A 72,089-nucleotide genomic window follows, 5' to 3' on the forward strand; every position below is an offset into this window, starting at 1 on the left:
AGGAGACTGTTGGGTACACCTTCTATCACAGATCCGAAGGCAATACATTCATTGCTAAGAATGGATCCTTTCTAGAGAAGGAATTTCTCTCGAAAGAAGTGAGTGGGAGGAAAGTAGAACTTGATGAGGTAACTGTACCTACTCCCTTATTGGAAAGTAGTTCATCACAGAAATATGTTCCTGTGACTCCTACACCAATTAGTGAGGAAGCTAATGATGATGATCATATAACTTCAGATCAAGTTACTACTGAACCTAGTAGGTCAACCAGAGTAAGATCCGCACCAGAGTGGTACGGTAATCCTGTTCTGGAGGTCATATTACTTGACCATGACGAACCTACGAACTATGAGGAAGCGATGATGAGCCCAGATTCCGCAAAATGGCTTGAGGCCATGAAATCTGAGATGGGATCCATGTATGAGAACAAAGTGTGGACTTTGGTTGACTTGCTCGATGATCGGCAAGCCGTCGAGAATAAATGGATCTTCAAGAAGAAGACTGACGCTGACGGTAATGTTACTGTCTACAAAGCTTGACTTGTTGCAAAAGGTTTTTGACAAGTTCAAGGAGTTGACTACGATGAGACCTTCTCACCCGTAGCGATGCTTAAGTCCATCCGAATCATGTTAGCAATTGCTGCATTTTATGATTATGAAATTTGGCAAATGGATGTAAAGACTGCATTCCTGAATGGATTTCTGGAAGAAGAGTTGTATATGATGCAACCTGAAGGTTTTATTGATCCAAAGGATGCTAACAAAGTGTGCAAGCTCCAGCGATCCATTTATGGACTGGTGCAAGCATCTCGGATATGGAATAAATGTTTTGATACTGTGATCAAAGCTTATGGTTTTATACAGACTTTTGGAGAAGCCTGTATTTACAAGAAAGTGAGTGGGAGCTCTGTAGCATTTCTAATATTATATGTAGATGACATATTGTTGATTGGAAATGATATAGAATTTCTGGATAGCATAAAAGGATACTTGAATAAGAGTTTTTTAATGAAAGACCTCGGTGAAGCTGCTTATATATTGGGCATCAAGATCTATAGAGATAGATCAAGACGCTTAATTGGACTTTCACAAAGCACATACCTTGATAAAGTTTTGAAGAAGTTCAAAATGGATCAAGCAAAGAAAGGGTTCTTGCCTGTGTTACAAGGTGTGAAGTTGAGTCAGACTCAATGCCCGACCACTGCAGAAGATAGAGAGAAAATGAAAAGTGTTCCCTATGCTTCAGCCATAGGCTCTATCATGTATGCAATGCTGTGTACCAGAGATGATGTGTGCCTTGCTATTATTTTAGCAGGGAGGTACCAAAGTAATCCAGGAGTGGATCACTGGACAGCGGTCAAGAACATCCTGAAATACCTAAAAAGGACTAAGGATACGTTTCTCGTTTATTGAGGTGACAAAGAGCTCGTCGTAAATGGTTACGTTAATGCAAGCTTTGACACTGATCCGGATGACTCTAAGTCACAAACCGGATACGTATTTATATTGAACGGTGGAGCTGTCAGTTGGTGCAGTTCTAAGCAGAGCGTCGTGGCGGGATCTACGTGTAAAGCGGAGTACATAGCTGCTTCAGAAGCCGCAAATGAAGGAGTCTGGATGAAGGAGTTCATATCCGATCTAGGTGTCATACCTAGTGGATCGGGTCCAATGAAAATCTTTTGTGACAATACTGGTGCAATTGCCTTGGCAAAGGAATCCAGATTTCACAAGAGAACCAAGCACATCAAGAGACGCTTCAATTCCATCCGCGATCAAGTCAAGGAGGGACACATAGAGATTTGCAAGATACATACGGATCTGAATGTTGCAGACCCATTGACTAAGCCTCTCTCACGAGCAAAACATGATCAGCACCAAGACTCCATGGGTGTTAGAATCATTACTGTGTGATCTAGATTATTGACTCTAGTGCAAGTGGGAGACTGAAGGAAATATGCCCTAGAGGCAATAATAAAGTTGTTATTTATATTTCCTTATATCATGATAAATGTTTATTATTCATGCTAGAATTGTATTAACCGGAAACTTAGTACATGTGTGAATACATAGACAAACAAAGTGTCACTATTATGCCTCTACTTGACTAGCTCGTTGAATCAAAGATGGTTAATTTTCCTAGCCATTGACATGAGTTGTCATTTGATTAACGGGATCACATCATTAGAGAATGATGTGATTAACTTGACCCATTCCGTTAGCTTAGCATTTGATCGTTTAGTATATTGCTATTGCTTTCTTCATGACTTATACATGTTCCTATGACTATGAGATTATGCAACTCCCGGATACCAGAGGAACACTTTGTGTGCTACCAAACGTCACAACGTAACTGGGTGATTATAACGGTGCTCTACAGGTGTCTCCGATGGTACTTGTTGAGTTGGCATAGATCAAGATTAGGATTTGTCACTCCGATTGTTGGAGAGGTATCTCTGGGCCCTCTCGGTAATGCACATCAATATAAGCCTTGCAAACAATGTAACTAATGAGTTAGTTGCGGGATGATGCATTACGGAACGAGTAAAGAGACTAGCCGGTAACGAGATTGAACTAGGTATTGAGATACCGACGATCGAATCTCCGGCAAGTAACATACCGATGACAAAGGGAACAACGTATGTTGTTATCCGGTTTGACCGATAAAGATCCTCGTAGAATATGTAGGAGCCAATATGAGTATCCAGGTTCCGCTATTGGTTATTGACCAGAGACATGTCTCGGTCATGTGTACATAGTTCTCGAACCCGTAGGGTCCGCACGCGTAACGTTCGGTGACGATCGGTATTATGAGTTTATGTGTTTTGATGTATCGAAGGTAGTTCGGAGTCCCGAATATGATCACGGACATGACGAGGAGTCTCGAAATGGTTGAGACATAAAGATCGATATATTGGATGACTATGTTTGGACATCGGAAGGGTTCCGAGTGAGTTCGGGCATATACCAGAGTACCGGAGGTTACCGGAAGCCCCCGGGGAGTTTAATGGGCCTTATGGGTCTTAGTGGAGAGAGAGAGGGGCGGCTAGGGCAGGCCGCACGCCCCTTCCCCTCTGGTCCGAATTGGACTAGGAAGGGGGCACCACCCCCTTTCCTTCTCCCTCTCTCCTCCTTCCTTCTCTCCTACTCCTACTACATTGAAGGGGGAGGATCCTACTCCCGGTGGAAGTAGGACTCCCCATGGGGTGCGCCATAGGAGGGTCGGCACTCCCCCTCCTCCACTCCTTTATATACGGGGGAGGGGGCACCCCATAGAGACACAAGTTGATCATTAATCTCTTAGCCGTGTGCGGTGCCCCCCTCCACCATAAATCCACCTCGGTCATATCGCCGTAGTGCTTAGGCGAAGCCTTGCGCCGGTAGCTTCATCATCACCGTCATCACACCGTCGTGCTAACGAAGCTCTCCCTCGAAGCTCTACTAGATCGTGAGTTCGTGGGACGTCACCGAGCTGAACGTGTGCAGATCGCGGAGGTGCCGTATGTTTAGTACTAGGATCGGTCGATCATGAAGACGTACGACTACATCAACCGCGTTGTCATAACGCTTCCGCTTTCGGTCTACGAGGGTACGTGTACAACACTCTCCCCTCTCGTTGCTATGCATCACCATGATCTTGCGTGTGCGTAGGATTTTTTTGAAATTACTACGTTTCCCAACAGTAAGACCTTTGGGATAGCCTACGGTGATAGTTAATTTGATCTTGCTGAAAAACAGAAACTTTTGCGCTCATGAAAACAATTCTCATTTTTAGCTGAAGAGTGATTTGTAGTTGCTTCTTTTTGCAGAAGATTAATAGATAAATTTTCTAGGACTTCTTAATTTCTCAGGATTTTTAAAGTTATAGAAGTATTCAAAATATCCAGATTGCTACAGAATGTTCTGTTTTTGACATATTCTATTTTTCGTGTGTTGTTTGCTTATTTTGATGAATCTATGGCTAGTATCGGGGGTTATGAACCATGGAAAAGTTGGAATACAGTATATATTACACCAATATAAATAAATAACGAGTTCACAACAGTACCAAAAGTGGTGATTTATTTTCTTATACTAACGGAGCTTACGAGATTTTCTGTTGGAGTTTTGTGTTGTGAAGTTTTCAAGTTTTGGGTAAGGATTTCATGGACTATGGAATAAGGAGTGGCAAGAGCCTAAGCTTGAGGATGCCCAAGGCACCCCAATGTAATATTCAAAGAGGCCAAAGAGCCTAAGCTTGGGGATGCCCCGGTAAGGCATCCTCTCTTTCGTCTTCGTCTATCGGTAACTTTACTTGAGGCTATTTTTTTTATAAACCACATGATATGTGTTTTTCTTGGAGCGTCTTGTATGATTTGAGTCTTTGCTTTTTAGTTTGCCACAATCATCCTTGCTGTACACACCTTTTGGGAGAGACACGCATGAATCGTGATTTATTAGAATACTCTATGTGCTTCACTTATATCTTTTAAGCTAGGCAATTTTGCTCTAGTCCTTCACTAATATCTTTTTAGAGCACGGTGGTGGTTTTATTTTATAGAAATTGATGAACTCTCGTACTTCACTTATATTATTTTGAGAGTTCTTTAAAACAACATGGTAATTTGCTTGGGTTATAAAATTAGTCCTAATATGATAGACATCCAAGAGGGCTATAATAAAAACTTTCATATAAAGTGCATTGAATACTATGAGAAGTTTGATTCCTTATGATTGTTTTGAGATATGAAGATGGTGATATTAGAGTGATGCTAGTGAGTAGTTGTGAATTTGAGAAATACTTGTGTTAAGGTTTGTGAGTCTCGTAGCATGCACGTATGGTGAACCGTTATGTAACGAAGTTGGAGCATGAGATATTTTTTTATTGTCTTCCTTATGAGTGGCGGTCGGGGACGAGCGATGGTCTTTTCCTACCAATCTATCCCCCTAAGTGCATGCGCGTAGTACTTTGTTTCGATGACTAATAGATTTTTGCAATAAGTATGTGAGTTCTTTATGACTAATGTTGAGTCCATGGATTATACACACTCTCATCTCTACGCCATTGCTAGCCTCTCTTGTACCGCGCAACTTTCGCCGGTGCCATAAACCCACCATATACCGTCCTCAAAACAGCCACCATACCTACCTATTATGGCATTTCCATAGCCATCCCGAGATATATTGCCATGCAACTTTCCACCGTTCTGTTTATTATGACACGCATCATCATTGTCATATTGCTTTGCATGATCATGTAGTTGACATCGTATTTGTGGCAAAGCCACCGTTCATCATTTTCCATACATGTCACTCTTGATTCATTGCACATCCCGGTACACCGCCGGAGGCATTCACATAGAGTCATATTGTTGTTCTAGTATCGAGTTGTAATTTTTGAGTTGTAAGTAAATAGAAGTATGATGATCTTCATTATTAGAGCATTGTCCCATGTGAGGAAATAAAAATAGAGAGAAAGGCCAAAAAAAGAGAAGGCCCAAAAAAAGAAAAAAGAAAGAAAAAAATAGAAAAAGAAAAAATGAGAGAAAAGAGAGAAGGGACAATGTTACTATCCTTTTGCCACACTTGTGCTTCAATGTAGCACCATGATCTTCATGATACAGAGTCTCCTATGTCGTCACTTTCATATACTAGTGGGAATTTTTCATTATAGAACTTGGCTTGTATATTCCAACGATGGGCTTCCTAAAAATGCTCTAGGTCTTCATGAGCAAGCAAGTTGGATGCACGCCCACTTAATTTCTTTTTGAGCTTTCATAAACTTATAGCTCTAGTGCATCTGTTGCATGGCAATCCCTACTCACTCACATTGATATCTATTAATGGGCATCTCCATAGCCCGTTGATACGCCTAGTTGATGTGAGACTATCTCCTTCTTTTTGTCTTCTCCACAACCACCGTCTATTCCACCTATAGTGCTATGTCCATGCCTCACGCTCATGTATTGTGTGAAAGTTGAAAAGGTTTGAGAACGTCAAAAGTATGAAACAATTGCTTGGCTCGTCATCGGGGTTGTGCATGATTTGAATATTTTGTGTGATCAGGATGGAGCATAGCCAGACTATATGATTTTGTAGGGATAAGCTTTCTTCGGCCATGTTATTTTGAGAAGACATAATTATTTTGTTAGTATGCTTGCAGTATTACTGTTTTTATGTCAATATTAAACTTTTGTTTTGAATCTTACGGATCTGAACACTCATGCCACAATAAAGATAATTACATGAATAAATATGATAGGTAGCATTCCACATCAAAAAAATCCGTTTTTATCATTTACCTACTCGAGGACGAGCAGGAATTAAGCTTGGGGATGCCTGATACGTCTCCAACGTACCTATAATTTTTTATTGTTTCATGTTATTAAATTATCTATTTTGGATGTTTTATATGCATTAATATGCTATTTTATATGATTTTTAGGACTAACCTATTAACCCAGAGCCCAGTGCCAGTTTTTGTTTTTTTCCTTGTTTTAGAGTTTCACAGAAAAGGAATACCAAACGGAGTCCAAACGGAATAAAACTTTCACGATGATTTTTCTTGGACCAGAAGACACTCAGGAGACTTGGAGTGCAAGTTAAAAGAGCCACGAGGCGGCCACAAGGGTGGAGGGTGCGCCCAGGGGGTAGGGCGCGCCCCCGACCTTGTGGGCCCCTCGGTGACCCCCTGACATAGATCTTCCTCCTATATATTCTCAAATACCCCAAAAACATCCAGGGGAGCCACGAAACCACTTTCCACCGCCACAACCTTCTGTACCCGTGAGATCCCATCTAGGGGCCTTTTCCGGCATCCTGCCGGAGGGGGATTCGATCACAGAGGGCTTCTACATCAACACCATTGCCTCTCTGATGAAGCGTGAGTAGTTTACCACAGACCTACGGGTCCATAGCTAGTAGCTAGATGGCTTCTTCTCTCTCTTTGATTCTCAATACAAAGTTCTCCTCGATGTTCTTGGAGATCTATTCGATGTAATACTCTTTTGCGTTGTGTTTATCGAGATCCGATGAATTGTGGATTTATGATCAGCTTATCTATGAATATTATTTGAATCTCCTCTGAATTCTTGTATGCATGATTTGATATCTTTGCAAGTCTCTTCGAACTACCGATTTGGTTTGGCAAACTAGATTGGTTTTTCTTGCAATGGGAGAAGTGCTTAGCTTCGGGTTCAATCTTGCGGTGTCCTTTCCAAGTGACAGTAGGGGCAGCAAGGCATGTATTGTATTGTTGCCATCGAGGATAACAAGATGGGGTTTTCATCATATTGCTTGAGTTAATCCCGCTACATCATGTCATCTTACTTAATGTGTTACTCTGCTCTTATGAACTTAATACTCTAGATGCAGGCAGGAGTCGGTCGATGTGTGGAGTAATAGTAGTAGATGCAGAATCGTTCTGGTCTACTTGACACGGACGTGATGCCTATATTCATGATCATTGCCTTAGATATCGTCATAACTTTGCGCTTTTCTATCAATTGCTCGGCAGTAATTTGTTCACCCATCGTAATAATTTCTATCTTGAGAGAAGTCTCTAGTGAAACATATGGCCCCCGGGTCTATTTTCCATCTTATAAGTTTCCGATCTACAACTCTAGTTTCCTATTTACTTTCTTTGCAATCTTTTACTTTCCGTTCCATAAACCAAAAATACAAAAATATTACTTTACCGTTTATCCATCTATATCAGATCTCACTTTGCAAATGACCGTGAAGGGATTGACAACCCCTTTATCGCGTTGGGTGCAAGTTGGTGTTTGTTTGTGAAGGTATTCGGTGGCTTGTTGCGTTGTCTCCTACTGGATTGATACCTTGGTTCTCAAAAGCTGAGGGAAATACTTACTCTAATTTGCTGCATCACCCTTTCCTCTTCAAGGGAAAAACCAACGCAAGCTCAAGAGGTAGCAAGTGGTTGCACTCATTACTGGAGAATATGTTTCAGTGAAATCAATGTTGGGTTTCTGCGTGAAACCTTGTGCTACGAGCCTTGCTTTATATCTCACCACCTCATTGTTCTCATTCCGTTTCCGGAGAAAACCCCATTTAAATCCCACAGGGAAAACACTGGGAGGTGTCGGTATTGCTTCAGTGAATACCTTTCTTTTGTTAAGCGAGGCAATTTCTGCTTGGATTGCATCCTTCCATTTAGGCCAGTCGGAGCGCTTTTGGCACTCAATGATAAACCTTGGATCATGATCAGTGAGAAGGGTATCCGCAATCTTTTCAGCAAAATATATGTCGGCAGTCGAAGTCTTACGGTCAAATAATTCTCCAGAATCAACATAGTTGATTGAAATTTCCTGCGCACCTAGTGACTCTTCGTGATTTCCCAATATGATCGACTCTGGGTGTTCCGATGTCCCAGTCAGTTTGTGCACACTGGAACTGGGTTGTGGAGGTTGCCCTTTCACTGGGTGTATACTACCCATCAGGTGTTTGTCAACGTTGAGTTGACCTGCATTTACTGACTCCGAGGTTTTTCTCCTCGATTTCCTTTGCTGCTTGCTAGAAGCCTGCTCCAGGTCACAGGCCGTACTACTCCCCCTCTTTTTAGGAATAGAGAGTTGAGTGGTTTTTATTGGTACCTCCACTCTTTCTCGCGCGTTTCTGGCCGGATTTAAGAATTTTGTAACACCTTTCAGATCAGTAAATAAATCTGGCAGATTATTTGCAAGATGTTGCAAATTAATGATCTTCCGAACTTGAAGTTCGATCTCATGGGTACGTGGATCAGATGATGAAATGGCATGAGCATTCCAATCAATTTTCGGGCATTCTTTCTGGTACTTGAAATCTCCCGCTAATGTCGGAAAATGTTCCTCATTAAATATGTAATCAGCATGACGGGCTGTGAACAGATCCCCGGTCAGGGGTTCCAGGTACTTGATAATCGACGGTGATTTGTACCCCACATAGATCCCCAACTTCTTGTGTGGGACCATAGATGTCCACTGTGGTGGTGAGATCGGGATGTATGCATCACATCCAAACATACACAGATGGGAAATGCTTGGAGGATTTCCACGTACCAATTCCAGAGGGGAAGAACTGTGATATGCAGTTGGCCTCAATTGTATCAAGTCAGCAGCGTGTAAAACAGCGTGACCCCAACAAGAGGTTGGCAAGTTGCAATTCGTCAACAAAGGTCTTGCAATGAGTTTGATCCTCTTAATCAATGCTTCAACCAAACCATTTTGTGTATGGACATATGGAACAGAGTGCTGAACTACAATCCCCAAAGCCATGCAATAATCACTGAAAGCGCGTGAGGAGAATTCTGCAGCATGTCCATTCGAATTGACTTAATTCGACTTTCCGGATAATGGGCTTGCAACTTAATGACTTGCCTCATTATCTTGGCAAATGCATGGTTTCGTGTGGAGAGAAGACACACATGTGACCATCGTGTAGATGCGTCAATCAGAACCATGAAATACCAGAAAGGTCCAGATAATGGCTGAATGGGACCACAAATGTCTCCTTGAATACGTTCAAGGAACTGAAGTGGTTCAGCTTGTATTTTGACGTGTGAGGGCCTCAAAATTAGCTTTCCCGTGGCACAAGATGTGCACACAAAATCACAAGATTGAGGAAATTTTGACTCAAGCAAATTATGACCAATGGAATTGCTAGTAATTTTTCTCATCATCCCTATTCCAGGATGGCCTAGGCGATCATGTCAGGTTTGGAATGCGTTAACATTCTAAAAAATTACTTTGTATGCAACATGCTTCACGGGTTTGATGTACGTATAGTACAAACCAGACGATAGAGAAGGAATTTTCTCATGTACCTTTTTGCCATATCCGTGATCTTTAGTAAAGAGTAGATACTCCTCTTTGTTGTCTTCGTGGGTTTCAATGTGAAACCCATTCTTACGGATATCTCGATAACTGATCAGGGTACGTGATGAGTCGGGATACAATAAAGCATCCTCAATCGTCACTTGTGTACCGTTTGGAAGGGTGAATATGGCATGTCCAGTACCAACAATCACTGTACCGCGTCCAGCGATAGTTAGAATATCTCCATTCATCTTTTTCAGAGTTTGGAAATATTGTATCTCCCTCGGTATGGAGTTGTGGTACCACTGTCCACAAGGCATAATTCCTCTTCCATCGGATTGTCCCCGTAGAAAACGGCGGCGAGTGCTCCCTCTCTTCTCCTTTCTCTGTTGTTTCTTTTGCTCTCGTTAGCTGTTCTACGTGCGTGATAACGTGTTCAGAATCAAAATAAATCGATTGCTATTGACGATGGTTACAGGACGCTTATATATCTTCTGGAGAGACACGACGATCCAGAGAAGGCGTCGGTTCCAGAGAGACGCGTTGGTTGTCAGAACACAGGCGCCCGTGCCGTGCAACTGCTTGTCCGTTGGGCAAGGGTCCCTTTTACAGAATTAATTTCAATATGCAGGAGCCCCTCCGAATCCTGGACGATCACGACCACACCACGAGAAGCCACCTCGTGTCTTCTCGCCGCGGGAGGCAAAGACGCGAACGCGCATATGCCACGGCATAAACTACAACAAAACCGAATCCCCAGAACCAAAACCAAACCTGATTCGCCGCGCGCCCGAGAGGGCGGCTAATTACTGACATGGATCGATCTGCAACGCGCCGGAGCAAGTCCGATCCGATGCCTGCCCCTATTCGTAGGCATCTCGTAATATTCCCTCGGCATCTTCCCGCCTCCCCGCCCCGGGCCAGTATATAGCCCCGCACTCGCCTCCACACCCTTCCTCGTCAAAGACTCAACGCGCACGCACGGACGCACGCACACCACTCCAAGTCCGAAAAATCCAAGTCCAGGAAGAAGGAGCGTACGTCGAGATGGCCGGCGTGGTGGTGGTGTTCGACTTCGACAAGACCATCATCGACGTCGACAGCGACAACTGGGTCGTCGACGGCCTCGGCGTCACCGACCTCTTCGACCGCCTGCTGCCCACCATGCCGTGGAACACCCTCATCGACACCGTCATGGGAGAGCTGCACGCGCAGGGCAGGACCCTCCGCGACGTCACCGACGTGCTCCGCGCCGCGCCCATCGACCCGTACGTTGTCGCCGCCATCCGGGCCGCCTACAGCCTCGGCTGCGACCTCAGGGTCCTCAGCGACGCCAACTGCTTCTTCATCGAGGCCGTCCTCGACCACCACGGCCTCCGGGGCTGCTTCTCCGAGATCAACACCAACCCCAGCCGCGTCGACGCCGACGGCCGCCTCCGCATCGCGCCGCACCACGACTTCCACGCCGGCCCGCACGGCTGCGGCCTCGGCACCTGCCCGCCCAACATGTGCAAGGGCCAGGTGCTCGACCGCATCCGCGCCTCCGCCACCGCGGCGGACGGCGCCAGGAAGCGCTGCATCTACCTCGGCGACGGCCGCGGCGACTACTGCCCGTCGCTGCGGCTCGCCAGGGAGGACTTCATGATGCCGCGCAAGGGGTTCCCCGTGTGGGACCTCATCTGCGAGAACCCGGGCCTGCTCCAGGCCGAGGTGCACCCGTGGAGCGACGGCAAGGACATGCAGGAGACGCTGCTGCGGCTCATCAGCCGGGTGCTCGTCGAGGAGAGCACGCTGCTGCCGCTCGACTGCAAGCTCGAGTCGCTGCCGGCGGCCGTCCAGGACGGCATGCCAATGCCGCTCGGCGTCAAGAACTGATCCATCCGTCCCTGCTGCATTTACCATTAATTTGGGGATCGATACCTTATCTTCTGATTTGCTTGCTTTGATATGCTGGTGTGTAGTAGTACGAGTTTGGGTAGGGCGTCGGTGGAAGCTAATTAAGGATTCGGTGTTCGAGCGCCAATGGCGAACTCGATAGCAGTAGTATCTGACTGATTTGTGCGTGTCGTCCTTGGGCCTCCTGGCAATGGCGAAGCTCGCTGTATCCCATTTATCTATCGATTGACGAAAAGAATACTTGAGTTGATGTGACGGAAGTCAATTTCGGCCGATCGATATTGTCTCAAGCATGCTGCCCTGCTACCTTCTACATTTCTTGGAATATTTTTCTTCTTTCGTAGACAGAGTAAAAGTTCCCAATTGTATGCAAATAGAAGGAACTTGGAAGGGGCAACAAATTGGAGCTAAATCACAAATTTGTTCCCACCAACACATCTTTTTGAATAGCTTGGATTACTCACCGCATGTGTGACCCTGTTCCAGCCAACACATCTAGCAGCAATCTTGCTAGTCTTTCTGAAGCTGCTTGTCATCGGCGGACAACTTTGCGTGTTTGATTCCATTCGTAAAAAATTAACTTGTAAATTTGGGACCGCAATATCTGACGAACGTTTTTTAGGAGGGGTTGGTATTTGTGAATGTTTTAGACATCAACTTTAGTTGTATGAGGTTGAAAAAATTCTTCAGAGATGCATGAGATTTTCTAAGGAGAAAAAATTACGCTTCAAAAAAGGGTAGAATTTGTCATCTCTTACCAAATAAAGTTGCCAAAAAACGTTCGCTTGACATCCTCTCCCAGCTGACGTTTGCCGGTTATCATTTCCGTGATTTTGTAGTATAGGAAAATGACAATCATTTCGTGGTCACAAATTGATGAACCTCTGTGCACATTTGAAGGCATATATCCTCGTACTTGCCACGTCTTTGTTTACTATTAATTCGGTCGCCGTCATAGGCAGTTATAGAGAGTATACGTTCAACCGTGCACATGTGATTTTGTGCATTTGTGGTCGTGTGCATTTGCCAACAACCATCATTTATAAAGTATTTTTCCCTATTTTGCGGGAAAATTATCACCAGTTAAAAGACGGTGCAAGATAGTGAACCTTTTTGGCCCAACGTGTTTCAGGCTGCAAGAAACCGTGGCGTTTGCTTTTCCTGCAACCTCCTGCCAGCGCTAAATCTTTTTTCTTTTTTGCGGGGTGCCAGCACTAAATCTTGTTCCAGGAGAGTAGGGTAGACATTATTGCGCGGCCGCCAACATATCTTGGCGAATCGTGTGCCCGTGAAACTGAAAGGGATATTCCAATGCAAGTTCGCTACAGGTCCCGTCTCACCGAAGTTTAGGCACATATTCGTGGGATATGCCCTCATCGATCCACGGGAAAGTTGCCGACCTGAATTCACAGGAGCCACGGAATACAAAGCTAGTCACATAAGAAACATGCCGATTCTGACCGACGGCGACGGGGATCGTCGCCGGTGACCACCAGTCCACGACGACGCAGCTCAGGCCATGCTCGAATGAACTTTTTTTCGTTACGAAAGCTCGAACTCTAAGGGGCTGTTTGATTTGTGACTAACTTTGCCAAAGGTTGTCACAACTAAGGTTAGGCTAGTTTGATTAACTTAGGTGAGTGTTTGGTTCAAGCCACATCTTAGGCAAGCCACACTTGAGCCTCACATGACATACACATAAAAAGTATGGTAAGATTCTTTTAGGTTTGCCAACTTGTGACTCTCATTTTGATGAACTAAGCTTAAAAGCTTAGGTAAGGTTGGCAAAAATGTGTGGCAAAGTGTGATAATGCTAGGCCTAGAACCAAACAGCCCCTAACTTTCAGCCCGTTTTCCTCGAAAAAAAAACTTTGAGCCCATTCATGCATCCCTTCGGAACCGAGTGCTGGGCCTGGTTGTTATAGCAACTGCGGCCGGCCCACCACAGTCTACCGGAGCTGGGCTTGGGCAATCCACACTCCAGGCGTGCGCCCGGCACACCACGAGCCGCGTCCGACTGCCGAGAGAGAGACAGAGCTCGGAGAAGGCAACGCCCAATCGCCCACGCTTCCACCTCCCCCTCCACGAGGCAAGGAAGGAAACCCTAGGCAACGACCATGGCGCTGCTCCCGCGCACGGCCCGGCTGGCCCTCCTCTCCGCGTCGCCGCGGACGTACTCCGCCGCCGCCGCCGCGGGCGCCTCCCCGACCCCACCGGCGCCCTACGCGGGCGTGCCTCCGCCGGCGGCGGGGTCCAAGGCGGCCGAGTTCGTCGTCTCCAAGGTGGACGACCTCATGAACTGGGCGCGAAGGGGCTCGATCTGGCCCATGACCTTCGGGCTCGCCTGCTGCGCCGTCGAGATGATGCACGCTGGCGCCGCCCGCTACGACTTCGACCGATTCGGCGTCATCTTCCGCCCGTCCCCGCGCCAGTCCGACTGCATGATTGTCGCCGGCACGCTCACCAACAAGATGGCGCCCGCCCTCCGCAAGTCGGTACCGAACTCCCTCCTCCGTTGCTGCTCAGATTTCCCTTGCGTGCGGCCGATTTGGGCGCCCCCGCTTAGATCTCGGAAGGGATTTAATTAGAAATCTATTGAATCGGATATAAGTTCTGGCTCAAATATTTATTGAATTCGCTGTTTGTGAGGATCTTCTCATTGGCACAGACCCCGAATGTGAATGTTATCCACGCTCTAATACTGCACACAGTTCTTGTTCCCCATTTTCGAATTTGATTTCGAAACCTGCCACATAATGAACACCAGCTCGTACTAACTCCATTCCCCATCTGTGTATTTGATTTAAACATCTGCTAGAAACAACACCAACTCTGATCGTTAGAATGCGTGGTTTGCATAAATGGACCACTTCAGGGGATGAAACACAGAAATGCTTACATTCCAGCATCCATATTGCTAAATATCAATACATCATGACTACAAGCCTGCCTACCGCATATTGCTAAAGCTAGAGCCTGTGATGAACACCATAATTTAAGTAGAAATCAATTGAATCTGAAAGAAGTTCTTGCTCAACCCTTTGTTTTGGGGGATCTTCCTGCTGGCACAGACCAGTAATGTGATTTCTACGCTCTAATAGTGTACGAAGTTCTCGTTCCGCATTTTAAAGTTTGATTTGGAAACTTGTCACAAAATGAACAACAGCTCATCCCAAGTCCTTTTTCACAATCTGTGTATTTGATTTGGATACCTGTCAGAAACAACACAAACTATGATCGTTGGAATATGTGGTTTGTGTAAATGGACCACCTCACAGGATGAAACACAGAAATGCATATACATTTCAGCATCCCTAGTACTAAATACTATCAATACACCATGATTGCAAGCATGTTGTCTGCATATATCGCTAAAAGCAGAATCCTGTGACGAAGACTATAATTTAGTATATTCCCTGTATGGCTGAAGAGATTTCACAACATAAGTTGTTTTTATGTTTAGGTTGGGCCAGTCCCATGACTAGTTCTTAGGCTCTTAGAGTATGGATTACTCAATCTTACAAGTGAAGAAGCATTTGCTGACTTGTTAGATAGTGTGTGAACATAGACATAGGTTATTTAGGCTTGCTAAGTTTGAATATCCTATTTCCTGTGATAATGTGCTGCTGTTAATATCCAAATATTTCTATATTTCAACACAATAGTATCAAAAAAGAAGAAAACATTCACAGACTACTTTATATATGCATGAACTCGCTTAGCCAAGAGACTGGACCATAAAAAGAATTTAAATCTGATAATTTTTTAACTGATTGATGTGCTTTTGTGGCACCTTAAGAATTACTCCCTCTGATTCACATTGTAAGTAGTTTAGCACATTGACACATTTGTCAAAGTAAGTAACTTCTCAGAAAAACATGTTATTCCAAACAAAAGCAATTTTACCCAGTGCTAGAGGCTCCCACGGTCCCACCCCAGGTGAGATCCGGGGAAGGATTATACATGGCAAGCCTTATCCCTGCACAGTGCATTGCAGAGTGGCTGTGTCGAAGCCAAGACCTCTTTGCACAAGTGGGGAGTACTTCACTGCGCCAGACCTGTCCTTCAAACAAAAGCAATTGTACATAATGGAAACATATTTCATGATCAATTTACTAGTATCAATTTGATATTATCGTATTGGTAATTTGTTACATAGTGATGATTAAAATACTAAAACTGCTGACATTATTAATCAAAGGAAGTATATGATTGTGATATGATATGTGAATGTCTCGGTTTACATGGAAATAAGTGTGCTGTTGTCTTCATCCCCTAGGAACAAAGCTAGATTTATCTGCCCTCCGTTCCATAATTTGAACTAAAACCAGACAAGAATTATGGAATGGAACGGAAGGAGTACTTAGCTTCTTAGTATGCCACATGCTTCTCCTTTTGGGGGCGTATCTGTACTTGAGAAGAATTGGTGAACGTCTTCTGACTTTAGCAAACAATATTCAGAGATGATTTGCTTTAAGGTCATTCTGTCTGTCTCACAAGTTCCTTTTTCTCTAATGCTCCTGTCATTTGCAACTTTATCTGCAGGGTTTATGATCAGATGCCCGAGCCACGTTGGGTCATTTCGATGGGCAGCTGTGCCAATGGTGGTGGATACTACCACTACTCCTACTCTGTTGTGCGCGGATGCGACCGCATTGTTCCTGTGGACATCTACGTCCCTGGATGCCCCCCAACTGCTGAGGCCCTACTGTACGGTGTTCTCCAGCTCCAGAAGAAGATCAACAGGCGCAAGGATTTCCTTCACTGGTGGACCAAGTGAAGCGCCGTTTGTTACTGTTCTGGCTTGTTATATTTGTTTTTGATTCTACACTGAAATAAGGACGTTGTGCTCGGACGTGCAAAACTTGCTGTTGTTTGTGCCTGGTTGGATGTATGCACGGGCTGTGCGGATGAGCATGGACTCGTGCACTTGGTGTTGCTGTAACTGCTTTTGCTCTACATATTGTAATACACCTTTATGACTTCGTTCTTGTATGATGCAAATTTGCTACAGTACATGTGGTAAGCAATTCAAACTATTTTAAAACAAATTTAAAAAATTGCTACTGTACATGTTTACGTCATCATGATTTGCACACAATTGTTATCTTATCTGCTCCAAACTTCAAGGACTCAAAATCTTGTGCTGCAAGTATTTATTTACCATAGGCGGTTGTAAACTTACCAATCGTACGCTTAAAGGGATGTACTTGTTTTCTTTTGCGGGAAACGGGACCTACTTGTGCAAAGCGCCCCTATAGAACACATCCCGTCGGCCCTTACGGCTCTGCCTGCGTTACGCCTTCTAGAATCTCTTCGGCTCCGTCCTCCAAACCCCCTCACCAAGAAAGCAGAGGTGAACCAACCAGCGAAACCGTCATCAAATTGGTCGCGAGTTTGTGCTTCCCGATCTACCTCTAACCTTCTCTCCGCATTGCACCTGCGAACGGCGGGCAGATCCATGGCGGCGCTGGCGTCGAGGATGGCGCTGCAGTCCAGGGCGGCGTTGGCCTCGAGGATGGCTCAGCTGCAGTCCAAGGCGGCCGAGGCGACGAGGTTCGCGGCCAAGCACGGGGGTGCGCTGCAGTCCGAGGCGGCAAGCTTCGCGGCCAAGCACGGGGCCACTCTGCAGTCCAAGGCGTCCGAGGCGGCAAGCATTGCGGCCAAGCATGGGGCGACGCTGCAGTCCAAGGCGTCCGAGGCGGCAAGCTTCGCGGCCAAGCACGGGGGCGCGCTGCAGTCCAAGGCGTCCGAGGCGGCGAGCTTCGCGGCCAAGCAAGGGAGCGCGATGCAGTCCAAGGCGGCCGAGGCGGCGAGCTCCGCGGCCAAGCAAGGGCGCGAGTACCACAGGACGCTCATGGAGAGGAACAAGCAGTACGTCGTCGACCCGCCCACCGTCGAAAAGTGCCAGGAGCTCTCCAAGCAGCTCTTCTACACCCGCCTCGCCAGGTCCGGACGATCCCTAGCCCCTACCGTTGCACTTTGTTCTTACCATCCATCTCTGCTGTGCTCCTGCATCATAGATTGTTTCCTGATGTTGATCTGCTAGCTGATGTGCCTACTAGCTTCCGTTTCTGTTGCGATAACTAGTTAATGTTACGCCTTTGTAGGGTTCATTGGTGCTTGTTTGGTCTGGGTATGCCAATTTCGATTTGTCAGCTTGCGTGCACGGATGGTGTATTGTGGGTTTTTCTTGTTGCAGCTTGCGAGGTTTAGTGGTCGGATGGGGGATTGGGAATGCAAAAGGGCTCTGGCTGATTGTTTGCCTTATAGCCATGGGCTGTATATATAGCTTGGTTTGGGCACCCTGAAATAAAGTAAACTGTTCCTTGTTTGTTTTTATTTTTACTAGTAGCAAGGATTCAAGAACCAAAACCCAAAAGGGAGTTTCAGGCTTTGTCGCGAAATCCTATTGTCGCCTTGCGTCCAGGCAGCCATGATGCTCTCTCTTGAAAATGGACTACAACAAATTTTACGGCCTGCCTAGTTGTTATCCCTTGTGTGCTGATTTGTATCACTCAAGATATTGAGGATTCAGGCTTTCTAACCAATGTAAATTCTAGCTTCTGTGAGGTTTCAACTAGAGGCTACTTGTGAACACCACCTTAATTAAGAATAGAGTAGGAGTCTTTAATTTCAGATTATCTTTCCTTTTGATTGATCATATGGCTCTACTGGATGGATGTTCATTAACTATGCGGGGTGTCTTAATGCTGAATGAAATCTGCTTTATTTATAAAATACTTCAGTTGGGTTTGCTGCCTTGTCTATTGGGAATCGCACTGCTTGGTCATGTCAGTTTATATTGAGCTTATATGGAATTATGGATAGCAAATTACATGCATAACTTTGAAGTTCTTATGGTTGGGTGATAATCTTTTACAGTTGGTTGTCACCTCCTAAGTATTAGAGTTAGGAGGTGGCAACATTAGTTTGATCTCGGTCTTTTGTTTCGAACCTGTCCAGGCCCGCAAGGACGTGCAAGATAAACTATGAATTGTTAGAATTTGATTCCTTGATGAAGAAACAATATGGTAAATATGACACAATGTTCATGAGTTCCACTCTGGATGAGACTGTAGGGATCCTGGATTCTTTATGATGTTGGTTTATGCATATTGGTATTCTGGGTTATGTCTAGGTTTCTGCGTCTGGGTTATTTGTATGTCCGTTCCTATTTAACCATTTAACTGTATGACAACTGGTTCGAAACAAAAACAAAGAATTAATTAGATTGCATAGTTGTATATTCCAAAATTTTGCATAAAACTGGACAATTTAACATGCGTACTTCATTTACGGTGTTGTAATCACTTATCAGAAGTTTGATATATTTACTGACGGAGGACACGTTTGTTGCAGCATTCCTGGCCGTTACGAGGCTTTCTGGAAAGAGGTTGATGCTGTAAAGCTCTTGCTGAAAAACAGAAAGGACCTGAAGGCTGAGCATGCCGGGGTTGCCGCATTGTTTGGCATTGAGTTGTATGCATGGCTTCGTGCCGGTGAGTTTATTGGTAGAGGATTTACCCTCACAGGTTGATCGCTGACGTCTAGCATGAGCGCACATTATTTGTCTACATACATTTGCCGTCTAGCTATGAGCGTACATTGTTAGTCTACATTTGCCATCGGATACTGTGTTCGTTGATCGAAAGTTTGTGCTTTTCTAGTTTGTTCTTGCCTCTGCTGAGTGAAATGTGTCTTACTTGTGTGGGATATCCAATAGATTGGAATTCCCTGAGATGGCCGTGTGCTTCTTTCGAGCTCTTTGGTAGGTCATGCGCGCGGCGTACTCCCTTCCTGATGCTCTCATCTGGCGAATTTGGCACTGCCGTAAGCAGTAAAACAGAGATCTGACCAAAGGGAAGCAGGTAGTAGCTGAACATATGATTCCAGTGTTGAGGAGAGTAGCGGGGACTATGGTATCGTATTTTTTCATTCGAGTATCTGTTAGAAATGAGGACAAGCCAACTCCCGGGTAGTTAAACTTAAAGTCGATGGTTGGCTTCAGTGACGTTCCAATGGAGCAACTTGCCAGTTATCATGGAAACGGAGTGCTCATATTTTCAAATATCAGTCGCGCCCATATTCTTGGGATGGGCTTGGCCCTGGCTGGCCACCACTACTACTCCCCGCATCTTCTCCCAGGCTCTCCATCGCTCTTTTTTTCTTTTCGCGCATTCTCTTCCCCCACACGCGCCTTGCTCCGAATTGAGGCGCAAGGACTGCACACGTCACCTGATCAAGATCGGCATACACGATAGGTACGGGCGGGCAACTGACTGCGGCGATGAGTGACATATTCTTCGAGCAAGGCCAGCACACCCAAATCTCTGTCTACAAGTGGTGAGAGCCGACGCTGGAGATGACAACCACCTGTGCTACAACGATGACCCACCAGGAACCTGGCGTGCTCCAAGCTGCTGCTGCATGTGCTAAAGATGGCAGACACCCATGCTGTGACGACGACAACCGTATGCTGGTATGCTGTGAGCAGCGGCCGCTGCTGCTAGAGATGGCGAGAGCCGTTGCTGGAGACCGAGGCAGCTGGTGCTGGGATGCGGCCACAGGGTGCTACGACGACAACGCGGGATGCTGCAATCGAGCCATCGGGGTGCTACGACGGACACCGGTGGGAGCTGGAACCATCCACCAAGGGTGCTACGACCCGCGTCGGGCGTTGCTACAAAGGTGACACAGGGGATGCTGAACTGACCATGCCGGTGCTACAACATGAACCACGGAGAGTTGGGACCAACCTCCGCCTCTACCTGCAACGTCACCGCAAAGCCGGGTGCTGCCTAGGCACAACTACAACAAAGCCCGGGGTGTTGGGACGGTGATCGCAGGATGCTAGGACGATGACCACAGGATGCTGGGATGGCTGCCGAATGTTTGCGACGTCGAGGTACCGACCGTGTTGCGGCGCGTGGACGGCTATGCTGGAACCGGCAAGCGGGGAAGCTGCAACCAACGGGTGCTCGTACTGGGACCGCCAATCTGTCGTGTTGCCACGCGCTGAGTGGCCATGATGGAAGCGACAACGGAGAAGCTGCGAGCAGCGGACGACGAGGCTTGCAACCCCTGACGGTGTGAGCTACAACCCATTGACAGTTGTGCAACAACCTTTTTGGCGGCGAAGATGTGAAGGTGAGCGCCGGTGCCGCGAGGAGTGACGGTGGGCCACAAGTGCGCGAGCTCTTCAGGCAGGTTCTGCAAGGGCGGCCAAAGCGGTGGCCAGCGTTGTGTGTGTGTTGGGGGGAGGGGGTTGCGCCGCGCGGGAGGGGCGATAGGGGATGCCAGACATACTAGGGGAGGGGGGAGATCACACGACAGGATCCGACGGCGCGTAAGGTCACCATCTGATGCCACTGTCGCCGGCACGTACCATCGGCCTATCTAGTTGTCCGAGATGCGACTAGGAAACAACTCGTTGTAAAACATTTTTTATTGTGTTCTCCTAATTACATGGTACATGATGGGCTTAAGATAAGACACTACATAACCTAATAAAACTATTCAAATGATAACGCCCACACGTGTGGCACGAAGCGATTCCATCCACACGTTTTTTTGATGGCAACTTTGATTACAAGAGGATGGCAACTTTAGTTGTGAAGCATGGCAACTTTCTGTTTGGATGGCAAGTTGCAGTTCTTTTGAGATTTTTTTTTGATGGCATTTTAGTGTAAAAACGTGTGTGCGGTGTTACTACATGCCACATGTGTGGCAGTTATCGGCGTCTTAAAACTAAGGTAAACATTGGTTGATTAGCACAATTTATACTACTAGTAAAATATGTTAAAGTATGATTTGATCAAACTAGACACTATTCCATTAAGGATCACAATTTATATACAAGTAGAACAAACACGATAGAAAAGATGCGTCCGTCATGGGGGCGTGGGAGAACCCGCCGCGTCGGTTGGCTAGCAATCCGCACGGGAGGTTTGTACAAGGGAGGATTAACCTTAATTACCGAATTAAATTAATCCTAACCCCCCCTAATCCTCGCTTGTCTTTGAGACTGATCACCCTTGGAATATTCTCTCATCATCCTTGAAACATTCTTCTCCAAAACCCTGTGGGAAAAATGAGAAGAAAATATACAACATGCCATAAAAACTCCTCCCAAAAACCCAGTGAGAAAATAAGGAGAAAATGACATACATCGTCCATACTTACATTGATATTGCCTCATTAAAAACCTTACATGAGAAACCATTTGGAAAAACTCACAAAGAAAAAGAGAGCAATATTAAAGATCTCATGATCTTAACAGGTTATATTTTAGGAGATTTCTCCCCCTGAATTTTGCAAGTCTCGAAGTCGTCTCATACCAATTCCAGTTGCATATTTATGAAACAGAGAACTTGGTAAGGTCTTAGTAAACAGATCAGCGAGATTGTCGCATGACTTCGTTTGCAAAATACTTATCTCGCCCTTTTCTTGCAGATAATGTTGATAAAATAATTTAGGAGAAACATGCTTTGTAATATTGCTCTTAATATAACCTGTTTGCATTTGTGCAATACAAGCAGCATTATCTTCATAGATAATGGTGGGTGATTTCAATGAACCAATCCCAACTTTGGACAAAGTTCATCATTCTGTGAAGCCATACATATGCACGTGTTGCTTCGAACGAAGCAATTATCTCAGAATGATTGGTGGACGTTTCCACTAAGGTTTGCTTGACTTCCAAGAGAAGACCGTACCTCCATGTAAGAAGACAAAACCAGTCTGCGATCAGGCATCATGGGGATCTGATAAATATCCAGCATCGCAATACCCCACCATGGTTCTCTCTTGATTTTCCTGATAGAATAGACCAAGATATTTGGTGCCCTGAAGATATCTGAAAATATTCTTCACACCAACCCAATGCCTTTTGGTTGGTGATGCACTGTATCTAGCCAGTAAATTAACTGCAAATGCTATGTCAGGTCTAGTGCAGTTTGCCAGATACATTAGTGCACCAATGGACTGAGATATGGAAACTCTGGTCCCAATATCTCTTCATCATCACCCTTAGGCCTAAATGGGTCTTTATCTCTATCAAGAGATCTGACGACCATAGGTGTTTTTCACGGGTATGCTTTTATCCATATTGAACTTTTCCAATATCTTTTGGATATAAGCGGACTGATGAACAAGTATTCCTGAAGAAAAATGTTCAAGTTGTAAACCAAGAAATTTTTCGGTTTTACCCAAATCTTTCATCTCAAATTCCGTCTTTAAATGATTACTTGCCTCATGTATTTCTCGTGTAGTCCCAATGATGTTCAAGTCATCAACACACATGGAAATTATACAAAATCCATCAGTGGATTTCTTGATAAACACACATGGGCAATCATTGTTGTTTGAGTAACCCTTCTTTAGAAGGAACTCACTTAGTCGGTTATACCACATTCTACCAGACTGTCAAAAGCCGTATAACGACTTTAGTAGCTTTACACAATACATGTTGTGATTAGCTTTCGGATCCGGAATATTCAGTCCCTCGGGAACTTTCATATAAGATATCTGTCTTAAGTGACCCATATAAATATGTTGTCACCACATCCATCAATTGGATATACAAATTCATTTGCACTGCCAGTGATATCAAGTATCGGTACGTGATTCCACTCATCACAGGAGAATATGTTTCATCATAATTCATGCCAGGTCTCTGTGTAAACCCTTGTGCTACAAGCCTCGCTTTATATCTCACCACCTCATTGTTTTAGTTCCTTTTATGAACAACAACCCATTTTGCCCCACGGGGAAAACATTATGAGGAGTGGGTATTACTACAGTAAATACCCCTCTCTTGGCAAGCGAGTGCAATTCATCCTCTATTGCAACCTTCCAGTTGGACCAGTCTGAACGTTTCATACACTCCACCATGGACTTAGGTTCACGATCCAATGCCAGGTCATTTGCAATCTTTGAGGCGAAAAATATGTCGACAATTGTAGTCTTTCTGTTGAATGATTCTCCTGATTCAACATAGTTGATGGAAATCTCATCAATACCTTCTAACTCATCGTGATTTCCCACAACAATCGAGTCAAGGTGTACCAATGCCCCAACACCAATATTTGTGTGCACAGTTGTGCTGGGTTCTCGATGCATAGCATCCTTTAGGTGCCTTTCAACACTAGGTTGAATATCAACTCGCGGTTGACCTGCATTTACTATTGGAGGGATCCTCACTTCCCACGGACATGAGAAGCCTTGTCCTTTTGTCCAGTTTTCTCCCCCTCTTGGGCGGTTGAGTGGTCTTATGAGATATCTCAACTCTCTCTAGAACATTCATAGCGGGAACATGGGATTTAGTGACACCTTTATAATCAGTAAATGCATCTGGCAGATTATTTGTAATATTTTGCAAATTAGTAATCTTCTAAACTTCCAGTTCAGATTCTATCGTACGTGGATCTAAGGACCGAATGCCTTTGACATTCCAATCTATTTCCCGGCATTCTTTGTGGTTCTTTTCTCCCCCTAATGCCGAAAAATTATCCTCGTCGAAGATACAATCAACGTACAGGTTGTAAATAGATCCCCTATTAGAGGTTCCAGGTACTTTATAATCGACAGAGAATTGTACCCCACATAGATCCCCATTTTTCCATGTGGACCCATCGATGTACGTTGAGGTGGTGATATCGGTACATACACAGTGCAACTGAATCTTCGAAGATGGGAAATACTTGGATGATTTCCACGTACTAACTGCAACGGGAGGCCGTATGATATGCAGTTTGTCGAATTTGTATCAACTCTGCGGCATGCAATACCGCATGTCCCCAACAAGATGTTGGAAGATTACAGTTCTGTAGGAGTGGTCTTGCTATCAACTTGATCCTCTTGATAAGTGATTCTGCAAGACCATTTTGTGTGTGTACATATGGTACAGAATGCTCCACAGTTATGCCCAAAGCTAGGTAGTAATCATTGAATGCTCATGACCTAAATTCAGCAACATTATCCATTCTGATGAATTTTATCCTGTGTTCAGGATGATTTGCCCTCAGTTTAATGATTTGAGCGACCAACTTTGCAAAATCATAGTTCCTTGTCGATAATAGACACACATTGGACCATCTTGTTGATGCATCTTGAAGGAAATATGCCCTAGAGGCAATAATAAAGTTGTTATTCATATTTCCTTATATCATGATAAATGTTTATTATTCATGCTAGAATTGTATTAACCGAAAACTTAGTACATGTGTGAATGCATAGACAAACAGAGTGTCCCTAGTATGCCTCTACTTGACTAGCTCGTTCATCAAAGATGGTTAAGTTTCCTGACCATAGACATGTGTTGCCATTTGATGAACGGGATCACATCATTAGAGAATGATGTGATGGACAAGACCCATCCGTTAGATTAGCATTATGATCATTTAGTTTTATTGCTATTGCTTTCTTCATGACTTATACATATTCCTCTGACTATGAGATTATGCAACTCCCGAATACCGGAGGAACACTTTGTGTGCTATCAAACGTCACAACGTAACTGGGTGATTATAAAGATGCTCTACAGGTGTCTCCGAAGGTGTTTGTTGAGTTGGCATAGATCAAGATTAGGATTTGTCACTCCGTGTATCGGAGAGGTGTCTCTGGGCCCTCTCGGTAATGCACATCACTATAAGCCTTGCAAGCAATGTGACTAATGAGTTAGTTGTAGGATGATGCATTACGGAACGAGTAAAGAGACTTGCCGGTAACGAGATTGAACTAGGTATGAGGATACCGACGATCGAATGTCGGGCAAGTAACATACCGATGACAAAGGGAATGACGTATGTTGTTATGCGGTTTGACCGATAAAGATCTTCGTAGAATATGTAGGAGCCAATATGAGCATCCAGGTTCCGCTATTGCTTATTGACCGGAGATGTGTCTCGGTCATATCTGCATAGTTCTCGAACCCGTAGGGTCCGCACGCTTAACGTTCGATGACGATTTGTATTATGAGTTATGTGTTTTGGTGACTGAAGTTTTTTGGAGTCCTGGATGAGATCACGAACATGATGAGGAGTCACGAAATGGTCGAGAGGTAAAGATTCATATATTGGAAGGTTATATTCGGACATCAGAATGGTTCAGAGTGATTCGGATATTTTATCGGAGTACCGAGGGGTTACCGGAACCCCCCGGGGGAAATCATGGGCCTCATGGGCCATGGGAGAGAAGAGGGGACAACCCACAAGGGGGAGGCGGCCCCCAAGGGGAGTCCCAATAGGAAGGGTAGGGGGTGCGGCCCCCCTTTCCCTCTTCCTCTCCTCTCCTTCCCTCTTTCCCCCTCCGTTAGAAGGAAAAGGTGGGGGGGGGGGGCGAATCCTACTTGGACTAGGAGTCCAAGTAGGACTCCCCCCTTGGCGCGGCCCTCCTAGGCCACCGGCCTCCTCCTCCCCCCTTTATATATAGGGGGCGGGGGCACCCCAAAGGCACACCAAGATTTCTCTTAGCCGTGTGTGGTGCCCCCCTCCATAGTTTACTCCTCTGGTCATAGCGTCGTAGTGCTTAGGTGAAGCCCTGCGCGGATCACATCACCATCACCGTCACCACACCGTCGTGCTGTCGGAACTCTCCCTCAACCCTCTACTGGATCAAGAGCTCGAGGGACGTCATTGAGCTGAACGTGTGCTGAATACGGAGGTGTCGTACGTTCGGTACTTGGATCGGTTGGATCATGAAGACATTTGACTACATGAACCGCGTTGACCTGACGCTTCCGCGTTCGGTCTACGAGGGTATGTGGACACACTCTTCCCATTTTGTTGCTATGCATCTCCTAGATAGATCTTGTGTGATCGTAGGAATTTTTTTGAAATTGCATGCTACGTTCCCAACAGTGGCATCCGAGCCAGGTCTATGCGTAGATGATATGCACGAGTAGAACACAAAAAGTTGTGGGCGATAATAGTCATACTGCTTACCACCGACGCCTTACTTTGATTCGGCGGTATTGTTGGATGAAGCGGCCCGGACCGACACTACATGACCGCGTTCATGAGACTAGTTCTACCGACGTGCTTCGCGCACAAGTGGCTAGCGGGTGTCTGTTTTTCCAACTTTAGTTGAATCGAGTTTGACTACGGCCGGTCCTTGTTGAAGGTTAAAGCAACACATTTGACAAAAAATCATTGTGGTTTTGATGCGTAGGTAAGAACGGTTCTTGCTAGAAGCCCGTAGCAGCCACGTAAAACTTGCAACAACAAAGTAGAGGACGTCTAACTTGTTTTTGCGGGGCATGTTGTATGTGATATGGTCAAGACGTGATGAGATATAAATTGTTGTATGAGATGATCATGTTTTGTAAAAGTTATCGGCAACTGGCAGGAGCCTTATGGTTGTCGCTTTATTGTATGAAATGCAATCGCCATGTAATTGCTTTACTTTATCACTAACCGGTAGCGATAATTGTGGAAGCAATAGTTGGCGAGACGACAACGACGCTACGATGGAGATCAAGGTGTCAAGCCGGTGACGATGGAGATCATGACGGTGCTTTGGAGATGGAGATCAAAGGCACAAGATGATAATGGCCATATCATGTCACATATTTTGATTGCATGTGATGTTTATCCTTTATGCATCTTATTTTGCTTAGTACGGCGGTAGCATTATAAGATGATCCCTCACTAAATTTCAAGGTATAAGTGTTCTCCCTGAGTATGCACCATTGCTACAGTTTGTCGTGCCGAGACACCACGTGATGATCGGGTGTGATAAGCTCTACGTTCACATACAACGGGTGCAAGCCAGTTTTGCACATGCAGAATACTCGGGTTAAACTTGACGAGCCTAGCATATGCAGATATGGCCTCGAACACTGAGACCGAAAGGTCGAACGTGAATCATATAGTAGATATGATCAACATAGTGATGTTCACCATTGAAAACTACTCCATCTCACGTGATGATCGGACATGGTTTAGTTGATATGGATCACGTGATCATTTAGATGACTAGAGGGATGTCTATCTAAGTGGGAGTTCTTAAGTAATATGATTAATTGAACTTTAATTTATCTTGAACTTAGTACCTAATAGTTTTTGCATATCTATGTTGTTGTAGATCAATGGACCGTGCTACCGTTCCCTTGAAGTTTAATGCGTTCCTAGAGAAAGCTAAGTTGAAAGATGATGGCAGCAACTACACGGACTGGGTCCGTAACTTGAGGATTATCCTCATTGCTGCACAGAAGAATTATGTCCTGGAAGCACCACTAGGTGCAAGACCCGCTGTAGGAGCTACTGCGGACGTTATGAACGTCTGGCAGAGCAAAGCTGATGACTACTCGATAGTTCAGTGTGCCATGCTTTACGGCTTAGAATCGGGACTTCAAAGACATATTGAATGTCATGGAGCATATGAGATGTTCCAGGAGTTGAAGTTAATATTTCAATGCCCGACTTGAGAGATATGAAGTCTCCAACAAGTTCTACAGCTGCAAAATGGAGGAGAATAGTTCTGCTAGTGAACACATACTCAGAATGTCTGGGTACCATAACCACTTGACTCAGCTGGGAGTTAATCTTCCTGATGATATATAGTGTCATTGACAGAGTTCTTCAATCACTGCCACCAAGCTATAAAGGCTTCGTGATGAACTATAATATGCAAGGGATGGAAAAGACAATTCCCGAGCTCTTCACGATGCTAAAGGCTGCAGAGGTAGAAATCAAGAAGGAGCATCAAGTGTTGATGGTTAACAAGACCACTAGTTTCAAGAAAAAGGGCAAAGGGAAGAAGGGGAACTTGAAGAAGAAGAGCAAACAAGTTGCTACTCAAGGGAAGAAACCCAAGTCTGGATCTAAGCCTGAGACTGAGTGCTTCTACTGCAAAGGGACTCCTCACTGGAAGCGGAACTGCCCCAAGTATTTGGCGGATAAGAAGGATGGCAAAGTGAAAGGTATATTTGATATACATGTTATTGATGTGTACCTTACTAATGCTCGTAGTAGCGCCTGGGTATTTGATACTGGTTTTTGTGCTCATATTTGCAACTCGAAACAGGGGCTACGGATTAAACGAAGATTGGCTAAGGGCGAGGTGACAATGCGCGTGGGAAATGGTTCCAAAGTCGATGTGATCGCCGTCGGCGCGCTACCTCTACATCTACCGTCGGGATTAGTTTTAGACCTGAATAATTGTTATTTGGTGCCAACGTTGAGCATGAACATTATATCTGGATCTTGTTTGATTCAAGACGGTTATTCATTTAAATCAGAGAATAATGGTTGTTCTATTTATATGAGTATCTTTTATGGTCATGCACCCTTGATGAATGGTCTATTTTTGTTGAATCTCGATTGTAGTGATACACATATTCATAATATTGAAGACAAAAGATGCAAAGTTAATAATGATAGTGCAACTTATTTGTGGCACTGCCGTTTAGGCCATATTGGTGTAAACCGCATGAAGAAACTCCATGCTGATGGACTTTTGGAATCACTTGATGCTTGCGAACCATGCCTCATGGGCAAGATGACTAAGACTCCGTTCTCCGGAACAATGGGGCGAACAACTGACTTATTGGAAATAATACATACTGATGTATGCAGTCCGATGAGTGTTGAGGCTCGTGGCGGGTATCGTTATTTTCTAACCTTCATAGATGATTTGAGAAGATATGGGTATATCAACTTGATGAAACACAAGTCTGAAACATTTGAAAAGTTCAAAGAATTTCAGAGTGAAGTGGAAAATCATCATAACAAGAAAATAAAGTTTTTACGGTCCGATCGTGGAGGAGAATATTTGAGTTATGAGTTTGCTCTTCATTTGAAACAATGTGGAATAGTTTCGCAACTCACGCCACCTGGAACACCATAGCATAATGCTGTGTCCGGACGCTGTAACCGTACTTTATTAGATATGGTGTGATCTATGATGTCTCTTACCGATTTACCGCTATCATTTTGGGGTTATGCTTTAGAGACGGCTGCATTCACATTAAATAGGGCACCATCTAAATCCATTGAGACGACACCATATGAACTGTGGGTTGGCAAGAAACCTAAGCCGTCGTTTCTTAAAGTTTGGGGCTGCGATGCTTATGTGAAAAAGCTTCAACCTGATAATCTCGAACCCAAATCAGAGAAATGTGTCTTCATAGGATACCCAAAGGAAACTGTTGGGTACACCTTCTATCACAGATCCGAAGGCAAGATTTTTGTTGCTAAAAATGGATCCTTTCTAGAGAAGGAGTTTCTCTCGAAAGAAGTGAGTGGGAGGAAAGTAGAACTTGATGAGGTAAGTGTACCTCCTCCCGAATTGGAAAGTAGTTCATCACAGAAATCTGTTCTAGTGATTCCTACACCAATTAGTGAGGAAGTTAATGATGATGATCATGAAACTTCAGATCAAGTTACTACTGAACCTCGTAGGTCAACCAGAGTACGGACCGCACCAAAGTGCTACCGTAATCCTGTTCTGGAGGTCATATTACTTGACCATGACGAACCTATGAACTATGAGGAAGCGATGATGAGCCCAGATTCCGCGAAATGGCCTGAGGCCATGAAATCTGAGATGGGATCCATGTATGAGAACAAAGTGTGGACTTTGGTTGACTTGCCCGATGATCGGCAAGCCATAGAGAATAAATGGATCTTCAAGAAGACTGACGCTGGCGGTAATATTACTGTCTACAAAGCTCGACTTGTTGCAAAAGGTTTTCGACAAGTTCAAGGAGTTGACTACGATGAGACCTTCTCACCCGTAGCGATGCTTAAGTATGTCCGAATCATGTTAGCAATTGCCGCATTTTATGATTATGAAATTTGGCAAATGGATGTCAAAACTGCATTCCTTAATGGATATCTTAGAGAAGAGTTGTATATGATGCAACCAGAAGGTTTTGTCGATCCTAAAGGTTCTAACAAAGTGTGCAAGCTCTAGCTATCCATTTATGGACTCGTGCAAGCCTCTAGGAGTTGGAATATACGCTTTGATAGTGTGATCAAAGCATATGGTTTTATACAGACTTTTGGAGAAGCCTGTATTTACAAGAAAGTGAGTGGGAGCTCTGTAGCATTTCTAATATTATATGTGGATGACATATTGTTGATTGGAAATAATACAGAATTTCTGGATAGCATAAAAGGATACTTGAATAAGAATTTTTCAATGAAAGACCTCGGTGAAGCTGCTTATATATTGGGCATCAAGATCTATAGAGATAGATCAAGACGCTTAATTGGACTTTCACAAAGCACATACCTTGATAAAGTTTTGAAGAAGTTCAAAATGGATCAGTCAAAGAAAGGGTTCTTACCTGTGTTACAAGGTGTGAAGTTGAGTCAGACTCAATGCCCGACCACTGCAGAAGATAGAGAGAAAATGAAAGTCATTCCCTATGCCTCAGCCATAGGTTATATCATGTATGCAATGCTGTGTACCAGACCTGATGTGTGCCTTGCTATTATTTTAGCAGGGAGGTACCAAAGTAATCCAGGAGTGGATCACTGGACATCGGTCAAGAACATCCTGAAATACCTGAAAAGGACTAAGGATATGTTTCTCGTTTATGGAGGTGACAAAGAGCTTGTCGTAAATGGTTACGTCGATGCAAGCTTTGACACTGATCCGGATGACTCTAAGTCACAAACCGGATACGTATTTATATTGAATGGTGGAGCTGTCAGTTGGTGCAGTTCCAAGCAGAGTGTCGTGGCGGGATCTACGTGTGAAGCGGAGTACATAGCTGCTTCGGAAGTAGCAAATGAAGGAGTCTGGATGAAGGAGTTTATATCCGATCTAGGTGTAATACCTAGTGCATCGGGTCCAATGAAAATCTTTTGTGACAATACTGGAGCAATTGCCTTGGCGAAGGAATCCATATTTCACAAGAGAACCAAACACATCAAGAGACGCTTCAATTCCATCCGCGATCAAGTCAAGGAGGGAGACATAGAGATTTGCAAAATACATAAGGATCTGAATATTGCAGTCCCATTGACTAAGCCTCTTCCACGAGCAAAACATGGCCAGCACCAAGACTCCATGGGTGTTAGAATCATTACTATGTAATCTAGATTATTGACTCTAGTGCAAGTGGGAGACTGAAGGAAATATGCCCTAGAGGCAATAATAAAGTTGTTATTTATATTTCCTTATATCATGATAAATGTTTATTATTCATGCTAGAATTGTATTAACCGGAAACTTAGTACAAGTGTGAATACATAGACAAACATAGTGTCCCTAGTATGCCTCTACTTGACTAGCTCGTTAATCAAAGATGGTTAAGTTTCCTGACCATAGACATGTGTTGTCATTTGATGAACGGGAACACATCATTAGAGAATGATGTGATGGACAAGACCCATCCGTTAGCTTAGCATTATGACCGTTTAGTTTTATTGCTATTGCTTTCTTCATGACTTATACATATTCCTCTGACTATGAGATTATGCAACTCCCGAATACCGGAGGAACACTTTGTGTGCTATCAAATGTCACAACGTAACTAGGTGATTATAAAGATGCTCTACAGGTGTCTCCGAAGGTGTTTGTTGAGTTGGCATAGATCAAGATTAGGATTTGTCACTCCGTGTATCGGAGAGGTATCTCTGGGCCCTCTCGGTAATGCAAATCACTATATGCCTTGAAAGCAATGTGACTAATGAGTTAGTTGCAGGATGATGCATTATGGAACGAGTAAAGAGACTTGCCAGTAACGAGATTGAACTAGGTATGAGGATACCGACGATCGAATCTCGGGCAAGTAACATACCGATGACAAAGGGAATGACGTATGTTGTTATGCAGTTTGACCGATAAAGATCTTCGTAGAATAGTTAGGAGCCAATATGAGCATCCAGGTTCCGCTATTGGTTATTGACCGGAGATGTGTCCCGGTCATGTCTGCATAGTTCTCGAACCCGTAGGGTCCGCACGCTTAACATTCGATGACGATTTATATTATGAGTTATGTGTTTTGGTGACTGAAGTTTGTTCGGAGTCACGGATGAGATCACGGACATGACGAGGAATCTCAAAATGGTCGAGAGGTAAAGATTCATATATTGGAAGGTTATATTCGGACATCGGAATGGTTCCGAGTGATTGAAATATTTTATCGGAGTACCGACGGGTTACCGGAATCCAAGGGGAAATCATGGGCCTCATGGGCCATGGGAGAGAAGAGGGGACATCCCACAAGGGGGAGGCGCCCCCCCAAGGGGAGTCCGAATAGGAAGGGGAGGGGCCCCAGCCCCCCATTCCCTGTTCCTCTCCTCTCCTTCCCTCTTTCCCCCTCCGTTAGAAGGAAAAGGTGGGGGGCCGAATCCTACCTGGACTAGGAGTCCAAGTAGGACTCCACCCTTGGCGCGCCCCTCGTAGGCCGCCGGCCTCCTCCTCCCCCTTTATATGCAGGGGTGGGGGCACCCCAAAGGGACACCAAGATTTCTCTTAGCCGTGTGCGGTGCCCCCTCCACAGTTTACTCCTCCGGTCTTAGCGTCGTAGTGCTTAGGCGAATCCCTGCGCGGATCACATCACCATCAACGTCACCACGCCGTCGTGCTGTTGGAACTCTCCCTCGACCCTCTACTAGATCAAGAGCTCGAGGGACGTCATCGAGCTGAACGTGTGCTGAACACGGAGGTGCTGTACGTTCGGTACTTGGATCGGTTGGATCGTGAAGATGTTCGACTACATCAACCGCGTTAACCTAACGCTTCCGCTTTCGGTCTACAAGGGTACGTGGACACACTCTTCCCCTCTCGTTGCTATGCATCTCGTAGATAGATCTTGCGCGATCGTAGGAATTTTTTTGAAATTGCATGCTATTTTGCCAACACATCTATGAGCACCATAAAATATCTATATGGTCCCGATAACGGTTGAATTGGACCACGTATATCTCCTTGAATGCATTCAAGAAAGTTAAGTGGTTCATTCTTAATCTTCAGATATGAAGGTCTTGTGATTAATTTCCCAATTGCACATGTAGTGCATACGAAATTTGAGGATATGGGGAAATTAGCAACCGTTATGTTGTGTCCAGTTGAATGATACGTCCATTTTGCATCATGATTTCCTATTGTTATTTACAATGTTTTTATGCATAATAATGCTTTATGGAGTAATTCTAATGCCGTTTCTCTCATAATATGCAAGGTTTACACAAAGAGGGAGAATGTCAGCAGCTGGAATTCTGGACCTGAAAAAGCTACGTCAGAGTTACCTATTCTACACATCTCCAAATGAGCTGAAAATTTACGGAGAATTATTTTGGAATATATAAAAAATACTGGAGCAAATAACTACCGAAGGGGGCCACCAGGTGAGCACAAGACACTAGGGCACGCCAGGCCCCCCATGCGCGCCTTAGTGGGTTGTGCTCAACCCAGCCCACCTCCGGTGCCCATCTTCTGGTATATAAGTCATTTTGACCTAGAAAAAATGAGGGAGGACTTTTGGGATGGAGCGTGATAACCCACAAGTATAGGGGATCGCAACAGTTTTCGAGGGTAGAGTATTCAACCCAAATTTATAGATTCGACACAAGGGGAGCCAAAGAATGTTTGAAGGTATTAGCAGCTGATTCGTCATTTCAACCACACCTGGAGATTAATTATCTACAGCAAAGTGATCAGTAGCAAAGTAGTATGATAGTTTTGATAATAGTGATATCAGGAATGGTAACGGTAACAGTGATAGCAGTAATTTTGTAGCAAGTGCAACAATAATGGCAGTAGTAACTTAGCAGAAATAATATAAGAAAAATTCGTAGGCATTGGATCGGTAATTCGTTGGACGATATTCATCATGTGATAATCATAACCTAGGGCGATATGGCACCAGCTCCAGTTCATAAATATAATGTAGGCATGTATTCCGTAAATAGTCATACGTGCTTATGGAAAGAACTTGCATGACATCTTTTGTCCTACCCTCCCGTGGCAGCGGGGTCCATATTGGAAACTAAGGGATATTAAGGCCTCCTTTTAATAGAGAACCAGAACAAAGCATTAACACACGGTGAATACATGAACTCCTCAAATTACGGTCATCACCGGGAGTGGTCCCGACTACTGTCACTCCTGGGTTGCCGGATCATAACACGTAGTAGTTGACTATAACTTGCAAGATCGGATCTAGAACATGGATATAATGGTGATAACATAAACGGATCAGATCTGAATGCATGGCACCCGGGCCCAAAGTGACAAGCATTAAGCATGGCAAAGTCATAGCAACATCAATCTCAGAACATAGTGGATACTAGGGATCAAGCCCTAACAAAACTAACTAGATTACGTGATGAATCTCATCCAACTCCTCACCGACCAGCAAGCCTACGAAGGAATTATTCACTCCCGGTGGGGAGCATCATGGAATTAGCGATGGAGAAGGGTTGGTGATGACTAAGAACGAAGATCCCCCTCTTCGGAGCTCCAAACGGACTCCAGATCTGGCCTCCCGATGAAGAACATGAGGTGATGGTGGCTCCATCTCGTGGATCGCGATAATTCTTTCTCCCAGATTTGTCTGGAAAAATAGGATTTTATAGCGTCGGTTTCAGGGTCTGCGGGGCCACCAGGTGGGGATAACCCACCTGGGCGCGCCTGGGAGGGCAGGCGCGCCCTGGTGGGTTGTGCCCACCCAGGTGACCCCTCCGATGGCTCTTGGCTCTAGAAATTCTCTTTATTGACATAAAAAAATCCTCGCAAAGTTTCATTCCATTCCGAGAACTTTTATTTCTGCACAAAAACAACAGCATGGTAGTTCTGCTAAAAACAGCGCCAGTCCGGGGTTAGTTTCATTCAAATCATGCAAATTAGAGTCCAAAACAAGAGGAAAAGTGTTAGGAAAAGTAGATACGTTGGAGACATATCAACTCACCCAAGCTTAAACCTTTGCTTGTCCTCAAGCAATTCAGTTGATAAACTGAAAGTGAAAAAGGAAAAAAAATTACGAACTCTTTTGCTCTTGTTTGCATAAATAAGCTTAAACAGCACCCAGGTTTTCAGCCAACATTATAACTAACCATGCCGACAATAACTCTTAAAAATTATATTAACTCATATCAATGACATAATCAGCTAGCGAGCAATAATAAGATATCTCAAATGGCAACACATTATCAAAACAACCATGATATAATATGACAATAGTGGTATCTCGCTAGCCCTTTCTGAGACCGCAAAACATAAATGCAGAGCACCTCCAAAGTTCAAGCAGCGACTAAACATGGTAATTCATGGTAGAAAAGATCCAACCATGATGCGCCCAACATTAGCTACACACAATGCATAAGCATGACAGCAGTGCTCTCAGGTTCTGGCGCTTATTTTAGAAGGTGATCACACAACATAAAAGTAAATAGATAGTCCCTTCGCAGAAGGAACCAGTGATTTGTAGAGGTGCCAGAGCTCAACTTTTAAAAATAGAGATAAATGATATTTTGAGACATGCACCCTTCTCATTTACTTCACGACCATCAGTTATCAATATCTTCCATGCTAAGCATGCTAGTGGCGGTTCCCAAGCGATAAAAGTAAAGGTTTTGACTCCATTGGGAGTTTTTGTTTGATTATTTGTAAGCTTTTTTCTGTTTGTAGTTTGGGACTGGGCATCCCTATTACCGCCCTTTTCTCGTGCGATGGCGAGTGAATAAACACTCGACCTGAGAATAACCCGCTTAGCATGGAAGATACCGACCACCTCCTGTCGTTCCATGAACGATCCAGGCACACAAAATGATATTTATTTGAAGTTTTTAGAGGTGGCACATGCAAATTTACTTAGGACGGCAGGGTAATACCGCATATAGGTAGGTATGGTGGACTCATCTGGAATAACTTTGGGTTCAAGATTTTTGATGTACAAGCAGAATTCCCACTTAGTACATGCAAAGGCTAGCAATTAGGTTGAGAAGTAGCCAGCTAGAGAGCAACAACGGTCATGAACATGCATTATGCGTAAGTAACATTGGACACTAGCATGAGTAGGATATGAACACCATGAACATAAATATCATAGAGGCTATGTTGGTTTTGATTCAACTACATGCATGAACATGTGCCAAGTCAAGCCACTCGAACATTCAGAGGAGGATACCATATCATCATACTACATCACAATCATTTTAACGCAATGTTGATATCCAAGATAAATCATTATCCACTCCCAGCTACTTATGCATGGCATGCGAAACTATAATCTCTAAATGTCATTGCAAACATGTTTAATCATAATGGGCTGAATCATGGATACTAGGTTAAACATATTTACACAAAAAGAACAAGTCAAGTTCATACCCGTTTCTCTTTGCCACGACCAGTTCATCGAATATCGTCATTATTGCCTTTCACTTGCACGACCAAACGATGTGAAAATAATAATAGTGCAAGAGTGCCATGGACTAAGCTGGAATCTGCAACATTTTACTCAATAGGAGAAGACAAGGTAAAATGGGCTCTTTATTAGATCAACAATTATTCATATGAGAGACACTCAACATTTTCATCGTGGTCTTCTCTTGGTACGACTCGAATAAAAAGAAAAGAAGTTTAGAGAAACACACTGAAATATTTTTGGATTTTTTGGTTTTCTCGAACAAGCAAATAAAAAAGAAAAGCAAAAACAAGAAAAACTATTTACACGGGAAAGCTCCCAACAAGCAAAAGAAGAACAAGGAAATAATTTTGGGTTTTCTTTCTAGTGCTACAAATAAGCATGCATAGAAAGTAAATTAACTACAACTAATTTTTTTGGGGTTTTCTAAGATTTTTCAAACACACAAGAAGAAAGCGAGAAAATAAATTTAACATGGTGATACAATGAAAAAGTGTGAACACTGACAAATGGAATGATATGTGTGAACATGAATGTAATGTCGGTGGGAAACACGTACTCCCCCAAGCTTAGGATTTTGGCCTAACTTGGTAATCGATCAGTAGCCTTGATAGTAGTCGGGGTGCTAAGGAGCGGGCATCCATGCATCCCACTGCTGAGGCTCCTCCTCTGCTGCAGCCTGATCATTCCGGTAGGCGATGATTTCCACATGCATAATCCTATATCCGCCCCTGGCAACAGGATCAAACAAAGCAGGAGCAGGCAATGGAATAATGTCATGAGTCTTCACACTAAAAACTAGGTTATATGGAACAGGGATGTTAGGAGATTCGATATCAGTAAAATGGTGGTGATCCATGGCTGCACGATCTAGGTAAACCTTGGTCAGAGGGTAATCATGAGGGCATATCTCAACATTAAAGTGACTCAACAAATATTGCTATGCTCCCCGGCAACGGTGCCAGAAAAAGGTCTTGATAACCCACAAGTATAGGGGATCGCAAAAATTTTTGAGGGTAGAGTATTCAACCCAAATTTATAGATTCGACACAAGGGGAGCCAAAGAATATTTGAAGGTATTAACAGCTGAGTTGTCAATTCAACCACACCTAGAGATTAATTATCTTCAGCAAAGTGATCAGTAGCAAAGTAGTATGATAGTCTTGATAATAGTGATAGCAGCAATGGTAACGGTAACGGTGATATCAGTAATTTTGTAGCAAGTGCAACAGTAACGGCAGTAGTAACTTAGCAGAAACAATATAAGATAAATTTGTAGGCATTGGATCGGTAATTCATTGGATGATATTCATCATGTGACAGTCATAACCTAGGGCGATACGACACTAGCTCCAGTTCATAAATATAATGTAGGCATGTATTCCGTAAATAGTCATACGTGCTTATGGAAAGAACTCGCATGACATCTTTTGTCCTACCCTCCCGTGGCAGCGGGGTCCATATTGGAAACTAAGGGATATTAAGGCCTCCTTTTAATAGAGAACCGGAACAAAGCATTAACACACGGTGAATACATGAACTCCTCAAACTACGATCATCACCGGGAGTGGTCCCTACTATTGTCACTCTGGGGTTGCCGGATCATAACACGTAGTAGGTGACTATAACTTGCAAGATCGGATCTAGAACATGGATATAATGGTGATAACATAAACGGTTCAGATCTGAATTCATGGCACCCGGGCCCAAAGTGACAAGCATTAAGCATGGCAAAGTCATAGTAACATCAATCTCAAAACATAGTGGATACTAGGGATCAAGCCCTACAAAACTAACTAGATTACATGATGAATCTCATCCAACTCCTCACCGACCAGCAAGCCTACGAAGGAATTACTCACTCCCGGTGGGGAGCATCATGGAATTGGCGATGGAGAAGGGTTGGTGATGACGAAGAACAAAGATCCCCCTCTTCGGAGCCCCAAATGGACTCCAGATCTGGCCTCCTGATGAAGAACATGAGGTGACGGCGGCTCCATCTCGTGGATCGCGATAATTCTTTCTCCCTGAATTTTTCTGGCTAAATAGGATTTTATAGCGTCGGTTTCAGGGTCTGCGGGGCCACCAGGTGGGGACAACCCACCTGGGCGTGCCTCGGAGGGCAGGCGCGCCCTGGTGGGTTGTGCCCACCCAGGTGCCCCCCTCCGGTGGCTATTGGCTCCAGAAATTCTCTTTATTGATATAAAAAATTCCTTGCAATGTTTCATTCCATTCCGAGAATTATTTTTTCTGCACAAAAACAATACCATGGTAGTTCTGCTGAAAACATCGTCAGTCCAGGGTTAGTTTCATTCAAATCATGAAAATTAGATTCCAAAACAAGAGGAAAAGTGTTAGGAAAAGTAGATACATTGGAGACGTATCAAAGCGCCGCCGTCTCGAGGCGGAACTTGGGCAGGAGCACTTTTGCCCTCCGGTGGAGCGATTCCGCCGGGGAACTTCCCTCCCGTAGGGGGAAATCGAAGCCATCGTAATCACCAAAAACCCTCTCATATTTGGGAGGCCAATCTCCATCAACATCTTTAGCAGCACCATCTCCTCTCAAACCCTAGTTCATCTCCTGTGTTCAATCTTTGTACTGGAACCTCAGATTGGTACCTGTGGGTGACTAGTAGTGTTGATTACATCTTGTAGTTGATTACTATATGGTTTATTTGGTGGAAGATTATATGTTCAGGTCCATTATGCTATTTAATACCCCTCTGATCTTGAGCATTATTATCATTTGTGAGTAGTTACTTTTGTCCTTGAGGTCACGGGAGAAGTCATGTTGCAAGTAATCATGTGAACTTGATATGTGTTCAATAGTTTGATGATATGTATGTTGTGATTCCCTTAGTGGTTTCATGTGAACATCGACTACATGACACTTCACCATATTTGGGCCTAAGGGAATGCATTGTGGAGTAGTTATTAGATGATGGGTTTCTAGAGTGACAGAAGCTTAAACCCTAGTTTATGCGCTACTTCGTAAGGGACCGATTTGGATCCAAAAGTTTAATGCTATGGTTAGATTTTATCTTAATACTTTTCTCGTAGTTGCGGAGTCTTGCGAGGGGGTTAATCATAAGTAGGAGGTTTGTTCAGGTAAGAACAAAACCTAAGAACTGATCCACCCACATATCAAATTACCAAAGTAGCGAACACGAATCAAACCAACATGATGAAAGTGACTAGATGAAATTCCTGTGTACCCTCAAGAACGCTTTGCTTATTATAAGAGACCGGTTTGGCCTGTCCTCCTCCACCCAAGGGTGATCCCGTGTTTGATCTCAAACAATTACGTGATACTCTCAAATATGCTTATCTTAATGAAAAGAAAATATATCCTGTTATTATTAGTGCTAACCTTTCAGAACATGAAGAAGAAAGATTGTTGAAAGTTCTAAGGAAGCACCGAGCTGCTATTGGATATACTCTTCATGATTTAAAGGGCATTAGTCCCACTCTATGTCAGCACAAAATTAATATGGAACCTGATGCTAAACCAGTTGTTGATCACCAACGCCGGTTAAATCCGAAGGTGAAAGATGTGGTAAGAACGGAAATATTAAAACCTTTGGAAGCAGGTATAATTTATCCAGCTGACAGTAGATGGGTAAGTCCTGTTCATTGTGTCCCTAAGAAAGGAGGTATTGCTGTTGTTCCTAATGATAAGAATGAACTCATTCCACAAAGAATTGTTACAGGCTATAGAATGGTGATTGATTTTAGAAAATTAAATAAAGCAACTAGAAAAGATCATTACCCTTTGCCTTTTATTGATCAAATGTTAGAAAGACTATCCAAGCACACACACTTTTGTTTTCTCGATGGATATTCTGGTTTTTCTGAAATACCTATTTCACAACCTGATCAAGAGAAAATCACTTTTACTTGCCCTTTTGGAACTTATGCTTATAGACGTATGCCTTTTGGTTTATGCAATGCACCTGCTAACTTTCCAAGATGTATGACTGCTATATTCTCTGATTTTTTTGAAAAGATTGTTGAGGTTTTCATGGATGATTTTTCTGTTTATGGAATTTCTTTTGATGATTGCTTAAGCAACATTGATCGAGTTTTACAAAGATGTGAGCAAACCAATCTTGTCTTGAATTGGGAGAAGTGCCAGTTTATGGTTAATGAAGGTATTGTCTTGGGGCATAAAATTTCTAAACGAGGTATTGAAGTGGATAAAGCTAAAGTTGATGCAATTGAGAAAATGCCATGTCCTATAGATATTAAAGGTATTCATAGTTTCCTTGGTCATGCTGGTTTCTATAGGAGATTTATTAAAGACTTCTCTAAATTTTCTAGGCCTCTTACAAATCTTTTACAAAAGGATGTTCCATTTGTTTATGATGATGATTGTGTGGAAGCCTTTGAAAAACTTAAGAAAGCCTTAACTTTTGCACCTATTGTTCAACCACCTGATTGGAACTTGCCTTTTGAAATTATGTGTGATGCTAGTGATTATGTTGTTGGTGCTGTTCTAGGACAAAGAGTTGATAAGAAATTAAATGTTATTCATTATGCTAGTAAGACTCTAGACAATGCCCAAAGAAATTATGCTACTACTCAAAAAGAATTTTTAGCAGTTGTGTTTGCCTGTGATAAATTCAAATCTTATATTGTTGATTCCAAAGTAATTGTTCACACTGATCATGCTGCTATAAAATATCTTATGGAAAAGAAGGATGCTAAACCTAGACTCATTAGGTGGGTTCTCTTGCTACAAGAATTTGATTTACATATTACTGATAGAAAAGGAGCTGAGAACCCCGGAGCTGATAACTTGTCTTGGTTAGAAAATATTCTTGATGACCCACTACCTATTTGAAAGTGCAACTATCCCTGGGTGGTTTTGGTAATTCCTAACAACATATAGCTCATTGCGCTAATGCTACTTAAAGATAAACATTTCAGGAAAGCTCAATGTTTGGCATGGCATGGATGAGAAAAGTGGATCCCTCAAAATTCTAAGGACAAAGGATTGGCTCAAGCTCAAAGCTCAGGACTCTACATTTTTCATTTTAGTGATCCAAGATCACATTGAGTCCATAGGAAAAGCCAATACTATCAAGAGGGGGTGAGGTGTTGCTTAATGAGTTTCTTGCTCAAAGTGCTTAGTGATATGCTCCAAAAACCCTCAACTACTTTCCCACATCCACATATGTTCCAAACCTAAAGTCAAACTCGGCCCCATCGAAACTTTCTATTCGGCGCCACTGAGTTCAATTGACATAGCCACTGCTAGAAACCCTAGTCTTTTCGGTCTCACCGAGATGGGATTGTAATCTCTCTATTTCCCTTCGTAACGTTTCGGTCAAACCGAGATGAGCGATCGGTCCCACCGAGATTTCAATGCAAACTCTCTGTTTCCCTTTCGTAACGTTTCGGTCCAACCGAGATGAGCGAATCGATCCCACCGAGTTTGCCTGACCAACTCTCTGTTAGTCTATTACCATAATCGGTTTCACCGAGTTTGTGTAATCGGTCTCACCGAGATTACGTTGTGCCCTAACCCTAACAAAATCGGTCCCACCGAGTTGACATGTCGGTCCCACCGAAAACCCTAACGTTCACATTTTGAACTAAATCGGTCCGACCGAATTTCATGATTCAGTCCCGCCGAGTTTGGTGATTTGTGTGTAACGGTTAGATTTTGTGTGGAGGCTATATATACCCCTCCACCCACTCTTCATTCGTGGAGAGAGCCATCAGAACATGCCTGCACTTCCAACATACATTTCTGAGAGAGAACCACCTACACTTGTGTTGAGGTCAAGATATTTCATTCCAACCACATAAATCTTGATCTCTAGCCTTCCCCAAGTTGCTTTCCACTCAAATCATCTTTCCACCAAATCCTATCCTATGAGAGAGAGTTGAGTGTTGGGGAGACAATCATTTGAAGCACAAGAGCAAGGAGTTCATCATCAACACACCATTTGTTACCTCTTGGAGAGTGGTGTCTCCTAGATTGGCTAGGTGTCACTTGGGAGCCTCCGTCAAGATTGTGGAGTTGAACCAAGGAGTTTGTAAGGGAAGGAGATCGCCTACTTCGTGAAGATCTACCTGAGTGAGGCAAGTCCTTCGTGGGCGACGGCCATGGTGGCATAGACAAGGTTGCTTCTTCGTGGACCCTTCATGGGTGGAGCCCTCCGTGGACTCGCGCAACCGTTACCCTTCGTGGGTTGAAGTCTCCATCAACGTGGATGTATGATAGCACCACCTATCGAAACCATGGATAAAAAATCTCCGTGTCAACATTGCGTTTGCTCCCTCAAACTCCTCCCTTTACCTTCATGTGCAATTGTTTTACATTCCGCTGCTATACTCTTAGAATTGCATGTGTAGGTTGATTGCTTGACTTGTGCAAAGTTGCTAAAATCTGCCAAGAACTAAAATTAGGAAAAGGCTAGATTTTTATTTGGTCAAGTAGTCTAATCCCCCCCTGAGGGAGTCCTGGATTATGGGGTCCTCGGACAGCCGGACTATATCCTTTGGCCGGACTGTTGGACTATGAAGATACAAGATTGAAGACTTCGTCCCGTGTCCGGGTGGGACTCTCCTTGGTGTGGAAGGCAAGCTTGGCAATACAGATGTGTAGATCTCCTCCCTTGTAACCGACTCTGTGTAACCCTAGCCCCCTCCGGTGTCTATATAAACCGGTGGGTTTAGTCCGTAGGACAACAACAATCATACCATATGCTAGCTTCTAGGGTTTAGCCTCTACGATCTCGTGGTAGATCAACTCTTGTAATACTCATATCATCAAGATCAATCAAGCAGGAAGTAGGGTATTACCTCCATCGAGAGGGCCCGAACCTGGGTAAACATCATGTCCCCCGCCTCCTGTTACCATCCGCCTTAGACGCACAGTTCGGACCCCCTACCCGAGTTCCGCCGGTTTTGACACCGACATTGGTGCCTTCATTGAGAGTTCCACTGTGTCGTCGCGATAAAGGCTTGATGGCTCCTTCGATCATAGCCAATATGATGCGATCCAGGGTGAGGTTTTCCTCCCCGGACAGATCTTCGTATTCGGCGGCTTCGTACTGCGGGCCAACTCGCTTGGCCATCTGGAGCAGATTGAGAGCTACGCCCCTGGCCATCAGGTCAGGTTTGGAAATTTAAATTACACTGCCGCATCCGCGGAGACTTGATCTTTGACGGATTCGAGCCCATGTCAGGTGCGCCGCACAGTCACGATGGGCATGACTTAGCTCTGCCGACGGACAGTGTTCGGGAGATCCCACCTGCAGCTACTCCGGCTTTCAATCCGGAGCAGATGGCGCCGTCCGAGGACGGGTGGATTGACCCCGCCACGGAGACCGCACACTCAGTGGCGATAGAGCCGAATACTGACTTCACCTCTTATGAGACCCGTGTTGCCAGACACTTGGATTCGTCCCTGGCCACGGGCTTCGAACCGCCTGCGTCCGTGCCTATCGAATCTGATTGGGTACCGATCATGGAGTTATCCTCCGTGGATATCTTTTAGCACTCACCACTGGGCGACGTGCTAAACTCATTGAGGTCTCTCTCCTTGTCAGGAGGCCCTTGGCCGAACTATGTCCGGCCCAAACGGGAGGCGGACGACGAAGAAATTCGTTCCCCACCCACCACCCACTTAATAGCCACTGTCGACGATTTAATCGACATGCTCAATTTCGACTCTGAAGACATCGACGGTATGGACGACGATGCAGGAGAGGAACAGGAACCACCGCCGATAAGGCGTTGGACAGCCACTTCATCACACGATATATATATATGGTGAATACACCCAAAGAGGACAATGATGAGGAATGGAAGGATGCATCAAAGGATAGCTCCCTCGAGAAGCAACCAAAGCGATGGCGTAGGCGCCGCTCCAAATCCCGCCTCGGCAAAAACAGTGATAACAGCGCAAGAAAAAATAATACCCCGGTCGACTCTAGAGGAAACGACGGCCACATGGACCCAGCGACGGAGCAGGATGAACCAGCGGACGGCGAACATAGTACGGAGCTGCTGTCCGATCACGGCGACGCCGAGGATAAAGCTCATCAACCTCTCTCCATAGAGGAAAATAGTCCGGACGACGATGCACACATCATCCCGGAAAGGCACTTGGAAAAGAGAACCTCCGTAGAAGGCTTATTGCCACCGCGAGGAGTCTGAAGAAGCAGAAGCAAAGGCTTAAGGCCGCGCAGAATACGCTCAACAGTAGATGGAACAAAGTGCTCGACACTGAAGAAAAGTATGGTGGTAGTCGCCACACAAAGAGCTATCCAAAGCGCAAGCTGTTGCCTGAATTCGATGATGAGGCCTTAGAGCCTACACATCCGAAAAATAAAACGGCCGACCGGTCGGATTGACCACCTCGTGGCCGCGATAGGGCGGCTAACGAGGCCGCACATAAGTCAGCACACGATCCACGCGAGGACTTGCATCAAAAGGCCGGCGTGACCAGATCCATCTACGGATCTAGGAAGCGCGCTCCAGTGCATAATCAAAACCGAACACTACAACCGTCAGAACGCCATGACACATCCAAATACAGAGGTGCCGCGCACCCCCTATGTTTCACCGATGAGGTGCTGGATCACGAATTTCCAGAGGGATTCAAACCCGTGAACATAGAAGCGTACGACGGAACGACAGACCCGGGGGTCTGGATTGAGGACTTCATCCTCCATATCCATATGGCTCGCGGAGACGATCTCCACGCCATCAAGTACTTGCCCCTCAAGCTGAAAGGACCAGCTCGGCACTGGCTAAGGAGCCTCCCCGAAAATTCAATTGGAAGTTGGGAGGAGCTTGAGGATGCTTTTAGGGCTAACTTTCAAGGGACCTATGTCCGACCTCCAGATGCAGACGATTTAAGTCATATAATTCAACATCCCGGAGAGTCAGCCCGAAAGCTTTGGAACAGATTTCTCACTAAGAAGAACCAAATCGTCGACTGCCCGGACGCCGAAGCCTTAACAGCTTTCAAACACAGCGTCCGAGACGAATGGCTCGCCAGACACCTCGGCCAAGAAAAACCGAGGACAATGGCAGCCCTAACAAGCCTTATGACCCGCTTTTGCGCGGGCGAAGATAGCTGGCTGGCCCGTAGTAGCACCAGCGACCCAGGCACATCTGAAGTCAGGGATGGTAATGGAAAACCACGACGCAGTAAAAGCAAGCGTCGAAATAACGAAGACATCCCAGACAACACAGCCGTAAACGCCGGATTTAGGCGCTCTCGACCCGGTCAACGGAAAAAGCCTTTCAAAGGCAACAGAGATGGACCGTCCAGCCTAAACAAGATTCTAGACAAATTATGTCAGATTCACGGCACCTCCGATAAACCTACAAATCACACTCACAGAGAATGTTGGGTCTTCAAGCAGGCCGGTAAGCTAAACGCCGAACACAAGGGGAGGGAGACACCAAGTGAAGACGAGGATGAGCCTCGTCAGCAAAACACCGGGGGACAGAAAAAGTTCCCACCAGAGGTCAAAATAGTGAACATGATTCACGTGACGAAGAGAAGGAGCAAACACGCACTCCGAGACGTATGCGCCATAGAGCCCGTCACCCCCAAGTTCAACCCTTGGTCGACCTGCCCGATCACTTTTGATCGCAGGGATAGCCCGACCAATGTCCGGCACGGAGGATCGGCTGGCTTGGTGCTCGACCCAATAATCAACGGATAGCATCTCACCCGAGTCCTCATGGATGGCGGCAGTAGTCTTAATCTAATATATCAGGACACAGTCCGCAAAATGGGGATAGACCCAACAAGAATTAGCCAAAGCAATACTACCTTTAAAGGAGTAATACCAGGCCCAGAGGCCCGCTGCACGGGCTCTCTCGTACTAGAGGTTGTATTCGGTTCCCCCGGCAACTTCCGAAGTGAAAAGTTAACCTTCGACATCGCTCCATTCTGAAGCGGCTATCAAGCACTACTCGGAAGAACGGCATTCGCTCGTTTTAATGCAGTACCGCATTATGCTTATCTTAAGCTCAAGATGCCCGGTCCACGCGGCATCATCATAGTTAGCGGAAACACTGAGCGTTCCTTACGCGTGAAAGAATGTGCGGCGGCTTTAGCAGCCGAACACTAAATGGCCTCTCCAACTAGCATAAATGATCGGTCGTCAAGACCACAGACACGGCTAGATGAGTCTGGCGCACCACTAGCTGTAACAGCTTAGATAAACCTGAGATTGGGTTGATGAATGTACCCCCGTAGACGGTGCTAGGGGCTTCCCGCATGTAAAAAAACAAGTCTACAATGATCATCGTGCTACACCCTTCCAGGATACGGCACAACGGAGACACAGGCGCAGACGTGCAACAGGGCCCCGCTCAAAGGTTTCTTTTTAGATTAAGACCCTATGTAAACCTTTCTTACTGTCTCTTGTTGCTTCACACCCTCCGGATACTCAACATAACCGAGAGGGATGCTGGCGTTATTGGCATTTCGCCACGTCAGACTAATGCACGTACCTGGAAATTCAGGGTTCAAGGGCGTTACTCAGCCCGGTATATGTTGTAAAGACCGAATACCTTAGGGAGTGTTCGGCGTCGCGAGTTTGGCCTTATATGCATCAGCTCCGAATCATGTCTTTGGTCAAATGTTGGGTTTGCCCGGCTCCCGTGTTTTGCTACCTTACGTTCCGCTCTATCGGCTAAGGTGGCACCGGGAGAACTACTGCGATTGTGCCCTGGTTCATCTGGACGAGCACCTCAGTAGAGAAAGCCGAAAACTGACTGTCATGATAAAGCGCGAGACTAGTCAACCACTTGATGACTCATCGGAATCTTCGGGATTCCTCCGCATTAACGAAGGACCGGTTTCCCCGGTCATGTACATACGTGCACCATATTCGGATAGATGCGGAAGTACCAGGGGCTATATAGTAGCCCCACTGTCAAACTCCTATGGTTAAGTGAAAGTGTTAAAGCAATATAGTCTGATTGCCTCATTCGCCGCGCTACCACCTCCTTAATGGACCAAGACGTTGGATCAAGTGTGAACACGCGCTTTTGCGAATACCCCCGCATTATATGCGTGGGGGATGAAGCCGACGACTGCAAACTTTCAGGTTATATATATATACACACACACATAAACGACCGCACAGGAGGCATAACAATATTTTCAGGCAAAAGTAGAAACACAACCTTTATAATTCAAACAGCATTGTTCTTACAATTGGGATACATGTCACTAGAACATGATACTCTTCGAGCACTGAGCCTCTATTAAACGAGTGCCTACTAGGACTTCTTCAAAATAGTGCTCGGCCGATACCCGGCCTACGGCCGAACTCTGGGTTGCAATAGCGGTGGCCTCCATCTCTGCCCAGTATGTCTTGACACGGGCGAGAGCCATCCGCGCACCCTCTATGCACGCCAACCTCTTCACAGCGTCGATATGCAGCACAGCACCAAGGAATCGTTGCACTAAGCCAAAATAACTATTCGGCCTTGGTCCTCCTAGCCAAAGATGATCCACAACAGACCTCATGGCAAGCCCGGCCAACCTATGGAGCTCGGCCCACTCGGCCATTTGCTCATTTAACAGCAACGGATGCACTGGAACATTGAACTGCGACCAGAACAGCTTTTCCACTTCATGATCTTTTTGATCTTTGAAAAACTCAGTCGCATCAGCAGCACTCGCTGCCAAATCCAAGTACGCGTCTGCAGAACTCCATAATTGATCCAGAAGGGCATACTTAGGATCTCCGAACTTCGTTCGCAACAAAAAGGGCTTCCCAGCCGTGATATCTCCGTCTTGACGTAGCTCCTCCTTCGCCGCTCTGATTTTAGAGCGGGCTTCCTTGGCTGCTACCATGGCTTTCTCCAGGTCCGCCGTCTTCGTTTGGCTTTCCTTTTCAAGAAGCTCATAACGGTCGGCGGCATCTTTCAACTCAACAGCCATCTTGGCTATTTTATCTTTGCTCTGGCAATGCGCAACCTGTTCGGCTCTTAGCTCTTCGACCGCCTTTAGGGCGGCCGCATCACTCTTCCTGGCTTGATCCTTGGCTCGGGCAAGTTCCGCCTGAAGGGTCTCCACGGCGGCAGCTCCATCTGCAGTCAAAGCATATTACAGATACTAGCATCACGCTCCTCTTAATATATGTTGATCACCAGAGAATACATACCCTGTGCCTCGTCAAGCCGCTTCTTTACAAGCACGATGTCGGCATCTGCCGCATCAAGTTGCCGCTTCAGTTCGGCAAACTCACCAGTCCGGCTAGCCACCGAACCCTCAGCCGCCTGCACATGAAAGCAGCACGGTTATTGCCTGGGACTATGATCCTCTGTTTGCCGCCTTTTTCGACAGCAACCAGAGTCTCAGGGGCTACTATCTGCATAGGGCACACCTAGCGTGTGCGGTACTGTCAAAAAATATATATTACTTTGCGTACCTCAAAGCCTCTTAGCAGGCTCATAAAGGCTTCATGCAACCCACTTTCGGCGGATGAAATTCTCTCAAACACCGTACCCATTAGAGTACGATGCGCCTCTGAGATAGCCGCTTGCTCCAGAAGACTCATCAGTGCGTCCGGTCGAGCGTCGGATGGTCCCGGACTCTTTTTGTGGCTCTCCTTAGGAGCCGAATATTCCGGACTTCGGGTGACCGAAGGGTTACCTTCTGGCCTTGGCGGATCAGGAGAAATCCTCCGTGACGACACCTCAGGGCCGTCCGCCTCACGAGGCGGGGAGGCACGGGGAGGCGTTTCGCTCTCCATCATCTCCGGAAGAAGAGCCCCCCAAGATGAACTCTGTCGAGAAGGGCTACGATCCGAATTGCAAGACATACGTCTCGGTTATTGTTATCAGAAATGAAGCAGGGTATATTTACTATAAAGTACTTTTGTTTACTTACAGCTCGGTGGAGGGCTGGTCCCCTTGTAGGCACTGTGCGGTAAGGATGCCCTCCGGGGTAGGGCCCCCTGACAAAGGTTTCTTCCCTCGTTTGAAAACCATTGTTTCCAAGTCTTCAGAGGCGGCCGTCTTCCTTCCTTGGGGAGAGGGAATTTTAGATTCTTCTCCCCGGTTATCCTCCTTCGCGGAGGCACTAATTCCCCCGGTTTGGATGAATAATGAGTGAGGCTCACTTTTGGCTTCTTTGTTCCTCCCTTTATCTTCCCCTGATGGCGCTCGATAAGGCGCAAGCTCAAGCATCCTGGCTAGTACAGGATCCGGTGAGCCTTCGGGAAGGGGGGCCGAACACCTGATCATCTTCGCCTTTTTTATCCAGTCCTGGTCAAAAGGTGACTTTTCAGAATGATGTTGTGATAAATTAAAAGACAACATGTTCGGCCGCGGAATTACTTACTTGGGTGTCTGGACGATTGCAGTTCAGACCCGCATCCTCGGTGGTGTCCGGACACTTTATTCGTGATCCGAAGAACAATCCATACATCTCTTCGAGCGTCGCGCCGAAGAATTGCTGAATAGTTCGCGGTCCTTCCGGGTTGAACTCCCACATACGGAGAGGTCGATGTTGGCATGGCAGGACCCGACGAACTAGCATGACTTGCATTACCTTGATAAGGCTGACATCTCCCTTGAAGAGATCTCAGATGCGACTCTGCAATGTCAGCACATCATTAGCTGGCCCCCAGTCCAGCCCTTTGTTGACCCATGACGCCAATTGTGGCGGGGGCCCGGACGGAAGGCGGGGGCAGCTACCCACTTAGCTCTTCGGGGAGCGGTGATGTAAAACCACTCCCATTGCCATAACTTGGATGTCTCCGGAAAGAAACCCTTTGGCCATGGAGCATCGGCGCCTTTGTTTATTATGGCGCCTCCGCACTCTGCGTGTCGCCCCTCAATCATCTTCGGCTTCACATTGAAGGTCTTGAGCCATAAGCTGAAGTGTGGGGTGATGCGGAGGAAGGCTTCACACATGACAATGAACGACGAGATGTGAAGGATGGAATCCGGAGCCAGATCATGGAAATCTAGCCCGTAGTAGAACATAAGCCCTCTCACAAATGGATCAAGACTAAAGCCTAGCCCCCGGAGGAAGTGGGAAATAAATATGACACTCTCGTTGGGTTCGGGAGTGGGGATGACATGCCCTTGAGCAGGTAGCCTATGCGAGATTTCAGCGGTCAGATACCTGGCTTCTCTTAGCTTCTTAATGTCCTCCTCTGTGACAGAGGAGGCCATCCATCGGCCTTGAAGGTTGGATCCGGACATGATTGAAGGTCCAAAGCGCTTAGCCTGAGCCTTGAGTGTTGGAATTCAAGGTGGAGGGAAGGGAAGGATCGAGCACGAGAAGAAAAGGACAGGCCTTGGCCCCTATATAAAGAGGGTGAATATCAAGCGTCCTCCGCGTCACCGTTTGGAACTTGCCTAAAATCGAGGAGTCATACCAGCAGGCACGATTGGGTTACCCACACCCGTATTGATGAGAATCCCATGATAAGGGGACACGATCTTTGCTTCGACAGGACGTGCCAATAAAACCGCCTCACAACACGTGAAGTGGCAGGCTCGGAAAAACGGTTCGTCATGACCAGACCACGGCAGAACGTCGCGTTATGAAAAGCTGTCAGCAGATTAGATTTGTGGAAATATTATTCTCTCTACGGTGGTATGTGGAATTTGTTTTGCAGAGCCGGACACTATCCTTGTGTTCAAAATATTCTATGGAGTATTCGGAGGAGGAACCCGCCTTGCAATGCCGAAGACAATCCGCGTGCCGGACTCATCGTCATTGAAGCCTGGTTCAGGGGCTACTGAGGGAGTCCTGGATTAGGGGGTCCTCGGACAGCCATACTATATCCTTTGGCCGGACTGTTGGACTATGAAGATACAAGATTGAAGACTTCATCCCGTGTCCGGGTGGGACTCTCCTTGGCGTGGAAGGCAATCTTGGCAATACGGATGTGTAGATCTCCTCCCTTGTAACCGACTCTGTGTAACCCTAGCCCCCTCCGGTGTCTATATAAACCGGAGGGTTTAGTCCGTAGGACAACAACAATCATACCATAGGCTAGCTTCTAGGGTTTAGCCTCTATGATCTCGTGGTAGATCAACTCTTGTAATACTCATATCATCAAGATCAATCAAGCAGGAAGTAGGGTATTACCTGCATCGAGAGGGCCCGAACCTGGGTAAACATCATGTCACCTGCCTCGTGTTACCATCCGCCTTAGACCCACAGTTCGGGACCCCCTACCCGAGATCCACCGGTTTTGACACCGACACCCCCTCTGGACATACTTTCGATCCTACAAGTGGTATCAGAGCTTTGGTCTCCATTTGCTTTGATTTCCATAACTTTTGGTGGTCGTAGCCTTGGTTTCACAACCTAGGAGAGTATGGCGTCTAGCGAGGGAAATTACCACCGTAGAGGTCCTTACTTTGATGGTACAAATTTTGCTAGTTGGAAGCATAAGATGAAAGTGCATATTCTTGGACATAACCCTGCCGTTTGGGCTATTGTGTGTATTGGCTTGCAAGGTGAATTATTCGATGGGAGAGAACCGAACTGTGAAGCTACCGCGGAAGAGTTGAAGATGCTACAATACAATGCTCAAGCTTGTGATATTCTCTTCAATGGATTATGCCCCGAAGAATTCAACAAAATCAGCCGTCTTGAGAATGCAAAGGAAATTTGGGATACTTTGATTGACATGCACGAAGGTACCGAATCCGTCAAGGAATCCAAATTAGATGTGCTTCAAAGTCAGCTTGACAAGTTCAAAATGAAGGATGGTGAAGGCGTCGCCGAAATGTACTCTAGGCTTGCTCTCATCACAAATGAGATTGCCGGCTTAGGAAGTGAAGAGATGACCGATAGATTCATCATCAAGAAGATCCTAAGAGCCTTGGATGGAAAATATGATACCATGTGCACATTGATCCAAATGATGCCCAATTACAAAGATCTCAAGCCAACAGAAGTTATTGGAAGAATTGTTGCTCATGAGATGTCACTCAAGGATAAGGAAGAGCTCCACAACAAGTCAAGTGGTGCTTACAAAGCCTCATGTGAAGCTCCCACATCATCAAGTGAGAAGCAAACCTTCAATGAAGAATTGAGTCTAGTGGTGAAGAACTTCAACAAGTTCTACAAGAGTAGAAGCAAGGAAAGAAGTTCCAAGTCAAGGTCCTACAATGCCAAAAGATCTTCTAGTCGTGAGCGTAATTGCTACAATTGTGGAAGACCCGGACACTACTCCAATGAGTGTACGGCTTCCTACAAAAGAAGAGAAGATTCTCCCAAAAGAAGGAGTATGAGAGAAGAATCACCATCAAGAGAAAGAAGAAGTAGAGATGATCGTTATGAACGAAGACCCTCTCGGAGAAGCAAGGATTCGGAAAGGAAGGACAAATCATCAAGGAGCTACACAAAAAGAAGACATCAAGCTCATGTTGGTGAATGGGTATCCGGCTCCGGCTCCGATAATCACTCCGAAAGAAGTTATCACTCCGACTCCGAATATACTCAAGATGAAGGTGTTGCCGGTCTAGCATTTGTGACAACCAACTCCTACGACATATTTGACTCACCAAATGAAGGAATTGGAAGATGCTTCATGGCTAAAGGTCCAAAGGTAACACACCCCGAGTATGTTGATTTCAATAGTGATGAAGATGATTTGCTAGCAGCTGATGATTTACTTGTTGGCAACTCTAGTTATGAAAACTATGATGAGCTTGCTATTAATCATGATAATCAAGATAATACGAATGATGATGATAAGAAGGAGATTGAGCGTCTAACTAAAGAACTAAACACTCTTAAGTTAGCTCATGAAACTACCTTGGAAGCTCATCGAGAACTTTTAAAGACCCATGATAAGCTACGCTTTGAAAAGCTCAACCTTGAGCAAGAACATGAGTTTTTAAAGGCAATCAATGATGATTTACGCAAGAAAAGTTCTTCTTACATTGCCAAGCATTTACTCTTGTCTACTTACATGCCACAAGTTAAATCTAACAAGAACAAGAAAGATTCTTCATCTAGTAGTAACAACAATCATGCTAAATCCAATGTTGTTGCTTCTAGTAGTTCTCTTGATTCCACTAATGATTCTCTTAGCCAAGTTACACTTGAGCAAGAAAATAGCTTATTGAAGGGAATTATAGAGAAAGGTGTTTACAAGAGTCTTGCCGGAAGTAAGCAATTTGAGGAAATTGTACGCAAGCAAGGAAGACACCGGAAGAATCAAGGTGTTGGTTTTGAACGAAAGTTCAATGCCAATGGAGTTGAGTGGGAAGAAGATCAATACCCCAAGACGAAGTTTGTTCCTCAACAAGAGAAGTATGATCCTACTTCTTTCAAAGGAACACAAGCAAAAAGGCAAGGACAAGCTTCAAGAGGAGATTGATGCATTCGAGGAAGCACCCAAGGCCTTGGTCAAGTGGATTCCCAAGACTACATCAAGTTCTACTTCAAGTACGACTACAACCCCAAGGATTCCCATCAAGATGGTGTGGATCCCTAAGAAGAAGAACTAGAGAGTTCTTGAGGGTGACTCCGCCAACCTACTTCACTCTTATCTTTTGGGCAAGGACAAGTGCAAACAACTTTCATATCTTGCACTAGTTCAAGGAGTCACAAACCCTCTTGTTGGTAAGACACGGGACAAGGTAACCTAATGCTTTCATGGATATCATCTTTTGTACACATCACTCTATGTCTATGGATATCCTTGTTTGTTCCTTGTGGGACTAACCCGTGTAGGTATTGAAAGTGCAACTCACTCCAAAGGATTGCTCCGAATGATCTACATCAACATTGAGCATCCACATCTTCAACACCTACATGAAGTCATCATCGACAAAACCCAAGGTTAGTTGATCCCTCTTAGGGGGGATATCACATCTAGGGGGAGCTTTACTCTAATCAATTGAGCCAAAGCAACTCTAATGATGTGAACACAACAATGCTTTATGTAAAAGTGGTAACCCCACTTGAGCTTAAACGATGAGTATGACCTATGATCAAATGTTCTCATTTGACTCCTAAGTCAATATACTCATATATAGATGACCTAGCCATCGCCAATTGCTTGATAGATGCTAGAGTGTTTGTGCATGCTTTGTCACATATTTCATTTGCCATTTTAATTGTGTGAGCATGTTGAATGCATATTTTTAGTCATTCGAGGATATCCATTTGTTGCTTTGATTGTTTGGCTTTTTCTCGTTTGCCAAATGGATGGACAAGAATGCCTAAGAACTCCCTCTAGCTATCTATGCTTTTCTCGTCTCAACCTCTATTCATGCTACATCACAAAGTTTGATCAAGTCAGATTCGAACCACTCTGTGTGAGGAGCACTCGGAGTCCCTGATTCGTCATGGACTTAATCTTCCAAAACCTCTTTGTGCATTTCGGTCAGACTGATTCATCCTTTTCGGTCCTACCGAGATCACTAAGTTGATCTAGGTTTTCAATCTTGGTGCAACCGATTAGAACATTTCGGTCACACCGAGTTGTTCCACTCGGTCACACCGACAGGGTCAGGTTATATATACCGACGGGTCAAATTTTGGAAATTTTTCCGAAACCCTTCGCCCGCGCGTAACCTGCTCTGCCTTCTCGGGTCTCCGGATCGTCCTCTTGCCGCCAGCGACCTCCCGCCGCTAGTCTCCGCCGCCATCAACGGCAATCTGCCCCGCCGTTGCCGCCGTAGCAAGTTCACCGCCGAGATAGGGTATTAACTTGATCTTTGTGCTATTCTTTAACTCCGATTCCTAGCACATTGCTTTGCCATGTTTCTTACCACGTATGAGATCATCCTGTCCAACGAAAACATCCCATAGATTAGATTAGATTTGAAAATTTAGGGCTAGGTTTCCGCTGAACTCATCTCGGGCCGACCGAATTGTAGAAATCGGTCTCACCGATTTGGCTTAGGCCATTGCACATGTGATTTTTGGTCTGACCGAGAATTGCAAATCGGTGTGACCGAGTTTGATTCTCTGTGAAACCCTAGCAGTCTTGGTGCCACCGAACTGTGACTCGGTCTGACCGAGTTCACAAGTTTAGGTTCCAAAAGCTGCTTCAGTATCACCGAGTTTACAAATCGGTAGCTCCGAAATGCTTTCTGTGGAGAACTAAAACTAAGTTTTTGAGTCATCTGTTTTGCAAAACTCCTGTACTTTGTGATGCTCATCTTCTCTACCTCATCTATAATCTATTCACAGGGTCTGCTGACAGTTTGCCTGCAAGATGTCTGACCAGAGTGACAGCCAGAACAAGTCTGAACAGCAGGTGCAGATGAGTGAGGGTTCCGATCCCTCTAGCAGCTATGATGAGGGCAGCAGGAGCACACCAAGTAACTTGCCAAAGGCAGCTACCAGGACAAGGAAGAAGAAAACTTCTGATTCAGAGGATGAAGATTATGTGGCTGTTGAGGATGAGGCCACTTCAGGAAAAAGGTGCTAAAAAAGGAGTACGGCACAACTGCTGCAACAAAGCCTGGACTGAAAACAAAGGCTCCAGCAAGAAGAGTTCCAATGTCAAAGCCAAGGAAAGTTGCCACAGGTGAAACCATGAAGTTCACCATTGAATCTGAAGAAGAAGCAGCTGGTGAGGAGAAGAAGAATAAAAGGGCAAGAACCACTACTGCCAAAGTTCTTGGCAAGCCCTCAATGAGGATTGATTCTGAAGAAGAAGAAGAAGAAGAGCAGGAGGATGCTGCACCAGCACCCAAAGCTCAGAAGCTCATGGGAGATGCAATCAGATCAGGGGCTGCTCCATCTAAGCCCAAAGCTACTCCCAAGGCTGCTGCTCCAGCTCAGAAGCCTAAACCCAAGAGAAGCACTAGAAACATTCCTGCTGAGGAGAAAAACGAGGCCCCAATGCCTGAAGCTGCTGAAGAAGATGACTCAGTTGTGTTGAGGAAGCTGAAGCCCAAGATCCCTGACCACAATGATACACACCCTGTTGCAGAAAACATGAAAATCAGGAAGGATGCAGGACTGAGGTTATGGGGACAGTCTGATCCTTATGCTGTCAGGAGGAGAACTGCTGTTGACTACCGGTTTCACACCAAGGAACAACAAGACTTTTATGAGACAATCCTGCTTGACAAGAAGCCCATTGTGTGTGACATGAGATGGGTTGACTGGGAGTACATTAAGAAGAATGAAGATCACTATCCAGGTGTATATGACAGCTTCAAGGCATGTGGAGTTGATACATTTGTTGCTTAGAAGCTCACCAAGTGGAATGATGAGCTGATCATGCAGTTTTACTCCACTGCCCACTTCTACCCAGATGGGAAGATCATTTGGATGCCAGAAGGTACTAGGTACCAATCTTCTGTTGAAGAATGGGCTCAGTTGATCAATGCCCTAGAAGAGAATGAGGATGACTTGGATATTTATGCTGAGAAGAAGAAAGACCACAACACAATGGCCAACATGTACAAAGATATCCCAGATGATGCTTTGGACACTCATAAGTTTGGATCTGTCCACTTTTTGTTGTCTGGTCTGCCTACCATAAATTGGATCCTCAGGCACACATTGCTACCCAAGTCAGGTGATCACAAGATGATCAGAGGACATGCCATCAACTTGCTACATTTGTTTGATGTGCCTCAAAAATTCAAAGTCATGAGTATGATTGTGGAGACAATCAAAAGGACAACAGCTGATCAGAAGAGGAGTTGTGGGTATGCCCTCATCAACTCAAAGATGGGCACAAGCAAATATCTACTGGATAAGGAGCACCTGCCCATCTACCCTGAACTTGAAGACAATACTGTAGTCATGACTGAAAATGAACCATCTTCAGCTCAAGCACATGAGAAGAGAGAGAAGGTAAGGGCAGAGAAAGCTGCAAAGATGCAAAGTGTAGAGGAGGCATCTCAGGTTTTCCTGAAGAGCAAGCAAGATCAGCTAGCATATCTGATCCAATCCACCTTGAGGATTGAGAAGGGCTTGGCCACCCTGACTCAAAACCAGGAGAGCTTGGAGAGGATTATAGAGACCAAATTCTATGATCTTGATCTGAAGGTAACTGAGATCCAAACTGCAGTTGAGCAGCTTCAGGAGGAAGCGGAGGAGAAGAAGGGCAAGTCTACTACAGATGCTTTTGCTAGAGTGCCCAGAGGACAAAGATCTGCTGCAGTGCCCGTGACAGATACTCGAGCTACAGCATCAGCACCTGCAGCTACAGCTCCAGTGCCACCTCCAGCAGCCACTCCATCAGCTCCAGCTACATCATCTGAAGCCTTCGTCCTTGGAGTTCTCTCGACACCACCTCATGAAGACCAAGCCTGAGAGACGTTTAACACTATGCATTTTTGAACTTTTTGGTAACTTGTTGCCAAAGGGGGAGAAAAATGTATAGATCATAGGCTTCGAGAGAGAGTGTTGCTTTTTATCTCTCTTGCTATTTTGGTTGAAACTTCTTTATTGTGTGCTTGTGTGATATACTTTATGTGCTTGTGAGATACTTGTTTGATCATGTGTTTGATCATATGCTACCCTTAATGCTTGTTGGGTGATATTATCTCTTATATCCTTATATGATCACTCACTTGCTTGGTGATGAGTGCATGCTTTTAACTTCAATCATTTTGAGCGCTCCACCAAGATGTATGTGACATGGAAGAGTAACCCATGATCCTAATCGATTGTGCATTTGCATTCAAAAGCAAATTTTAAATAATGCACAAATTTAGGGGGAGCTCTTGCTTATCACATACTTCTCAAAGCGACGATGTTTCCTCAATATTTTTTATCATTTGTCGAAGCTTTATCTATATGTTGTCATCAATTACCAAAAAGGGGGAGATTGAAAGTGCAACTATCCTTGGGTGGTTTTGGTAATTCCTAACAACATATAGCTCATTGAGCTAATGCTACTTAAAGATAAACATTTCAGGAAAGCTCAATGTTTGGCATGGCATGGATGATAAAAGTTGATCCGTCAAAATTCTAAGGACAAAGGATTGGCTCAAGATTAAAGCTCAATACTCTACATTTTTCATTTTAGTGATCCAAGATCACATTGAGTCCATAGGAAAAGCCAATACTATCAAGAGGGGGTGAGGTGTTGCTTAATGAGTTTCTTGCTCAAGGTGCTTAGTGATATGCTCCAAAAACCCTCAACTACTTTCCCACATCCACATATGTTCCAAACCTAAAGTCAAACTCGGCCCACCGAAACTTTCTATCCGGCGCCACCGAGTTCAATTGACATAGCCACTGCCAGAAACCCTAGTCTTTTCGGTCTCACCGATAGGGATCTCGGTCTCACCGAGATGGGATTGTTATCTCTCTGTTTCCCTTCGTAACGTTTCGGTCAAACAGAGATGAGCGATCGGTCCCACCGAGATTGCAATGCAAACTCTCTGTTTCCCTTTCGTAATGTTTCGGTCCAACCGAGATGAGCGAATCGGTCCCACCGAGTTTGCCTGACCAACTCTCTGTTAGTCTATTACCAAAATCGGTTTCACCGAGTTTGTGTAATCGGTCTCACCGAGATTATGTTATGCCCTAACCCTAACAAAATTGGTCCCACCGAGTTGACATGTCGGTCCCACCGAAAATCCTAACGTTTACATTTTGAACTAAATCGGTCCGACCGAGTTTCATGATTCGGTCCCACCGAGTTTGGTGATTTGTGTGTAACGGTTAGATTTCGTGTGGAGGCTATATATAACCCTCCACCCACTCTTCATTCGTGTGACACCCAAAATTTCATTTGGATTTTTCAAATTTTTTACTTGACTTGAGGGAGGTGATTTAAAATTTTTCTTCAAAAGAACCCTCCCTTTCAAAATATTTTTTTATGGCAAGTGTTTCATTTGGATTCACCCAAGACTTGTTTTTGGTCTTGGAGGTTCTTGCTTTTTATTTTGGACTCAAGCCAAAATACTTTTCACTTGGGAAAACTGTCTTTTGAAAATTTCTTTGAAAATACTCTATAGCTTTTGGAATATTCCTTTACCACTGTCAACAAATCTCTCTTGCCATGACCTTAGTGCAAATCCACTCTCATAAACCTTTCCTTATCTTTGGATCATGATTTACTTCAAATCCAGCAAGTTGGACCTCTCCATATTTTTCATTTTCCACTTATTTCTTATCAAAACAATTTCTACCTTATATCTTGATCATTGGAGGTTTACAAAGGAACTACTCTTTCTGCTTTGATTTTTGCCCCCAAACCTTTTTCCCTTCCTAGTCCTTTGAACCCTCAACCAAGATCCAGGAAGATCCACTGGTCTCCAGTTCAAATTTTTCAAACTATACTTGCTGCAAGTTTGGACCAGATTTGCCAAATTTGATGAAATTCATTCAAATCCTTCTCCAAAAATTCTGAGTAAAATCAGGCAGCCTCTGGGTGCATTGAGTGGTCACCTCACCAAACCCCAGCTCCAGGAAAAAATTTCTTCATACCTAATCATTTCATCGAACACCTTCAGAGCACTGTCAATATCAGGTTCAGTCAAATTCAGTTAACAGTGGCTGAATCACTGTCGTTTTCTTCAGTGTCTGTTGTCGATCTCGCCAGTGCCCCGCGTCGCCGTGTTTCCTCTCCCCTCCCCCTTGTCCTCTGCACCGCACGAGCGCCTGGATGCTTGCGAGCGTCGGCGACGAGCTGGAGGAGGTGCGCCGCCCCGTGACCGACGCCAGCGGCGGCTTTGCGGCCGCCAGAGAGAGGCGCAGCGCAGACGGCGCCACCCAGCGCCGCCCAAGCCACCGAAGAGCGCCGCGTGGTCTTCCACTCCCCAGTGCGCGCTGCCACCCTCGTCGTGAACCGCTGGGTGCGGAGCGCACTCTCTGCCGCCGTCGTGCCCGTGCAGCCACCCCACCGTGGACCGGCGCCATTACGCCAAGACCGACCAGGATTAGCGGGGGAACGGCACCAGTACACCTCACTGATGCTGCCTGGCCACCTAAACTCCTTGCCAAGTCGCTGCCTCGCCATAATTGCTCGCCGGAGCAACCCCGTTCACGGCCACCCCTCGAGCCGCCTATAAATAGAGGCCCTGAGCTCCAGCTAGTACCCACACCACCTCTACACTCCACCAAGACCCTGCCTAGCCACTGGAAGAGCCCCGAGGAAGTCTCCTTCCTCAACTCCGGCCGCCGCGACCCGCCACGGGATCCAGCTCGATTCGCTCCCGTGCGTGCACCTCTGCCTCCCATCTCTTGCCAGTAGCTCTCTAGTGCATCCCTCCTTCTGACCCGCGCTTCAATTCGAAGTTTGCAGCACACCACCGGAGTTCCCCACCATCGCCCGAGCCGCCGTCCGCCGGAGAAAGTGTCGCCGTCCACGTGGTGCTCCCCGACGCCCAAGTCCACCACCCACCGACGCGGAAGGACACGCTGATACTCTTGGTACACTCCGATCTCCCTGACTCGCCGTGGTTCGACGCCGGCGACTACCGCAGCCTTCGGGCGCCGGCGAGGTCTTTCAAACCTGACATGTGGACCCCCCACGTCAGCCTCTCTTTCTTTCCCCGCGAACCGTTTTCTGTTGGCGCCTTCGGGTAGAGTACGTTTTCTCTGTGGGCTTGCGCGTTTCTATTCGAACCGTTTTCTGTTTTCTCAGTTAAACCCCTGGAACTTTTCTGTTTCATTACAGATGAGTCCCTGGACAGAAACCCTTATAACTTTTTAATAGAAAGTTATTTTTGAGTGATTCTTTTTCTGACGGTCTTAAAATTTTGTCTAATTTTTTTATGGGATTTATGTGAAATTTTTTTGGAACAACTTTTATGCACGCGTTGGTTTCCACGTTAGTATGCTTTTTCGCTATACCGTAGGTTCCGGAAGAGGTGACGGAGCCGCGAACTTCGCCGAGCTAGACTCCGACTTCTCCGAACCAGGCAAGCATGTTTGAACCTTTGATATGATAGGTGTTTGCATGATTGCGTGAAAGGTTGTGCATGGCATACGAGTATCGGTGAGCACCTCGTTGCATGTGAGGCAACTACCCGTGTGTTCCAAAGTTACGGTGATCTCTGATGAGAGATGGCCTAGTCATGTGGTGACATGAAGGGCAGTAAGGTGGTACTGTTGTAGCATGCCAGCCTTACGTCATCCGTTAAATTCCGACGTTAACGTGGACGGAGTCACGTTATCGTTCTTCCCCCTTCCGTGCTACCACATGTTTTCTGCCAGAATGCGGTTTAGTAAGTTGGTAACCTCTTTCCGTGTACACACCAAACAGAGGGGCCGGGATGATGGTTCCATGGCCCTGGATTAAAGCCAGTCATACGGTCAGGGGGCATGGGTGTTTCCGGTTGGGACCGAGAGGGGGGCACCCCTTAGAGCGCGCGTATAGAAATTTTGATCCCATGCTACGCGAGGTTGTAGCCTCCCCGTCTCAAGGTTTTTCTTGAACGTTTCCGAGGTTGATTCCTGGCTTCGGAATGTTGAATGGGTGTGTACTGGTTAGACGTGTTTCTTCCAAAACACCGTAGACGGAACTAGTCCCCGTGACTACTGAAATCCGTTGGCTGTGGTTAAAGTACAAACTCTGCAGAGTCAAATCCTTTTGAGTCATCGTATCCATGGTCAAGTATCATGATCAGTGTATCCATATCTATGTCAAGTCCTCGTGGTTTGTTCTTCTTTCCGGTAAGTGAGCATGAGTAGTAGACTTAGCTGAACGTTACTCCTGTGGATGGACTAACCCTGTTGTTTATCTCATGCCTGATTATTTTTTGGATATGATTTAAATTCTTGAGCTAATAAGATGTTAAGTTATGAAGCCCTTTATGTGATGTCGCTCAGACGTCCGACTGTGGCATGTTTGTCTTTTATTCCCAATATAAGCCCTTTATGTGATGTCGCTCAGACGTCCGACTGTGGCATATTGATTATTTACTTTTGATATAAGCCCTTTATGTGATGTCGCTCAGACGTCCGACTGTGGCATGCACTATCTTTTATTTCCTTTTATAAGCCCTTTATGTGATGTCGCTCAGACGTCCGACTGTGGCATACACTATCTTTTATTTCCTTTTATAAGCCCTTTATGTGGTGTCGCCCTGACGCCCGACTGCGGCATTATTATTCTTGCAGTTTCCTCTCGAGGAGTCATTCAGACCCTCGTTTGGCACCCAGTATTTATTTTGGGATTTCGGGAGGACTACCGCCCGACTTCTCTGTTATTTTCCCATGCATTATTATCTCTATGTCTGAACGCACTTGTTAATCTGTTCATATGCTTCATGTTTACATTTGTTATATCTTATGTCCGAACTGTCTTGCGAGTACTTTCATAGTACTCACCTGGCTTGTTGATTTGGCCAGATGTTGACGAAGGCGATCTCTTGGATGAAGAGTTTGATAGTGCGTCCGACGCCTAGAGGAGTCCCAGTCAGTCCTGTGCGATCCCGGATATTGGTCACTTGTATTTTATACGCTTCCGCCACCCGCAATAAGTCTCCTCGAGCCTCACTCCGACGCTCGAAGAGCTGTAGTTTTCAGGAGTCATATCACCCACTTCGCGGTGATATTTCCACCACCGTTGTTATCGTGAGTTAGTAGTCATGCCACCCTATCCGCCGTTATGTTTTACCGGCGTTCATGTAATAAATTGTTGAGCAGTCTCCGCTCAACCTTATATTATATTCAGTACTCCTGGTATTTTTTTCTTCTGTCACCAAGATATTGTCTACCAGTGAGAAGGAATTCTTCTTTACTGGTCCGTAAAAGGGATTGGTCTCTCAATAAATATTTTATTGAAAAACCGGTCGTGACAAGCTTGGTATCAGAGCCAGGCTGACTGTAGGAAGCCACTAGGTGCGATCGCTAATCGGTTATTAGCGTCTTTTGTGCTTTTTCAGCATTTTGCAATTGTAGCTATTTTCTGTTGGTCATCATAAATTTATGACATGACTACTCAGAATTTTTGCCTACTTTTGTAGATGGCTGGCAGCAACTGTGAGACTTGAGTGTTCACGAACGTGCCCGAGGGGTTTGTCAAACTCCTCGTCTCCATCACCAAGCTCGCGATCGGGCCAGCGACTCGTCCGGAGTTCACGCTTTATCAGCACAAGCTCAACGACGACGTGTCGATGCACCAAGCCATGGTGCAACTCAAGGGAGGACGTTCTGCATCTCGCCACTTCCGTTTTGTGGGAAGGGCCATGCCTACAGAAAGGCATGCCATGCAGATGGCTGCCCGTGAGGCAATAGCTCGTCTTCGGGACATCCTTCCTATGATGAAGACTCGTCGCTACCGCTACCTCCCATGCCATGTGCCATATACTTGTCACTATGCATTCGCCTGCCATCGGGGAGAATGAGATGAAGCCATCGAGATGGTTGTGGAGTATCTCAAGGCTCTGGAGGAGTCTTTCGACAACCTCGTGGACGATCTTGTGGCTGCCCGCATGGACTTAGTCCGGGGCGGTCCTGCCAGCAGGAAGGAGCTTCTCCTCACAGCACCGCCTCTGACATTCGTCTCGTCTTCAGCCTCTTATGCACCGGCCGTTTTGGCCACTGCTCACCGTCTGCCTACAACTGAGGAGTTCGACAGAGTCATCGCTCCTACTCCAGTCAGAGCTGAACCGCCTGCCGCACCCGCACTACCACCTGTCGCCCCCGCGCCATCACCGCAGCGCAGTGTTACGCGCCAGGAGCCAGCTAGAGAGGAGGTGGAGGTTGAATCTCCTGCACCGCTGAGTCTTGCCCTCGGCAAGGGGAAGGACATCGTCACCCTCTCCGACTGAGAGCGCCGAGTAGCCGCGCGTTTTGTCTGCTTGTATGATGTGTTTTATCTGTACGCTAGTTTGTATTAGTGTGTTCGCTGCTTTCCGGAGGAGTATGCTAGTCTAAATAACATGTCAGGATTGTGTACGCACATCCTGAGTGCTGTATCGTGTGTTTGCTTTTCACGTGTAAGATATATGCTAAGCAGTTCTTCTCCGTGCAAAATCGTTTATGTTTTCTTGAAAACCTTGAGGTCTTTTAAATTGTTGCCCTTGCAAGATTTTCCTTGTGCCACACAGTTCTTCTCATGGGTTTTGCAAAATAATACCCCAGACTGGAAAAATGTCTCACCCGTGGACTCGCTCCATGCCCAATCAGCCAGAAGAAGTTTATGGGACACAGACTAGCAACAACTTCACTCAGGGACAGTCCAGTCAACAAGACAGCGAAGCAGCCTTGTCTCAAGTATGCCGTCTCTTCGAACAAAGCCAGCAACAGCACCAAGAGATGATGAATCACGTCATCAATATGGGAAACCACCGTGAACCCTATCAACCACATTCCAAGTTATCTGAGTTACAGAAGACTCGCCCTTCAACTTTTGCTCACACTGATAGGCCGCTGGAAGCCGATGACTGGCTTCGTGATATCGAGAGGAAGCTGATTATTGCTCAGTGCTCAGATAATGAGAAGGTGCTTTATGCACCACACTACCTTACTGGAGCAGCTGCAGCATGGTGGGAGAACTTCTTACACATGCATCCCAGTGAACACAACATCACCTGGGAAGAATTCAAGGAAGGCTTTCGTGGGGCACACATCCCCAGGAGCATCATAAAAATCAAGAAGAGAGAATTTGACGATCTCAAGCAAAGAGGCATGTCAGTGACAGAATACAACGGTCAGTTTACCCAGCTATCTCGTTACGCCTACGACGAGCACATGACAGAGAACAAGAAGATGGAAAAATTCTTGGACGGCCTGGCACCGGCACTAAAATGCCAACTGGTTGTACACACTTTCCCGGATTTTAAAACTCTGGTTGACAAGGCCATTACCTTGGAGAATGAGCGCCGTAGTCTGGAAGATCTCCGTAAGCGAAAGAGGGACAAGACGACTCTTGCTCACAACAACCGAAGCAAGACTGAGGTTCCAAGGACAGAAGCAAGGAAATCCACGACTACTGATCTAAGGCCCATCAGACAGTTTCATGCCAGGGACAAGGAGTTCACGTACCGTCCAGGGGTCACCTGCTATGCTTGTGGTGAAGAAGGGCACTATGCTAAACAATGCCCAAAGCCGAGGAACTCGGCCCCCAAGCCAAACAATGGTGGGAATAATCCAGCCCCCAAGCGCAACAATTTCAATCCCAACAACAACCACAGGAAGGGTCACCTGAACCATGTGACCAGGGAAGAAGCGCAGAATGCCCCAGACATCGTGCTCGGTACGTTCCCTGTCAACACAGTACCTGCCACGGTTTTGTTTGATTCTGGAGCTTCCCATTCGTTCGTTTCGAAGAGTTTTGTTTTGCAACATGGTTTTTCCGATACTTCCCTTGGAAAAATCTATGATCATCAAGTCCCCCGGAAATAAGCAAATCGCTCAGAGTTACTGCCAAGGAGTAATCATTGAGTTCGAAGGACTACAGTTCCAAGCAAATCTCATCGTGTTGGAAAATAAAGGACTGGATGTCATTTTAGGGATGGACTGGTTAACCACCAACAAAGGATTCATTGACTGTTTCAATCGGACCGTGATTCTCACTCACCATCATGGCAAGACAATAAAGGTTACAGCTCAAGAAAGGCCACGGTCACGGCAACCAAAACTGAACGAAGTAGACATTTCAGAACTGAGAAAAGTTCCAGTGGTATGCGAGTTTCCTGACGTATTTCCTGAAGAACTGCCAGGCATGCCACCAGACCGAGAGATAGAATTCAGCATCGAACTAGCACCTGGCACCGCTCCCATCTATAAGAAACCTTATAGAATGGCACCCTCGGAATTGGTGGAGTTGAAGAAGCAGATAAAGGAATTATTGGACAAAGGATTTATTCGAGCCAGCTCCTCACCATGGGGTTCGCCAGTGTTGTTCGCCAAGAAAAAGGATGGGACACTGAGACTGTGTATAGACTATCGAGCTCTCAATATGGTCACCATCAAAAACAAATATCCGATGCCACGGATAAATGATTTGTTTGACCAGCTCGCACAAGCCAAGGTGTTCTCAAAAATTGATTTGAGATCGGGATATCATCAATTGAAAGTACGGACAGAAGATATCCCTAAAACAACATTTACCTCCAGATACGGATTATATGAATTCACAGTGATGCCTTTTGGTCTAACAAACGCCCCCGCATATTTCGTCCACCTCATGAACAAAGTGTTCATGAAATTCATGGACAAATTTGTTGTGGTGTTCATCAACGATATTCTGGTATACTCAAGGACACCAGAAGAGCATGCTGAGCATCTCAGAATTGTTTTGGGAGAATTAAGGAAACATCAGTTGTACGCCAAATTTAGCAAGTGTGAGTTTTGGCTAAGGCAGGTTGGTTTCCTAGGCCATATATTGAACCAAGAAGGCGTGGCCGTAGACCCAGAAAAAGTCAAAGCCATACTTGACTGGAAGCCACCCGCCAACGTTACAGATGTGCGGAGTTTCCTGGGAATGGCCGGATATTACAGAAGATTTATTGAAGGATTCTCCACTATGGCAAAACCAATAACACAGTTGCTCAAGAAAGACAAGAAATCTGTATGGACAGAAGCATGCGAGAGAAGCTTCCAAGAACTTAAGAAGAAGCTAACAACCGCACCGGTATTAACCGTGCCAGACATACACAAGAGTTTTGAAGTATATTGTGACGCGTCCCGAAAAGGCCTCGGATGTGTACTAATGCAGGATGGCAAAGTTGTCGCGTATGCCTCCAGGCAGCTGCGAAAACATGAGGAAAATTACCCAACACATGACTTGGAGCTAGCAGCAGTCATACATGCACTCAAGGAGTGGAGGCACTTTCTGTTGGGAAATCGTTGTGAAATATATACGGACCATAAGAGCCTCAAATATATTTTCACACAGCCAGAGCTAAATTTACGCCAACGACACTAGTTGGAATTGGTCAAGGACTATGATGTCGGCATTCACTACCATCCAGGGAAAGCAAATGTAGTGGCTGATGCCCTTAGTCGAAACCCCAGCCCGGACAACGACGGTTCGAAAAACTTGAGGCCTGAGTTTCAGCAAGAGTTCGCTAGGCTCAACATGGTGTTAGTCTCTGAGGACACCGTATCAAATCTGGAGATACAACCCACCCTAGTGGAACAAATTAAGAAGGCTCAACAGGGACATCCCAGCATCGAAGGTATAAAGAAGAAAATGAACCTTGGTAAGGCTTCAGAGTTCGTCACAGATAGTGAAGGAATATTATGGTACGGAGACAGACTTTGCGTACCTAACATTGAGGAACTCAAGCAACAAATCCTAACCGAAAGCCACACCGCTCCATACTCGATCCATCCTGGAGGAACCAAAATGTACAAAGACATTCAGGAAAGATTTTGGTGGCACGGTATGAAAAGGGATATAGCCGCATTTATTGCTTGTTGCGATTCATGTCAGCGCATCAAGGCCGAGCATCAAAAGCCAGCAGGGCTACTCCAGCCAAACAGGATACCGGAGTGGAAATGGGATGAAATAGGAATGGACTTCATCGTCGGACTACCCCGATCACAACGCGGAAATGACGCCATATGGGTCATCACAGACCGACTAACCAAGGTTGCTCATTTCATTCCCGTGAAGACTACCTACTCCACACAAAGACTGGCCAAACTTTATCTCTCCCGTATAGTTTGTTTGCATGGAGTCCCAAAGACTATAATATCCGACCGAGGCACACAATTTGTCTCCAAATTTTGGGATCACCTGCAACAAGCTCTGGGCACGCAGCTAGCTTTCAGTACAGCGTACCACCCTCAGACTGATGGACAAACGGAACGTGTGAACCAAATCCTAGAGGATATGCTGAGAGCCTGTGTGCTCACCTATGGGTCCAGTTGGGAAGAGAGTTTGCCGTATGTCGAGTTTGCTTACAACAACAGTTACCAAGCCAGCTTGCAAATGGCACCCTTTGAAGCATTGTACGGGCGGAGGTGTCGTACCCCACTGAATTGGTCAGAAATAGGTGACAGCCGTATCTTCGGCCCAGACATGCTTAAAGAGGCCAAGGAGAAAGTTAAGCAGATCAGGGACAGACTCAAGACAGCACAGAGCCGACAAAAGAGCTACTACGATCAAAAACATCGTGAGGTCAGCTTTGATCCCGGTGATTCCGTATACCTACGAGTGTCTCCTATGAGGGGCCTGCAACGGTTCAAAATTAAGGGGAAGCTAGCCCCGAGATTTATCGGACCATTTTGTATAGGGGCACGAAGAGGCACAGTGGCCTACAAACTAGACTTACCCAAGGAGCTGTCAGACGTCCATGACGTATTCCACGTCTCACAATTGAGAAAATGTGTGAGTAACCCAGAGAAGCATGTATCTCATGAGGGCATTGATGTACAACCAGATCTCACCTACAGAGAGCGGCCAGTAAAGATACTGGGAGTGTCTGAACGGAGGACCTGTCAGAAAACGACCAAATTTTTCAGAGTTCAGTGGAGCAACCACACTGAGGATGAAGCTACATGGGAAAGGGAAGATTTTCTTCAGGCAGAATATCCATATCTATTCGAGGATCAGCTGAAATCTCGAGGACGAGATTTTTCCTAAGGGGGTAGGTGTTGTGACACCCAAAATTTCATTTGGAATTTTCAAAAATTTTACTTGACTTGAGGGAGGTGATTTAAATTTTTTCTTCAAAAGAACCCTCCCTTTCAAAATATTTTTTTATGGCAAGTGTTTTATTTGGATTCACCCAAGACTTGTTTTTGATCTTGGAGGTTCTTGCTTTTTATTTTGGACTCAAGCCAAAATACTTTTCACTTGGGAAAAATGTCTTTTGAAAATTTCTTTGAAAATACTCTATAGCTTTTGGAATAATCCTTTACCACTTTCAACAAATCTCTCTTGCCATGACCTTAGTGCAAATCCACTCTCCATAAACCTTTCCTTATCTTTGGATCATGATTTACTTCAAATCCAGCAAGTTGGACCTCTCCATATTTTTCATTTTCCACTTATTTCTTATCAAAACAATTTCTACCTTATATCTTGATCATTGGAGGTTACAAAGGAACTACTCTTTCTGCTTTGATTTTTGCCCCCAAACCTTTTTCCCTTCCTAGTCCTTTGAACCCTCAACCAAGATCCATGAAGATCCACTGGTCTCCAGTTCAAATTTTTCAAACTATACTTGCTGCAAGTTTGGACCAGATTTGCCAAATTTGATGAAATTCATTCAAATCCTTCTCCAAAAATTCTGAGTAAAATCAGGCAGCCTCTGGGTGCATTGAGTGGCCACCTCACCAAGCCCCCACTCCAGGAAAAATTTTTCTGCTTGCCTAATCATTCGTCGAACCACCTGCAGTGCATTGGTTCATGTTCAGGTTCAGTTAAGTTCAGTTACAGTTCGTGACACTGTCGTTTTCTTCAGACCGACGTCGACTCGCCAGTGCCCTGTGTCGCCGTGGTTTCCTGTCCCCTCCCCTTTGTCCTCTGCACCGCACGAGCGTCTGGCACCATTGGCGGGCGTCGGGGACGAGCAGCAGGAGGTGCGCCGCCCCGTGACCGACGCCAGCGGCGGCTTTGGCGGCCGCCAGGGAAGAGGCGCGGCGCTGACGGCGCCACCCCAGCGCCGCCCAAGCCACCGGCAGCTCGGCCGCGTGGCCTTCCACCTCCCCAGAACGCGCTGCCACCCTCCGTCGTGAACCGCAGGGCGCGGAGCGCGCTCTCTGCCGCCGACGTGCCCGTGCGGCCCCCCACCGTGGACCGGCGGCCATTACGCCAAGACCAAGCGAGATTAGCGGGGGAATGGCACCAGTAACCTCCACTGATGCTGCCTGGCCACTCAAACCTCCTGCCAATCCACTGCATCGCCGTAATTGCTCGCCGGAGATTCTCCGTTCACGGCCACCCCTTGATCCGCCTATAAATAGAGGCCCCGAGCTTCACTCGACCCACACCACCTCTGCACTCCACCTAGAGCACTGCCTAGCCACTGGAAGAGCCCCGAGGAGTCTCCTTCCTCGACTCCGGCCGCCGCGACCCGCCACGGGATCCAGCTCGATTCGCTCCCGTGCGTGCACCTCTGCCTCCCATCTCTTGCCAGTAGCTTCACTATGCATCCCTCTTCTGACCCGCGCTTCAATTCGAAGTTTGCAGCCCTCCACCGGAGTTCTCCACCCTCACCCGAGCCGCCGTCCGCCGGAGAAAGTGTCGCCGTCGACGTGGTGCTCCCCGACGGCCGAGTCCACCACCCACCGACGCGGAAGGACACGCTGAAGCTCTTGGTACACCTCCGATCTCCCTGACTCGCCGTGGTTCGACGCCGGCGACCACCGCAGCCTTCGGGCGCCGGCGAGGTCTTTCAAACCTGACATGTGGACCCCCCACGTCAGCCTCTCTTTCTTTCCCCGCGAACCCTTTTCTGTTGGCGCCTTCGGGCAAAGTACGTTTTCTCTGTGGGCTTGCGCGTTTCTATTCGAACCGTTTTCTGTTTTCTTAGTTAAACCCCTGGAACTTTTCTGTGTCATTACAGATGAGTCCCTGGATAGAAACCCTTATAACTTTTTAATAGAAAGTGATTTTTGAGTGATTCTTTTTCTGACGGTCTTAAAATTTTGTCTATTTTTTATGGGATTTATTTGAAAAAAAATTGGAACAACTTTTATGCACGCGTTAGTTTTCACGTTAGTATGCTTTTTCGCTATACCGTAGGTTCCGAAAGAGGTGACGGAGCCGCGAACTTCGCCGAGCTAGACTCCGACTTCTCCGAACCAGGCAAGCAAGTTTGAACCTTTGATATGATAGGTGTTTGCATGATTGCGTGAAAGGTTGTGCATGGCATACGAGTATCGGTGAGCACCTCGTTGCATGTGAGGCAACTACCCGTGTGTTCCAAAGTTACGATGATCTCTGATGAGAGATGGCCTAGTCATGTGGTGACATGAAGGGCAGTAAGGTGGTACTGTTGTAGCATGCCAGCCTTACACCATCCGTTAAATTCCGACGTTAACATGGACGGAGTCACGTTATCGTTCTTCCCCCTTCCGTGCTACCACATGTTTTCTGCCAGAATGCGGTTTAGTAAGTTGGTAACCTCTTTCCGTGTACACACCAAACAGAGGGGACGGGATGATGGTTCCATGTCCCTGGATTAAAGCCAGTCATCCGGTCAGGGGGCATGGGTGTTTCCGGTTGGGACCGAGAGGGGGGCACCCCTTAGAGCGCGCGTATAGAAATTTTGATCCCA

General features: G+C 45.7%; 3 protein-coding genes across 4 annotated transcripts; all 3 read left to right on the top strand.

The window, feature by feature from the left end:
- The first annotated feature begins 10,617 nt into the window (after window positions 1-10,617).
- Window positions 10,618-11,933, top strand: LOC123074745 (inorganic pyrophosphatase 1). The gene has a single exon (XM_044497504.1). The coding sequence runs from the start codon at window positions 10,835-10,837 to the stop codon at window positions 11,660-11,662; it is 828 nt and encodes a 275-aa protein (XP_044353439.1). The 5' UTR covers window positions 10,618-10,834; the 3' UTR covers window positions 11,663-11,933.
- Window positions 11,934-13,688: 1,755 nt separating this feature from the next.
- Window positions 13,689-16,696, top strand: LOC123079156 (NADH-quinone oxidoreductase subunit B 1). Its single transcript, XM_044501838.1, has 2 exons — window positions 13,689-14,174; window positions 16,229-16,696. The coding sequence occupies exons 1-2, from the start codon at window positions 13,801-13,803 to the stop codon at window positions 16,461-16,463; spliced, it is 609 nt and encodes a 202-aa protein (XP_044357773.1). The 5' UTR covers window positions 13,689-13,800; the 3' UTR covers window positions 16,464-16,696.
- A 143-nt stretch (window positions 16,697-16,839) lies between these two features.
- On the top strand, window positions 16,840-19,352 carry LOC123079154 (uncharacterized). 2 transcript variants are annotated; one of them, XM_044501837.1, is made up of 3 exons: window positions 16,840-17,039; window positions 17,141-17,632; window positions 19,046-19,352. In XM_044501837.1, exons 2-3 carry the CDS (start codon window positions 17,145-17,147, stop codon window positions 19,221-19,223), a joined length of 666 nt encoding a protein of 221 aa, XP_044357772.1. In that variant the 5' UTR covers window positions 16,840-17,039; window positions 17,141-17,144; the 3' UTR covers window positions 19,224-19,352. The 2 variants fall into 2 exon arrangements, with proteins under 2 accessions (XP_044357772.1, XP_044357771.1); XM_044501836.1 differs by having other exon boundaries at window positions 16,850-17,632.
- Window positions 19,353-72,089: the final 52,737 nt, after the last annotated feature.

This window comes from Triticum aestivum, chromosome 3D (assembly GCF_018294505.1).
Source record: "Triticum aestivum cultivar Chinese Spring chromosome 3D, IWGSC CS RefSeq v2.1, whole genome shotgun sequence".
Lineage (NCBI taxonomy): Eukaryota > Viridiplantae > Streptophyta > Magnoliopsida > Poales > Poaceae > Triticum > Triticum aestivum.

Excerpts from the sequence above, each read along its gene's own strand:
- LOC123074745 (XM_044497504.1), top strand. The coding sequence starts at position 10,835 with ATGGCCGGCGTGGTGGTGGTGTTCGACTTCGACAAGACCATCATCGAC.
- LOC123079156 (XM_044501838.1), top strand. The coding sequence starts at position 13,801 with ATGGCGCTGCTCCCGCGCACGGCCCGGCTGGCCCTCCTCTCCGCGTCG. Across the intron at positions 14,175-16,228 it reads ATGGCGCCCGCCCTCCGCAA|GGTTTATGATCAGATGCCCG; the intron begins GTCGGTACCGAA and ends CTTTATCTGCAG.
- LOC123079154 (XM_044501837.1), top strand. The coding sequence starts at position 17,145 with ATGGCGGCGCTGGCGTCGAGGATGGCGCTGCAGTCCAGGGCGGCGTTG. Across the intron at positions 17,633-19,045 it reads TTCTACACCCGCCTCGCCAG|CATTCCTGGCCGTTACGAGG; the intron begins GTCCGGACGATC and ends CGTTTGTTGCAG.